Raw genomic sequence first — 57755 nt, forward strand, 5'->3', positions numbered from 1 at the left:
ACTTGGTTCAGACATTCCTGCTTCCAAGAAGTCTTCTCTGATCCCCTAGTTGGTCTAGACTAAGTGTTCCCGTCTTATAGGAGTTCCCCTTAACAGTCTGTACCTCTGTCATTGAGCTCATCACACTTTAATATATATATATATATATTTTTTTTTTTATGGAAGATTTTATTTATTTATTCACCAGAGACACAGAGAGAGAGACAGAGACACAGGCAGAGGGAGAAGCAGGCTCCCTGAGAGGAGCCCAATGTGGGACTTGATCCCAGGACCTGGGGATCATGCCCTGAGCCAAAGGCAGATACTCAACCACTGAGCCACCCAGGAACCCCTACACTTTATTTTTTTATTTTTTATTTTTTTAAAGATTTTATTTATTTATTCATGACAGAGAGAGAGAGAGAGGCAGAGATACAGACAGAGGGAGCCCAACATGGGACTCGATCCCGGGTCTCCAGGATCAGGCCCTGGGCTGAAGGAGGCGCTAAACTGCTGAGCCACCTGGGCTGCCCCCCTACACTTTAATATAAATGCTTATTTCTGTCTGCTCCCTAGATACTAAAAGTTCCTCGAGGGTGGGAACTGTGGCATGTTCACCATCATATCCGCAGCCCCCAGCATAGAACTGGGCTCCAGTAGGTGCTTCAACACAAACCAGTTGAATGAATGAATAAGGTATGGCCCTGGACTTTTGGCACTTGGAAGAGAATGTCTTCAGAGCCTCATCTAGGGCCTACATCGGGGCACCTTGGTGTTGACACTTTGAGGGTCTTAGCCTGACCCTCCAGGATGCTGTGAGTCTACTCTAAACATACAGAAATTCCTTTGGAGGCTCCATTCCACCACCACCCCCCACTCCCCCGCCCAAGATACTCATTAAGAATCATCCTCCAAGCATATTGAGTAAGGAACAGGCAGGACTGGTAGGGAGAGGAGATAGGTAAGGGGCTGTGTGATCAGGCTCGCAGGAATTCCCAAGATGTGTAGTGTAAGGAAACCAGAGATAGGGGAATAAACCAGACCACCCCGCCCTAGGTGTTGGGAGTGGGGGGGGGGTGATCTTTATCTTGTGACAATCACCTATGACCAAAAAAGAATAACCAGACCTGATGAAGTTTTGAAATATAGGTGAGGTCCAGAGCCAATGGCCAAGAAAGAATTCTTGAGACTTCTTTGGTGCAAAATGGTGGTTTTATTAAAGCAAGGGGGACAGGACCCTGGGGGCAGGAAGAGCTGCTGTCCCAGGCCTGTGAGGGGTGGCTGAGGGGTGACCAGGGAGTTGGGAGGGGTTTGAGGATAGTGTATTCTCTAAGGAATTTAGGAAGCAAGGTTTCCAGGACCTTGAGGTAGCTGGCTATTGTTGGGGAAAGGTCACTTATTACCATCTAATAAAACATGAATCATGAGACCCTTCCGATGTGTATCAGTGGGCCATGTGCTTGGGGGATGATTGCCAAAATGCATCTTGGGGGTTTAGAGATAAAGGAAATTTCTAAAGGAATTTTTATATGTTAAAGTAGACTTACAGGCTCCTGGGGGTCGGGCTAGAATCGCCTTCTGCTCTTAACAAAGTATGAACATTGAGGCAGTTGAGTCCATAGAGGAATGTCCCTTTGGGACTTGTCCATGTGCTGCCTCAAGCTCGTGCCTTGTCCTCAGCTAGCCCTGTGTTCCCTGATCAGAACCCTACTGTCTTTTCCTACATCGTATGTGTGTGTGTGTGTGTGTGTGTGTGTGTGTGCGAGCGTGCACACATAGGGGAAGATGGGTCAATGGGGGAAACCAACAAGTTAAAATATAAAACTTTAGGAAGCTAGTTCCTTGGATATTAACTCTTTTTTTTAATATTTTTTATTTATTATTTATGATAGTCATACAGAGAGAGAGAGAGGCAGAGACACAGGCAGAGGGAGAAGCAGGCTCCATGCACCGGGAGCCCGATGTGGGATTCGATCCCGGGTCTCCAGGATCGCGCCCTGGGCCAAGGGCAGGCGCCAAACCGCTGCGCCACCCAGGGATCCCTAGTTCCTTGGATATTAAACCAGCCAGTTGAGGGGCTTGTGCTACCTGTGATGTGAGAAACAAAGCAGAAGGAAATGTAGGTAAACTTAAATGTCCTTATAACCTGCAGCCCATTGACAAATATTTGAGGCAGACAGAGTAGAAGGTTCATCCAGGAAGCTCCCAACTGTCTTAATGTGAATGTCTTGCTTAGAGGGAAAAACCACCTTAGCTTGACTATAGCAAGTCCTCTAGGATCTTCCGGGTCTCCTTTAGCATATGAAAATCTTTTTGGAACTTCCCTTATCATTACTTCCCCCAACCCCAAAGAATCTAATCAATTGCTCCTCACAGTTTGGAGGGGGAGGGGGTACAGCAGCTCTTCCTGCCTGTGGGTCCTGTCCCCATGCTTCAGTAACACCACTTTTTTACAACCAAGATGTCTCAAGAATTCTTTCTTGCATTGGCTCTGGGCCCCAACAACACTACTCCAAAAAAATCACATCACTTGGATCAGAGCCCTGGTTGGGGCTCAGAATTAGTTGTTTTGAACCAAAGGTCAAAAATACTTGCCTGGGGCGTCTGGGTGGCTCAGTCACTTAAGTGTTCCAATTGGATTTCAGCTCAGAGTCGTGAGATCAAGCCCTGTGTTGGGCTCCACCTTTAAGGCGCTCTCTCTCCCTCTCCCTTTGCTCCCCCATCACCAAAAATGTACTTGATTGTTGGTAGAAGAGGGACTACAGTCTTCAAAGAACTTCTAGGGATCCCTGGGTGGCTCAGTGGTTTAGCGCCTCCCTATGCCCAGGGCATGATCCTGGAGTCCCAGGATCGAGTCCCACATCGGGCTCCCTGCATGAGCCTGCTTCTCCCACTGTGTCTCTGCCTCTCTCTCTCTCTCTCTGTGTGTGTGTCTCTCATAAATAAATAAATAAATAAATAAATAAATAAATCCTTTAAAAAAATAAAATGACTTAGATAGAAATAAAAATTTATTTAAAAAAAAAAGAACTACCTTTAGTTTTCTGTGCTTTCCAGAGAAACGCATGATACGAGAGCTTGGTTCTTGTCTCACGGAGTCGAAGAATGAATCTCACAGACACAGGAGAGTGAGTGAAGGATGGAAGTTTAAGTAAAGATACAGAGAAAGCTCTCAGGAGTGAAAGGGGTCCCAACAGGTTGCCACTGAGGGTTTGTATGATTGGTCTTTTATTGGAAGCCAACCAGCGAACCTAAATCCTTTCAACATTATCTACTGATATCACCATGGAGTAAGGACTAGTGGTAACGTCTTTAAGGCCTTACTTCTTCTTTGGGATCTGGTTATTCTTTGTCGGTCACAGATGACTCTCCTCATAAGACACCTTCCCCACACACACCTTAGGGCAGGGTGCTCTGGCTTGTTCCTTTATCTCTGGTTTCTTTACACTTCAGCATTTGGGGATTTTTGTGAGCCTACTTCCATGGGCCCCTACCTAGCCCTGCCTACCCCCATTTGTCCCTAACTCACAAGGACCCAGATTTTCCCTAAGGACACTATTTACCCTTTTGGAGGTGAAGGTGCTGCTCTAAAGTTGCCAGGTTTCAGGATGCAAACTTTAACTCCGAAGTAGTGGGGGAACCTCCAACTATGGAATGAAGAGATGAACAAATCCTTTCCTCCAAAAGCAAGTGTAAAATTGGACAAAACTGTCAGAAACAAATTAACCAAAGGTAAACAACAAATTGAGAATCATTTATTCATGAAAAACCTTTAGCTCTTCAAATGAGATCAGCAGGAATTAGTGACCTCCTTGCCTGGGGCCATTCCCTCCCATTCCCCACTGGAGCTCAACAGGCTTGACTGGCAGAGCTGCCCGGAAAATTAGCATCGTTGCGGCCTGAGGGGGCAGGCTTCATTTCAGGTAGAAGACAGAAAGACACCGCAGCATTATCAGCAAAGCAGCAAACCTGGTAGGACAGGAACAGGGAAAACTCATAGCTCTTCTAACCTCAGCTTATGACCCCACTTGAGGCAAGCAGCAGACCAGCCAGAAATTTAGCAGTGAGGTCCTGGAAGTAAGAGAGCCACAGAAAGGCTGGACTAAGCTCTCCACACACAGGCAGCTGGCTTGGAGCACTACTCACATGGTGGGGAGAAGGTGGGAGCCAAGCTGAAAGCTAAAACCCAGGCTAATTTGACAAGTGATTGACCTCTGAATGCCCTGCCAGGCTGTGACAATGAAAAATGTCTGCAGACATTTCTGGATATCCTTTAGCAGGAATAGGGGAAGAATATTGCCCACAGTTGAGAACCACTGCTCTAATTATTTAGGAAATAGCATTTTTAAAAGTCTTTAAAAATTAATGGAATTAGGGATCCCTGGGTGGCTCAGTGGTTTAGCACCTGCCTTGGGCCCAGGGCATGGTCCTGGGGCCCTGGGATCAAGTCCCACATCAGGCTCCCTGCATGAAGCCTGCTTCTCCCTCTGCCTGTATCTCTGCCTCTCTCTCTGTGTCTCTCATGAATAAATAAATAAAATCTAAAAAAAATTATAAAAATTAATGGAATTAAAATGGTATACTAGGGATGCCTGGGTGGCTCAGCGGTTGGGCGCCTGCCTTTGGCTCAGGTTGTGATCCCCAGATCCGGGATCGAGTCCCGCATCGGGCTCCCTGCGAGGAGCCTGCTTCTCCCTCTGCCTATGTCTCTGTCTCTCCTCTCAATCTGTGTCTCTCATGAATAAATAAATAAATCTTTGAAAAAATGGTATACTAGAAACTCTTTTAACTTATGAAATGACAATAAATGAGGAAAGAGGAAAAATGACATAAGACCTAAGAAAATAAATAGCAAAATGACAGATAGGAATCCAATGACACTGAGGGGCATCTGGGTGTCTCAGTTGGTTAAGCATCTGACTTGGGACTTTGGCTCAGGTCACGGGATTGAACTCTGCGATGAGCTCTGCACTCACTGCAGTCTGCGTAAGATTCAATCCCTCTCCTCTGCCCCTCCGAGCCCCACTCATGCACGCATGGCGCATGCTCTCTCTCAAAAGAAATCCCAATAACAATAACTACATTACTGTAAGTGAACTGAACTTTCCAATCAAAAGTAGAAATTGTGGGACTGTATACAAAAACAAGACCCAACTATACACAGTCTATAAGAGACATTTTATTTATTTATTTATTTATTTATTTATTTATTTATTTATTTATTTATGTGAGTAAGCTCTATACCCAATGCGGGGCTTACGCTCATAACCCTGACATCAAAAGTTGTATGTTCTACCAACTGAGCCACCCGGGTGCCCCTGTAAGAGACATATTTTAGATCCCAAAACATAAACAGATTGAAAGTAAAAAGATCAAAAAAGATATATATACAAATAGTAATTGTAAGAGAGCTTGAATAGCTATATTAAGTGACTTTAAAAATACAAATATTACCAGAGACAAATAGAGACATTTTGTAATGTCATTCCATCTAGAAGTTATAAAATTTATAATGCACATGCACTGAATAACTGAACCCTAAAATAATAGGAAACAAAATGAGCAGAACTGAAAGGAAAAATAGACCACTGAAGAATTAGAGTTGGATATTTAGATGTTCCTCTCTTGAGTGCTGATAAAACAGAAAATTGGTAAGATAAGGAGACTTGAACATTATCAACCAATTTCACCTACTGGTAGCTATAGAATACTCAACAAATAGAATCATTTTCTTTTTAAGCACACATGAAACATTTTCTAGAATAAACAATATACTAGGCCAAATCTTGGTAAAATTTAAAAGATTGAAGTCATACAAAGATTGTTCTACAACAAGAGAAATTAAATTGGAATTCAACAGCAAGAAAAAATTTGAAAGCCCTCCAAATGTTTGGAAATTAAACAAGACAGGTATGAGTAATCCTTAGGTCAAAGGAAAAAATCACGTGGGAAATTAGAAAGGATCTTGAGTTGAATGAAAATATAAACAAAACGAAAAAAACAAAACAAAAAATATTTATAGGATGCAGCTAAAGCTGTGCTTAGAGGAAGATTTATAACTTTTCGTGTGCTCAATATCATTAATTATCAGGGAAATGTAAATTAAAACCATAAAGGGGGGCAGCCCGGGTGGCTCAGAGGTTTAGTGCCGCCTTCAGCCTAGGGAGTGATCCTGGAGACCCAGGATCGAGTCCCACGTCGGGCTCCCTGCATGGAGCCTGCTTCTCCCTCTGCCTGTGTCTCTGCCTCTCTTTCTCTCATGAATAAATAAATAAAACCTTAAAAAAAAACATAAAGGGATCCCACTGCATGCATACTGGTATGACTGTAATCTAAAAGACTGGCAATACTAAGGGTTGGTGAGGATGTAGAGAAAACAGAGCTCTCATACATTGCTGGTGGGAATGTATAATGACATAAAGTCTTTAGAAAACAGTTTGGCAGTTTCTTAAAAAGTTAAACATATCATATGATACAGCAGTTCCACTCCTAAGTGAAATGAAAGCATGTGTTCACATGAAGGCTACTTGAATTTCACAACAGCCTTATTTACATTAGTTCCAAACTGGAGGCAATCCAAGTGTCCACCACTGGTTAATGGATACAATGTGGTATGTCCGCATTATAGAATACAACTCAGCAATAAAAAAGAATGAACTATTGAGCTATGCAGCAGCATGGATAAGCCCCAAAACATTATTCTAAGTAAAAAAAGCCAGACACAAAAGACTACATGTTGTATAATTCCATTTATACAGGATTTCCAGAAAAGGTGGTCTCTATAGAGATGGAAAGTACATCAGTGGAAGTGGGAACTGACTTTAGGCACAAGAGAACATTCTGGATGAAGAACATTTTTTTTATTACTGGATTGTGTGATGGTTGTACAAACAGTATAAATTGAGTAAAAAAATATGGAACTGTACACTTACATAAAATTTAAGAAGTGAATTTTGTCAATTATACCTCAACAAAACTATTTTAAAACAAAAGGTAAGGATCTCTATCCTGCAAAGCAATCAACCTGAAGACCAAAGCTAATTGATTCTAAGAAATGTCTCCAAACTCTTCTCACTTCTCTGCTGTTAAGAGAGAGCTGAGTACCTAAGAAAAGAATTCCTGGAGTCTCCTAGAGACATTCCAATCATTTGACCCATAGATTCAGGAGTGTAATTATTAAACCCATCACACACCAAAGACTACATAAAGGAAGAAGCTGTTGCTGAAGATCCTCCAAGAGAATTGACTTACTCTGTGTGGCAGAGACTGCCAGCTTTCCCACAACATACATTCTCCCCTTTGTCCACGATAATTGGATTTTTAGCTGAATGCCTGGCTACTCAGAATGAGAACCAGAATTTCAGCCTGCCTTGTAGCTTCTGACAATGTGACTAAGTTCTGGCCAAGGTATGTGAGCACGAGCAAGATGTGCAAAACATCTGTGCTCTGCCCTTACGGGATAGAGACCTGTCCTTTCCCCGTTCCACTGCCTAGAGCCATCTTGGACTGTAGGATAGCAGAGCAGGAAGCCTAAAAACATCTGAGCCCCTGACAAATCAACAGAGAGGAGATACCATACATACCATGCCAGGTTTTTCCACAAGGGAAGAAAGAAATATCTGTCTTGTGTAATCCACTGTTAATTTTGGCGTCTGTGGCATGCAGCTGAAACTGAATCCTGCAATAAGAATATGATCTGTTGTATGCAATCCAGAGGCTGTAGAGTGTGACAGTTATTTCCAAATGTATCCATTAACCATTCAGAAGTAAAGAATGAGAAGGAGGGACAAGAAAAGGGGGAGAGTGAGAGAGAGGAGAGAGAGAGAGAAAGAGAGAGAGATTTTTATCCAGCCTTAATATCTGGAGCATTTTCCTGCTAAGCAACAAGGAGACCAGTATATACCTGGGCAGGATGGTTATGATTGGCAAATTTCTTTTTCTTTCTTTTTAAAATTATATTTATTTATTCATGAGAGACACAAAGAGAGAGGCAGAGACACAGGCAGAGGGAGAAGCAGGCTCCATGCAGAGAGCCCCACGTAGGACTCGATCCTGGGACCCCGGATCACGCCCTGAGCCGAAGGCAGACACCCAACCACTGAGCCACCCAGGTGTCCCCAAACTTCTCTTTCTTCATGTAAAGGAGAACAGAAGCCAATGTGAGAAGTTCCAGGACCTACGGAAGCTGCTCTGCCATGGGAGGGGAGGTTCTTTCGGGCTCCTGCTTCCAGGTCTGAGCCCCTATTAAAGAGGCACCCTAGGTCCTCCTCTGTCTTGTCCCCCCTCCTTGTTTTCCAGGCGCTTACTATTGCAGCTACTTGTCAATGGTTTCCTTGTTTTTCTAGTTCACAGTGAGACTCTGCGGGACACTGCCAGTAGACAGAGGTCCAAAGTCCAAGAAATTAGGTGGATTCAGAATGGACAAATGAAATTTGGGAAAGACCAGGAAAAGAACCACCTTCTTCCAGAAACTGCTACGGCTCCCCATTGCCCAGAAGACAGAGTACTCATTCTCTTGCTTGGCCTGTGACTCAAATTGCCAGCTCCTTTATCTGACTCCATCTCTCCTTTTCAAAGGTTTTCATGTACATCACCTCATGGATGCTTTACTAGCCCTTTGGGGAGGTGTTATTATTCCTACTTTACTGAAAAAGACATTGGATCATTGAGGGGTTAGATGACTTACCTGAGGTCGCACAGACTGGAGCCAGGATGTTTTGCAGGTAACCAGACTCCAACTCTCATCCGTTCCATTGCACCAACATGTGCAAGACCTGTGGGCAAAGACCTTGTATGTGGACAAGCAAGACCCATTCAAAAATGTTCAAATGAGGGGCACCAGGTGGCTCAGTGATTGAGCGTCTGCCTTTGGCTCAGGGGTTCTGGGATCGAGTCCCACATCGGGCTCCGCAGGGAGCCTGTTTCTCCCTCTGCCTATGTCTCTGCCTCTCTCTCTCTGTGTCTCTCATGAATAAATAAAATATTAAAAAAAAGAATTTTGTAAAATTATGAAGTGCTATACAAAGATGACTTACTATTAAATAATTTTTACCTAATGAAGCATGTTTATATGGCCATGGCTACATATTTTGGATCCAGATCATTGTTCCTTGTGGTCAAAGTAGATAATTAAGGGTAAATTTTGTAATGTAATAGTATCTCTCTCTTATTTAGTAGGCTGCTGTCATCTTCTCATGGGATCAGTACCTGGAATAAGAGGACATCTAGATTAAGAGAAATTTATCTTATGTCATACCTCTGTCCTCACATACTCCTTCACCCACTGGGTGCTCCAGTGATGCTCTCTGTCTTGGTGACATCCAGGACCACAGACTCGAGCCTCTCTGATGTCTGGCCTCTCAGCTTTTGGACCTTCTCCTTCTGACACGCAGCCAGCACCCTCAAGCCTCACAGGTCCCGCTGCCTGGCCAGCAGGTTCCCGAAGCCCGCATCACACATCACAATTAAGTCATTGTTGTCTTGGAGGTGGCCCACCCATCAGCTGCCTCTCCTGGTACTGGTGGGGAAGGTGGTGGAGCCTCACAGGGGTGGGGAGGGTGCTCCTCCTTCTTCAGTAGAAGGAGAAATTCAGACCTTTCCTTTCCTGGCAAGCTTAGGAGAGTTGGCATTTATTTTCTCCTTATTTCGAAGCCCTCTTGAAATTCCACAAGACAGTGGATTATGCAAGATTTCCAAGGAGAGTCTCATTTCTGCCTTTGAGGTTGTTTGCTTCCAGTTCATTTTCATATCCTGGTTGAAACTTGCCCCGACTACTAAAAAAAACACAAACAATTAAAAACAAAAAACAAAAAACACACAAACAATTTTAAAAATCCTTATACGGCGTGCTCCTCTGTCAGAAATTCCCAAAGAAACATTTTGTTTGTTGTTCCAAGTTTGGCATTAAAATTCTCTGTATCGTTTGTTCTGGTCCAGACGCGGTATTTATACTTTTGTTGTTCAAGAATGTTTTAAATGGTCTGGCCAGGCAGTACTTCAGTGACCAGCCAGCCCCCTGAGACTCTGGATCGCTCTCTCTTTTCCCACCTCCCCTGTGGGGTTCACTGGAGAGCCTGCTGGGCCTCAGGGGAAGGGCAGGGCCGTCCTATGGAAGGGGAGGCCTGCAGATGACAGAAGCTTCTCCGCCTTCGCAGAGAAAGAGCTGGAAGAGAGGCCCAAGCAAGGCTGGTTAGGGGAGGTTTCAGAAGGTTCAAGGGAGCAGAAGCGAGCCACACCGCAGCTGCTGGCCAGAAAACCCTGCAGCAGGTGTGTGCGTACAGGGACGCTCCCTGGGCTGAAATAAACAACGACACATCAAGGAATAGGATTTTAAAACTAGAAGGACCTGCTCTGCCAGTTGCCTATAGGGTATAGGGTATGTACTTATTCACTCTGGCCTCTAGTTTCCTCCTCATTAAAACTGGAATAATACCTATGAAGGTGAATATTAAGGTGCTTAGCACAGTGCCCGGCATGTAGTAAGTACTACGTAAATGGTGCTATTGCATTGTATGTGGGCTGGAATCCCGACTGCCACTTACTAGCTGTGTAATCTTGTGCAAATGACTTAACTTCTCCGAACCCTTGTTTGCTCCTCTATAAAATAGGGGTAACCTCACAGGGCTTGTCATAGAGATTAAATTAAAATTAAAACACTAAACACTTAAAACACTCCATGCTTGGGACTGAGTAATGTCCAATAAATGCTAATTATTTCTATTATTTTATTGGTATACTTCTCTCATCATCTCTAGTCTTGCTCCTCTCATGTCCCTCCAACTAGGTTCATTCCAATTAATTCCCTAATGGCAGCCAAAAGTGATCTTCTCTAAAAATAAGTAGCCTCAAGGGGAACCCTCTTACACTGTCAATGGGACTGCAAACTGGTGCGGCCCCTGCGGAAAACAGTATGGAGGTTCTTCACAAAGCTAAGAATTGAGCTACCCCAGAACCCGGCAATTGTACTACTAGGTATTTATCCCAAGAATTCAAAGGGGCACACCCCCCCAATGTTTACAGCAGAAATGTTCAAATAGCCAAAATATGGAAAGAGCCTAGATGTCCATCGCCAGATGAATGGATAAAGATGTGTTGTATATATACAATGGATTATTACTCAGCCATCAAAAAGAATAAAATCTTGCCATCTGCAGGGCACCTGGCAGCTCAGTTGGTTAAGCTTCTGCCTTTGGCCCAGGTCATGATTCCAGGGTCCTGGGATGGAGCCCTGCATTGGGCTCCTTGCTCATTGGGGAGTCTGCTGCCTCCTCTGCCTCTCTCCCTGCTCATGATCTCTCTCACTCTCAAATAAATAAAATTTTAAATAAAAAAAAGAAATCTTACCATTTGCAACAACGTGGCTAGAAGTAGAGGGTATTATGCTAAGCAGAATAAGTCAGTCAGAGAAAGACAAATACCATAAAATTTCATGCATACATGGAATTTTTAAAAAAGATTTTATTTATTTATTCATGAAAGACACACAGAGAGTCAGAGACACAGGCAGGGGGAGAAGAGGCTTCCTGTGGGGAGGCTGATGTAGGACTCGATCCTGGGACCCTAGGATTATGACCTGAGCCGAAGGCAGGTGCTCAACCACTAAGCCACCCAGGGACCCTTCATAAGTGGAATTTAATAAAATAAATGAACATAGGAGAAGAGTAGAAAAAATAAAATAAGATAAAAGTAGAGAGAGAGGTAAACCATAAATAACTCTTAACTATAGGAAATAAATTTAGGGAAGGGGAGGTGGATGGGAGATGGGGTAATTGAGAGATGGGCATTAAGGAGGGCACTTGATGTAATGAGCACGGGGTATTATATGCAACTGATGAATCACTAAATTCTACCCCCAAAACTAATAGTATATTAACTAAATTGTTTAACTAATACATGTTAACTAAATTGAATTTAAATTAAAAAATATTTTTTAAAGAAATGAAAAAAAGAAAGTAGCTTTAAAGCAAATCTATAGGGACACCAGGCACATCAGCATTCGTCTGGAACCCTGGCAGAAAGTAAGGAAAATAAACTACAAGGAGGCACCAGGGAGATTCGGGGATGAGAGAAATGTTCTATATCTGGACTGATGGTGGATGGTGGTTGCACAGGTATATTTATAAGTCAAAACTCATCAAACTTTATGAGGGCTTTTTTTTAAAGATTTTATTTCTTTATTCATGAGAGACACAGAGAAAGAGGCAGAGACATAGGCAGAGGGAGAAGCAGGCTCCCCATGGGGAGCCTGAGGCGGGACTCGATTCCAGGATCCCAGGATCATGACCTGAGTCAAAGGCAGGCATTCAACCACTGAGCCACCCAGGTGTCTCCAACTTTATAGTTAAAAAACATTCATTTTGTTTAATATCTATTTTATCTCAATAACATTGGCTTAAAAAAAAAGGTAAACAACCTCCCTGGTCATCTATTACATTACTAAATTTTCTCTTCCTTTTTTTTTTTATAATTTAGGAAATGAGAAACTTCTTTTTTTTAATTTTTATTTATTTATGATAGTCACAGAGAGAGAGAAGCAGAGACACAGGCAGAGGGAGAAGCAGGCTCCATGCAGGGAGCCCGATGTGGGATTCGATCCCGGGTCTCCAGGATCGCGCCCTGGGCCAAAGGCAGGTGCCAAACCACTGCGCCACCCAGGGATCCCTAAATTTTCTCTTCTTAATGGCATTATCAGCTTATAAAATTATTTCATTCATTTTTTTATTTGTCTATTTCCCTATAGCTCCACCCCATCAGAATATAAATTGCTTGGAGGCAAAGACTCAGTCTCCTTTACCACCCTAACCCCAACATCTAGAACTACACCTGGCACATGGTAGAAGCATAATAAATTCTTTTTGACAGAGTAACTCATTAAAATCCTTCAATGGTTCTGCCTCCAAATTATATACTGATTTCATCCATTCTTATCATCCTCACTACCACCTCTCTGACCTACACTACCATTATTTCTTGCTTGGATTATGTAATTGTTCCCTTGCTTCCACCATTGCCCCCTCATTTCAGTCTCCACAGAGCCCCTTTTCAAAACTTAGATTACATTACTTCCCTGCTTAAAATCAAAACAAAGCAAAACAAAAATGTGTGGAGCTAATTTAAGAGGCTGAATAAGTAAATAAGAAAAGGAGATTCACTCTGCCTTCAAATTGAAGACAGAATTGCCTAAGAAAAGGCAATTTTTTTTTTTTTTAGAAAAGGCAATTTAAAACTTCAGGAAAATACAAAAGCTATACAAGAAAAGTTACAATTGTAACAGGAAAGAAACTAAAATGTAATATTGGAGCAGATCTGAATCTCAGCCCACAAATTTAAAAAAAGCAAGCAAACTCCTTAACTGTTAATGATAGAGTCGGGGAGACAACCCCTAGAGCAAAAAAATCAAGTCTTCTATCTGCATGGGTATCCTCTTAAATGTCTGCCATTCCAGTCTACATGCTCTTTATATCTGGTGAATCTCTACTGCCTTCCTGCTATGGGAGGAAGTGAGACACAGTCTTATATGAAGTCACCCAGGGTCTCATCTGCCTAAGCACACAATGCAACTGTCACTCTTTTGAGTCTTGCCACCTGCCCAAGGTGCTTCCACAAAGTGAATGGTACTTCGTGCTTTGGACCGAACCTCACTCTCTTCTCTTATCAGCCAGAGTGAATCTCCTTCTTAGGGAAAAGGCCCTGCTTCTCTGAGACACTGTGTACACCCACAAGTCACAGTCCCTTTTGTTTCTTTCCCTAAATCCAATAATTTCTCTAAAAATATTAAGGTTAGAGAAAGAAACTAAAGCTGGAGAAAGTGCAGGAAATGTATTTCAAGTATCTCACCCTTAAGTAAAGAAGTATCAAATTATCTCCCCACTTGAGTAGGGAAAGGGGAAACGGAAGACAGGGAGCAAAGATCATGTGTAAATTAATGTCTCAAAATATCACCTAGTCATGGTCTACCCCTAGTATATTTTGTGTCTTTAAGAAAGAAAATTTGAGGGACGCCTAGATGGCTCAGCGGTTGGGCATCTGTCTTCGGCTCAGGGCATGATCCTGGGGTCTTGGATCAAGTCCCATATCAGGCTCCCTGCATGGAGCCTGCTTCCCCCTCTGCCTGTGTCTCTGCCTCTCTCTCTCTATGTCTGTCATGAATAAATAAAGAAAATCTTTATTTATTTTTATTTTTATTTATTTATGATAGTCACAGAGAGAGAGAGAGAGAGGCAGAGACACAGGCAGAGGGAGAAGCAGGCTCCATGCACTGGGAGCCCGACGTGGGATTCGATCCAGGGTCTCCAGGATCGCGCCCTGGGCCAAAGGCAGGCGCCAAACCGCTGCGCCACCCAGGGATCCCAAAGAGAATCTTTAAAAAAAGAAAGAAAATTTGGTTTTGACCTAGATTCAACCTTTTTAAAAAAAAAGATTTATTTATTTATTTATTTATTTATTTATTTATGATAGACAGAGAGAGAGAGGCAGAGACCCAGGCAGAGGGAGAAGCAGGCTCCATGCTGGAAGCCCCATGTGGGACTCGATCCCGGGACTCCAGGATCATGCCCTGGGCCAGAGGCAGGTGCCAAACTGCTGAGCCACCCAGGGATCCCCTAGATTTAACCTTCTTAATAGCAGAGTCTAAGTTTTGAGTTTTCCTGGGCAGTGACTGACTCCCCAACATGTCCCAATTCATCTAAACTATGTCAATTTACCTTCTTGTCAATGCTTGGTTCAGGGATGGACAAACCTAAGTCAACTTGGGTCAATGAGATTCAAGGAGAGCCTTGTTGAGGGCTCTGGGAAATAGACTTCCTTAATCTTTAATGCCATGGAAAGGCAGGCTCTTTCTTCTCTGTTGTGTGAATGAAAAAGCGCAGAGTTCCCAGTGCCACTGGCAATCATAGCACAACAATAAAGATAAGTGGGTTAAAGCCAAAACCGTGGATGGCAGAGCAAAGTAGAATGAACCTGCATCCTCGATGCCATCATTCAGCCACTGAATCCTGTCATCTTTCTTTGTTGTTAAAGCCAATGTGAGTTGGCTTTTCTGTCACTTGCTATTCAATGCATCCTACCTGATACACAATTTGGTGTCAGGAATAAAAGTGCTGCAAATAACAGACTGAGGGGGTTGTACAGTGGTCCCCTCCAAAGATATGTGCACATCCTAATTCCTGGAATCTGTGAATGTTATATTTTTTTATAATATATTTTTTTATTTTTTTTATTTTATTTTATTTACTCATGAGAGATACAGAGCGAGAGAGAGAGGCAGAGACACAGGCAGAGGGAGAAGCAGGCTCCATGCAGGGAGCCCGATGTGGGACTTGATCCCAGCACCCCAGGATCACACCATGGGCTGCAGGCGGCACTAAACCGCTGAGCCACCGGGGCTGCCCCTGTGAATGTTATCTTATTTGGAAAAGGGGTCTTTGCAGAGGTAATTAAGTGTTCATTTTGCTATTTTCGAGTTCAATTGGATATTGAAGAGACACAAACTGAGGACATTTTAATTTAAAAAATTCACATTTGACCTTTATTACATAACCACTCCTCAAAACCAAAAAAGTCTTTTCTTTTTTAAAAGATTGTATTTATTTATTTATTTGAAAGAAAATGATAGAGAGCATGGGGGGAGACAGGGGGTGCCAGAGGGAGAGAGAAGCAGACTTCCTGCTGAACAGGAGCCCGATGCAGGGCTGGATCCCAGGACCCTGGGATCATGACCTGAGCTGAAGGCAGACATTTAGCTGACTGAACCATCTAGGAGTCCAAAAAAGTCTTTTCAATAGAATTTCACATGACTTAGAAGTTTAAGGTGTTTTAATACAGTTTCATGACTTATTTGACAATGTTGCTAATGTCAAAAATGTATTAACTCTGCTTTGGGAATCTGAACCCCTGAATTTTGTCTTGGCCACCATGCTGAGAAGCCTTGGTCAGATCACTTCCTCCCCTGAGCGCTCAGTACTGCTATGGAGCTGTCAGTGGTTCCCAGGCGGCCATAGACATCGGAATTGTCACCTTGTTACGAACACAGATTCCTGGGGCCCATCTCAAGCTACTGAATCAGATATTTTAACATTGAGGCCAGGAATCTGTATTTTTAATGAACTAGGTGATGATGAGGTACAGTGGGAACTACTGGATCAGATGGCCTCTGGGTTCCTCATAGCTCTAAAAATGTGATTTTCTGATTTCTGTTTCTTCTATCACTGTTTGTCCTATCTCTGCTGCTAGATATCGTGCTAAAAAAACAAAACCACAAAATAAACAATAAAAAAAAACCAAGACCATGATTTAATCATCTTTAGATCCTTCCAGCACTTACACAGTGCCTGGAATGTTGTAGACAATAAATATTTGAAAAATTAATCAATGGCGATTAAATAAATAAATGTTATTTTATGTGAATCCCAATCACCTGTGAACAGAGAAATGTATATAGAAAGAAAATATGAACTTTTACCTGATACAATCTTGCACTCCCTGTCTGCCCTACTACATACTTCAAATAATGGGTTGTGGGAATGAGGCGAATACGTAGTTAGAGACCCAGGCGGAAAGTGGTTGACACGATGCCTCTGCGGGCTAGATTATCCTGCAGTGTTTCCCAGCGGTGGTGGTAACTGAGAGAGGCTCAGGATTCAGCAGGGGCTTGTTTTCCTCCCCTTGACATTTCCAGGTCCAGAAAAAGCCATATCTTGAATGAGTGACAGATGTTCTTGGGGTCTTTGCCCCTGGAAAGGCCACCTCAGGTGTCTGTGGAGGCCCAGCGAGTGGGAAGAGGCACTTGTCTTCTGCTAGAAGTTATCCATAAATTCTCCAGCAGTGGGTGTCACCCGAGCAAAGTGTCCACCAGAATGTCTGATACCACTCTTGTGGCCCTACAGACTCTTCTCCTACCCCTTCCCTCCTCCACACTCCCCAGACCACCCCTGGGCTTCCCCAGCTCAGACACTGTCCGCTGGCCTTGGAAGGTACCGGCTCAGGATGAAATCTGTCACAGGGGTGGGCAACTTCGCCAGTGGGAGGTAGAGCAGTTTGGCATCGAGGCCAGGGTTGTAGCGGACCCGGGGGCTCCGGGAAACGATGGCATGCTCCATGCTGTTGGTGACCTCGCGGATCCGCGGCTCTGCCGACTGCATCATGTTTTTTAACTTGTCAGTATCTGAGGGTACAGGAGGGCAGGAGAGTCAAGGCTCTGTTACTCTTCGGGAAAGACGGTTTCTTCTGAATTCTAGCCAAGCTCCCTTTCCTGACCCCTGAGCCCACATTTTGGGGCTCGGACCTACCACACCCTCCAGGTTGTCCCTCACGTAAACACCCCCAAATAATCCTATTTCTCTTCCTGAATCCAATAATTGTGTGTTGAATTCCTACAAGCAATGAGAACTGTGTCCAGTTCTGCCACTTATTAGTCATCTCTTTGAGCTTAAACCTCCATCACCTGTCAAATGAGGATAATAATACCCACTCTAGAGAATAATAAAGATGAATAATAGCAGAGTAGACAGTGGAGGAGGACAGAGTAGAAAACAAGTGTGTATAAGTGAATGGGAAAAATTGGAAGAAAATAAGTAAAAATACTGTCTGGCTGGTGGGATTCCTAATCATGGGAGGCTCTCTTTTTTTTTCCTCCTATGTAGGTCCTACAGTTCCCAGATTTTCTACAAAAGCATGTAAGAAAAAAAATGTTATTAAAAAATAGTAACAGTGCGCTCGCCTTGGGCTCCGGGGACCTAAGGCACAGGCAGGTATGTTGTAAGGCTCTAACAAATGTGAGGGGCTGTTCTGTTAGCCTTGAGCCCACAGGTAGGAGGAAACGGCGCCTGAGGGTCAGACTTCCCAATAAGGGATTGAGAGCAAAGGAGCAATAGCTGGCCCAACTTTGGGGATGGTCTAGGAAGGCAGGCAATTCACCTCCTCTGTGCAAAATACTTGTGGGCAGTTGATGAGGGCAGGACAGTATATTCAAAATGCCCTTCACCCCCAACTCCAATGAACCCCATTTTTGTTTCCTAGAGAAAACCACTGCAGTGAAGCAGCTGTGCTCTGAACAACCTCTCTGTACTCATGTCAGTGCATTTCCACCTGTTTGCCTGCAGAATAATGTGTGCCAGGTGCCAGGAGCGGGCCCCATCCCTGGGCAGCACCTCCCTAATGCTCTTCTTTCCACAAAAGCTATCTTTCTGCTGTTCTGAGCAGTTGGGCCCTTGGTCTCTATCCTTAAATCCCAGGCCTGCCACCAGTTGAGTGACCTTGGGTCCTTAATTCCTCTGAGCCTCCATCCCCATTATCTATGAAATGAAAATGAGTCAGCGATCCTCAAGATCTAGCTGTTCTCTCAGAGACCCCTCTCCCTCCTGGAGAACTCACAGTTGCGGAAGTACTCCTCTCCGTAGCTATCCTTGGTCTCCTGGGGCAGCCGCTCCCACAGCTTTCGCATGCGGGACACCATGTCCTCCTTGCCCAGGATGGATGTTCGATAGTTCCCTGGCTCAATGATGCTCACTTTCACCCCAAAGTAGTGGAGCTCACGCCTGGGAAAGGAGAGTTGGGCTCAGTCTGGGGCCCCAAGATGACAATGGATCATGAGGGAGGGTCACTTCTGACCCCTGTGTAGGAGCTTATGTCCCCAGGAACCTAGAAGAGCTCCCCTACTTCTGTGCTAAGCTGGCACTGGCCTCATGCAAATAAGGGCCTCAGCCCTTTCCTAAGCAATTTGCATTAGGCAAACACCCAGCAGGAAAGAAGTCAACAGAGAATCTAGACCAAAGCCCTGCCGGGTTCTCCCACTCAGCCCCACACCCAATACTCACATGGCAAAGGGAATGAGGGGATCTGAGCAAGGCCCGAATCCTCCTCTGAGCGTCTCCCCTGGGCATGTCTGCCCCCACGCCTCTCTGCTCGAGAGACTCTCCCTCTTACTCCCATAGGCCCAAACATGTTTTACTCATTTGGGACAGCTCAAGGAAAGGCAGGAAGACAGTCTCCTATCACTACCCCACCTCCTTTTTTTTTTTTTTTTTTAAGATTTTATTTATTTTTGAGAGAGAGCATGCACACAAGCAGGAGCACACACATGAGTGGGGGGGGGGTTGGGCAGAGGGAGAAGCAGACTCCTCACTGAACAAGGAACCCAGTGTGGGCTCGATCCCAGGACCCTGAGATCATGACCTGAACCGAAGGCAGATGCTTAACTGACTGAGTCACCCAGGCACCCACCACCCCACCCCTTCTCCTCATCCCTCTCTTGGTCCTTGGGAAAGGCCCCTTGAGGACTAGCCTTCTTCCTGCTATTGTGTTAGCTCCCTCCCTCCAGTGCTCCCTTGCCTACATGCTGTCGTCCCTAGCCCTCTCTTCCTGGGGTGAAACCCGCAGGACTCCCACCCAGAGTGGTTTGGCACTGGGGCCCAATCACCTGATGCTGTCAGAGAAGGCCTCGACACCAAACTTAGAGACGCAGTAGCCACCACCAATGAGAGCCACACGACCACCAGAGCTGGACATGTTGACGACCCTGCCCCGAGCTTTTTTGACCATGGGCAGCATATGGAGGGTCACTTCGATCAGTCCCACCAGGTTCACATTGATCACCTTCACAAAGTCCTCCTTTGTCAGCCATTCATTGGGTCCACTGGGCAGGCCTATACCAGCATTGTTCACCAGGGCCCAGAGGCCTGGGGGTGTGATGGAGGAAGAGAGAACCACATAGAAATCATTAGCATCTCTGGAAAAGCATTGGGGTCCACCACCCATCAGTTCAGGGCTGCCAGGGATGGTTGAGCAGGTATATAAGGTCACAAGATGGCCAGGCTGGTGGTGAGCAGTGGGGAGCTATGACAGCCCAGAAGAAGGTCTGCCTTTTACTACTAATTAGTTTCCCTAAAGGGCCATTTTTTCTGATTCACGTAGCCTGTCACTGTGCTAGCTGGGGCCCTGTACCAGCCACAGTCCAGGCCTTAGCTAATAGCACCTAAACCGTTAGCTCTGGGAAAAGAGATACCATTTTCATACCAATGAATTAATGGTCGAAGTCCTTCACCCCTCATGCTTCCCCTTCTCTAGTCACCTAAGTGTAAGAAACCAACTTCATTTTGTGCATTACCAAAAGCAGTTCATCCATTCACACATTCATCCGTTCACATATCTATTCTCTGTGGGTTACAGAGAGGAAGGTGCTAGAGACATAAAATGGACAAGATAGGGTCTTATCCCTCAAGGAGTTCACAAACCAGAGGACATTAATAATATCCGTAAGTAAATATATAACATATTTAAGTAAAACAATCATGAAAAATTGTGATAAGGGCTCTCTTGCAGATATTTGATCCGAGTTAGTATAAGTGGAGAGAAATAATGCTAAGTATTGTCATTCAACTCTGCAGGGCCTCAAGTTCTAGTCTTGGTTATACCTCCAGCTTTGGACAAGTCACTTCCTGTCTCTCGGCCTCAGGTCCTTCATAGACTCAGTGGAACAGATGCTTCCAGCCTGCAGTTTGCAATCCTGAGACCCTTCCAGGCTGAACCCCAGAACCTGCTCAGGAAGAGAGATGCAGGGGAGGCTTGACTTGCATTTGTTTTACATGTTGAGTCTCCAAGTGAAATTCTACTTGGAGGAGGATGTTTGATGAAAACATGTTGTAAAAGTCCCTAAATGATACCTAAGGACACTTTCCAGCTCTTTCAATCAAAGATTCCCTACCCTGGCTCTTTCCCGTCCCCTTCCCTCATCCCAGTAGCCCACCTTGACCCCTGCAGCCTGGAGATACTCCTCCCAGCACAATTCCACTCTCTTCCGACGGCAGGTCTAGATTTAGCACTGCTCTTGGTCCACTCCTCTTCCTAGGCCTGGGGTCCACACACTAGCCATGCCCCCATCATAGCTTCCTGCTTTCCTCCAACTAGAGAGACCCCAGGAAACCAGCTGGCTGGTAAGACTCGAACCTTTGCAGCCAGAGGAGGCTCTCTTGTCTTACAGAGGAAGAAATGAGGCTCCTGTGACCCAAAGAGTATAAAACCCAAGAGGTCTCTGTCCATGAAGAAGGGATACACACTTGCCACTACCTATGATCATCCTGGCAGGCAGCTGTGCCTGTTAGCAAACCAGGACTACCTTCATTTTGTTCCTGCAAAGAGCAACGAGAGAACTACCAGAGCAGTGTGAATAGCTTTAAGGCTGTGCCAACCTGTCATGTCCAGAGACTCTCAGGGGCAACAGCAAAGTGTGCCAGGAACCCTGCCCCCTCTCCTTTCCCAGTGCTTCTTAGACCAAGGGTGTTGCCCAAGGAGATAGGGAGAATAATGTCCTCTCAAAGATGTCCCCATATTAATCCCTAGAACCTGTGAGTACGGTGGGTTACATGGGAAACAGGAATTCAAATAGCAGATGGAATTCAAATTGTTAATCAACTGACCTTAAAATGGGAAGATTATCCTAGATTAGCCTGGTGAGCCCAATATAACCATAGGGGTTTTTTAAGTGGAAGAAGCAGGCTGAAGACAGAACCAGAGAGATAGCAGCGTGAAAAGGACTTGGCCCTACCTTGCTGGTCTTGAAGATGGAGGATGAGGGTCATGAGCTAAGGAACGCAGGAAACCTCTAGAAGCTGGGAGAGGCAATGAAATGAATTCTCCCCTTGAGCCTCCAGAAGCAACACAGCTCTGTTGACACCTTGATTTTAGCTCAGTGAGACCCATTTTGGACTTCTGATCTCCATAAGTATAAGATCATAAATGTGTGGTGTTTTAAGCGACTCAGTTTCTGCCTTAACTTACTACAGCAGGAACAGGAACCTAATATACCCAATGAGTCATCAATAACATAAGTGCCTCAAGGCTGGATGTAGGGCACAGGGCAGGGCGGCCTACTGAGAAAGAGACCGACTCTCATTGAATTATTCGTCAAATAGTTCATTCAACAAAATTTATTGAGCACCTCACTGGAAGCCAGACACTGTTTGGGTACCAAGGTTGTATAGTAAGAGAAAGGGACAAAAAGCCCCTCTCCCATCCCACCCCTGCCCCACCCTGGAAGCTTTATTCCAGCAGGGGAAAACAGACAATAAATAAGAAAAATAAGTAAAACATATTATAGGGGCTCCTGGGTGGCTCAGTCAGTTAAACGTCTGCCTTCGGCTCAGGTCATGATCCCAGGACCCTGGGATCGAGCCCCCACATTGGGCTCCCTACTCAGCGGGGAGCCTGCTTCTCCCTCGGCCTCTGCCCCTCTGCTCATGCTCTCTCCTCCCTCTCTCTCTCTCTCAAATAAATAAATAAAATCTTTTTAAAAGACTAAAGTATATTATCTTGGATCATGGTAAATGCTAAGGAGAAAAATAAAGCAGAGAGTTACTGTTTGACCCCTCCTGGGCCCCAGGGCTCTCCGGCCCTCACCTGTGGTGGGACCGCCAGACGAGTCCCCTTAGGGGTCAGAGCTTCCCTGAGGGTGCTGTTGCTCAACATAGCCACCCTGTTCCTCCTCTTCTGTGCCCATGCCCTGCGTGCAGGAAGCTTCCTGTGCAGGTCCGTATGCACGTCTGGTCCAGCCTAACCAGCCCAGTCTTTTTTCCCAAAAGGAGTGGTCACTCTGATGTCAGCACTTAACCTGAGGTCAACCCAGTATCCACCATGATGTGAAGAAGAGGACAGATCTCTCTCTCCTGCCTTCTAGCCTGACCCAGTCAAGGAGAACAAATGTCCCCACTCAAGGAGTCCAACCTCATGTTCCCTTCCCCTCCCCCATCCCGATCCCAGCAAAACGTGGTCCCATGTCTATAGGAGCTGATGGTTAGGAGACCCAAGTCCCAGGGAGGCCCCTCCGTCTTTGGTGGGTTGGGCATACAGCACGCACCTTCCCTCTCCGCATTCTATGCTGGTCTCCCCAACCCCTCCGAGTCTCTGGCAGAGAAAACCTCCCTGGGAAATCACAGGAGTGAACCCACCAAACCACACAACGGTTTCCAGTCCCACCGAGCAGGGCCCCAGCCCCCTTCTCTACGTCACCCCTCCCGCTGCACCTGAACCCGGTGGCCCTGATCACCGTCAGATGCCCGGGGGAGAAAAAGAGGGGGTAGCCCCAGAAAGCCAAAGAGGCCGATTTGCCCCACCTTGCTCGCCTACTTGGTCCCTCACCCACTGGGTCGCTGCCTGTATGCTCTCCGTCCTGGTGACATCCAGTAGGGTGGTCTGCAGCCGATAGGACGTGTCCCGTTGAAGCTTCTGGGCCCCCTCCTCGGTGAAGCAAGCCGCCAGCACCCGCATGCCCCGGTTTACCAGCTGCCGGGCCAGCAGGTTCCCGAAGCCCGAGTCACAGCCCGTGATGAAGACGTACTTGTCCGAGAGGTTGCGCACCAGATTGCAGTTCTTGAGCCAGCGATACATGAAGGACAGGTCCGTGATGGCCGCCATGGGGGGGAGGAGATGGCCAAGGAGGGTGCGGCTCAGCAGCCCGCAGGAGAGGCTGCTCCTCTGAACCCCAGGGGGTCTGCTGGGTCCCACTGAGAGCAGCTCTCCTCCCTCCACCGCTGGCAACAGACGCAGGGCTCCTGGGCGAGCCACTTTATAATTTCTCTAGGTGGATGCATCACCACGCCAATTAGCCTCGATGCAAGAAATTCAAGTCCAACCTGAAGCTTTGTGACCTCAGACAGCCCTGGTGGCTGCCTCCTGCTCCCCCCCAGCCCTGGTGGGTGAAGCTGCACAGGATGGGAAAGACCCTGCTGGTGATGTCGATGCCGAGACGTGGCTCATCTGGGTGGTCTGAGTGGGGTAGGTGAGAAAGGAGGACTCAGCCCAGAGAGCCTCCCCGGAAATCCCCACCTCCGGCTGGGGCTCGAAATCACTTGTCATGAGTGCAGACATGTAAATAAGCTTAATTTTTATTTTCGGGGGAAAAAAACTAAGACAAATTCATTAATGTAAAACAAACAAAATTGGTTTCATGCCCCCCCCCAAACCCCAAAAGAAATGAGTTTCAGAGTACTAGTTGTTCAGAATTCTCTGCCCTTGGGTGAATGTCCATTATAAGAAATGAAGAAAAAACGTAAAATCTTTAAGAAAAAAAAGGGGGGGGGATCCCTGGATGGCTCAGGGCGTGATCCTGGAGTCCCGGGATGGAGTCCCACACTGGGCTTCCTGCGTGGAGCCTGCTTCTCCCTCTGCCTGGGTCTCTGCCTCTCTCTCTCTCTCTCTCTCTCTCTCTCTCTCTCTCTCTCTGTATGTCTTATGAATAAATAAGTAAAATCTTAAAAAAAAAAAAAGAAATGAAGAAAAACAAAGGGGCTCCCCTAGGGTGGATGTGTCTCCAATGTCTGAGGCCAGAGGCAGCAGGGCCCTCCTACAAGGAGGCTGTGTCTTGGGCAGCCCGGGTGGCTCAGCCGTTTAGCGCTGCCTTCAGCCCAGGGCCTGATCCTGGAGTCCTGGGATCGAGTCCCACGTCGGGCTCCCTGCATGGAGCCTGCTTCTCCCTCTGCCTGTGTCTCTGCCTCTGTGTGTGTGTGTGTCTCTCATGAATAAATAAATAAATAAAATCTTAAAAATAAAAAAGAAAAAAGGAGGCTGTTTCTGAAAACTGGAAAGAGGAAGGAGGAAGGGCTCCAGGCCTGGGTCCTTGGGAGGTGATACTCAGGTCACCAACAAGGAACCCCTGCTGCTCTCCAGGCAGAGCCAGCTCTCCTCACCCAGTGACCAGGCAAATGGACAAAGTTAAGGACAGAAGACACATCAGCACCACCAGCAGCTCCCCCACCCCTGCCCCACAGTGGGCATTCCCTTTGACCTCTGGGACAAGGCACATACTAGGTGATCTGGTGAGCTGAGAAGCCTGGAGGGGGTGCGTAACAGGGGAAGGAAGGGACTATGAAGCCAACTGGCACCGTGGCTAATTGGTTGTATTGAGATAGGGGAGACCAGGAGTCCAGGGGTTCTAACATCTGGGGCTGATAACAGGTAGAACCACAAGTAGCAAGAGAAGTTGGGGGTGGAGATACTTTGGGCACAGGGAAGGAAGGCAGGAGGAGAGAGAGTTATGATATAAACATCACTGAGATGAGGTCTGGCCCAATGATGGGGACAGGCCATGAGTTCCCTGGGCAGCTGTAGGAAGGGCCTGGGGCCAAATCTTGGCTCTGAGAAGGGATGACATTAGGAAAAACAGAAGACTAGAATCAGAGATTTGGAAAATTCTCAGTATCAGGACTTGGAGGGGAGGGAGAGTTTCCAGGAAGCGGGGCAAAGAACTCACAATAGTTAGGAGGGAAGCTGGTAAAGAAAAAGAAGTAGGGAGATGAGACAGAGAAGCCACATCTAGGAGCCTAAGATGCAGGGACACAAGGATGTTGAGGTCTATGGTGGCTCTTGGAATAAACCTCTAGAGACACAATTCCTCAAGATGAGCCTGGCCACCAAGGTATCCCAGGGGACTGGGGGGCAGCCACCCACACCTTCCCTGTCCAAACAGTCTGACAGAAATGGGGCCACGAATTTTCCAAGGTGAAGAGGCAAGGATGCATCTTCATGCTTCACTACCTACCAAGGTTGGTAAGCTCCAGAATAAAAAACAACAGGTGTCGCAGGAAAGGCCAGAGAGCTTGGCCATTCTATAACAAGGGTGGTAGGAGTGAGAGGTCAGATGGTGGGCACACCCCTGGGATGCAGATCCAAACCCTGTATGAGACAGAGATGGGAAGTGGTGGAGGCAAACCTTACTTCCGGCACACCCAGCCCAAGGCACAACACCTATGCTCAATCTGGGAGGCATGTCCTAACTCTACCTCCTGGTTAAGTGAACAGGGAAATCTTGGCTAAGGGAAGTAAGACAATGTCCTCAAGGGCTGAGCAGTCCCAGGAATATCCCTGTCCTTGAGAAGACAGGCGACATCCAGGGGTTGTCTCAGGATTTAGAAAAAGATGACTTAGAACTACCCCAACACAGGACCAGGCCTGAGTCACCATTTCATGGGCTTCTCTGTGCCTGATGGTCAAGGCAGTGCTCTCCTGGGTTCAATCTCCCCATATTTACAAACAGTAGGTCATGTAGTGGGTGATGGGAGGGCCGCAGAACCACGCGGAGGGGCTCTTTTCCTAAGGCTAGAAATGCCCCCTTGTCTCAGATGACAAGTCTCCCTGCTAAGTGGGCACCTGAGGCCACCAGATCAGGCTGGTGTTGCATTCCACCGTGCACACCTCTGTGCACTGTATCTTTCAGGAGAGAGGGGCCTTCTGCTCCTCTGGGCCATTTCCAGCAACTCCCACAGGGTGACAATGAATGACACAGTGACATCTGACCTCGCTTCTGTTTTCACCAAGAACACCGATGTCATTCTCCAGGATCAGATCCCCCTAAAGGCTCCACAGCCTGGGTTTGAACCTGAGGGAAGAAAACTAAGACACCTGCCGAGGCAGCTCCCAGCTCCAGTTTGTCCTCAGCTCAGGGACTTATGTCACGCTCTGCAAATGCTTTCTCTGTTTGGTCCATACTTAGGGCGTCGTCAGAATAGTGGAGATGCAGAGAGCCACGGGCTCAGGAAGTGCTGGGGGCTGAAGGGAACTCCTGCTTGAGCAGGTGCTCAACAAAGCTTAGCAGAAAACAAAAGATGGGTCCAGAAGTGACTCTTACTGCCCCCACCCCCCAGAGGATGTGGGAAGTGGGATCTGGGCTGGGGAACTTGAGGATGGCCACAGTTGGGGGCATATCTCTAAAGGATGGGACAAACAGAGGGGCACAAAGAGGGTGCTGCTGAGGGGAGAGGCTTGATGTCCCTGGGGCCTGGGGCCTGCCAGAGCCTCAGCAACTTCTCCTTGTCTGTCCATCCTTGGGTTTCCTGTGACCCCACATTACTTGATAAATCCTGGAAAGGAAACATTAGTCCCCCACTTCTGTGGAAGGAAGGGGGTGATCTAAAACTCCCTCCTTGGGATCCCCCCCAGGGCCATCACTATGAAGGCACCTGACTCCTCCTCTCATGGACCTACACCCGCTGCTCCCCAAAGCCACAGTTCCAATCACTGGACTTAGGTCAACTTTTCAACTTTTATTTTGAGGCAAACACAATCAATGAACATCAAAGTGTCAAGACAACTCAATAACTGGTTTCTGTGTCCTCTGTCCTGATCCCAATTATAGACACGTCCTTTCAGCCAAGGTCTGTGAGTTGGCCTTTCAGGCTAATGGGTCAGGCTGGTGGTCATCATTCACACCTCCATCCCTGTTCCTCAGCCACAAAACAGTTCTTTCCTCCTGATATCCCAGAGTCCTGAGTAATGTCCCCGGGAAGCCTGGGGAGGAGGTGGGAAGGTGGGAATGGAGGTGAGATGGGCATGCTTGGTGACAGGAGATCCCCTCTCTCCCTCTACCTCTCTCCCCCTGAGGTGTTCCCATCCTCACACGGTACCCAACTCCCTCCTACCACGCACCCTAGTCCTTCTTGGGTTACACAGCCTTAGCCGGGCGTGGAGAGTTCCAGTAGATCATGGTGTCCACCAGCAAGGTGGGCAGGTAGCTCATGGGGAGGTAGAGGAGCTTAGCATCCCAGCCAGGTGAGTATCGGGTACGGGGGTGGCAGGCTGTCAGGGCATGTTCCATGCAGTTCGTCACCAAGTATAGATTGGTGTCACACATTGACTTCAGCTTTTCAATTGGCTTCCTGGCTGCCCAAACAGAAGGACATATTCTCACATTCCAATCTTCTTGCTTTGGGATCAACTTCAGAGAAAAGTCTCTAAAAGTACCCCACCTCCCCACCTCTCCCGGGTCATCTCCCAATCCATGGATTCCATCCGAGGGCGTCCCGCCTCCCACCAGGGAACACTCTGGCGCTCGGCCCCTGGGCCCTACCCCTGCGCAGACGTGCTCTGCAGACACTGAGATGGCCACACGCCCTAGAAATCTCAGCCCCCGAGAACCAGCTCTTTTACCGCCAGCTTGCCAGGGGTCCGTGCGTGTCTCCCCCCCTCTGGCTGCACTTTCCTCCCTTAAATAACGAGGGCATTAGGGGAAAGTGCCGTCTCCAGGTCTAGCAAGCCTGGATCTGCCCTGAGGTCACCAGCTGACCACACGGGACCACAGGATGGCCCCACTGTGTAGGTGACTCTGGGCCTGGAGGGGGGTCCCGAGTCTGTAGAAGGCGCTAGTGATGGGCCAGGTTTGCTCCCCTCTCCCCAGTGCGCAGCTCACTCACCAGAGGCCAGGAACTCCTCCCCATAGGCCTCCCTGACCTCCGGGCTCAGCCGGTCCCATGTCTCCTGGAAGCCCCTGGAAATCTTCTCAGGGTTGGTCACGTTAGTGCTGAAGTAACCAGGCTCGATCACAGCTACCTTCACCCCGAAGTAGGTGAGCTCCCTCCTGCAAGCAGACAGGCAGAGGGGCCAGGGCTTCAGGGGCCTCACGGACAAACACAACAACAAACCTGCTATAAAACCTACCTCGGGGTTGGGGTGGGATAAACTCAGAAGCTTGGAAAGGTCCATGAGCAGCGGCCAGCGGGGCGGGGGGCGGGAAGAGCGATGCGGCCAGTCTGTGGACAAGGGGCCCCGTTTCCAGTACCGTCGGCCTCACGCTGAGGAGCTCCCGGGCTGCCCAGGCTGCTGCGGGCACCACTCTCCTACCCTCTCCACCCGTCTCCCCTGCATCCAGTGGGCTCCACACGTGGCCCATGTCACCTCCAGCACACCCCTCGGACTCCTCCCTTCCTCTTCTGCCTTCCGTTCTCTAAGGAATAGAGAACTGCCTACCTCTTGGCTCCCTCGGACCCAGAGCCAACCTCTGCCCTCCAGCCAGTGGGTGCTCCAGAGGCTGACTGGACAGGGTCGCTCCCCACAGGGTCCTGCTGCCAACGGCATGAAGGGGTGCGGCCTGCCCCCCCACCCCCGCCAAGGGCCCACCCATGCCCACCTGCCTGGCCGGGCCTTGTCTGATAGCCTGGAGGACCACCACCACCGTGGCTAGCTGACTTGGTCACAACCGCAAGAGATGGTCACTACATTTGGGTCTCTCAACTCTTTCTCAGCTGTCAGACTCTTTTTTTGTTTTTGTTTTTTTAAGATTTTATCTATTTATTTGAGAGAGACACGGCACACGAAGGGGAAGGGATAGAGGGAGAGGGAGAAGCAGGCTCCTCACTGAGCAGAGAGCTTGGTGCGGGGCTTGATCCCAGGACCCTTGAGATCATGACCTGAGCTGCGCGTAGATGCTTAACCGACTGAGCACCCCAGGGGCCCCTCAGCTGTCAGAACTTTTAGGTCGGGACCTAGTCTTGCTGTCCTCGGACATGTATGTTGTATGTTTATAGAAGTGCTGAGAAGTAACTATTGAACTGAGTCAAATGCTGGACCCCCACACCAGGGCCCCCGACACTGAATATTATAGGAATTATGGGCATGAGCTCTGTAGCCAATTGATCTCAGGTCCAGTTCTGCCTCAGTCGCTTCCTTGCTGTGGGCCCTCCCCCAGGGCAGTGATGGATGAAACCAGTTCTATAGCCCCGCGGCTCGTTCCAACACCCAGGACAGAGGAAGATGCTTCCCAGTGAATGTCTGGCACAAAGCAAGAGAGAAGCATCTGGAAGGAAGAGCCTCTGAGGCTGTAGAAAATGAACCCCCTGGAAAATCTGCCCCAGAAGCACGGAAGCAGGAGGATGGAGGGAAGGCCTCTGTCCCAGTTCATTACCTGAGGGAGTCCGAGAAGGCCTCGACACCATATTTGGAGATGCAGTAGCCCCCACCGCAGAGAGACAGTCGGCCCATGATGCTGGAGACGTTGACCACACGGCCCCTCGCCTTCCTCACCAGGGACAGCAGGCTCAGGGTCACCTCCACCAACCCCAACAGGTTCACGTCAAGTATCTTCATGAAGTCATCCTTGGTCAGCCATTCATTGGGTGCCGTGGGCCAAGAGATGCCAGCATTATTCACCAGGCCCCAGAGCCCTGGGCACAGGGTAGGGAGAGAGCAACATGGTCTGTGCGCCTAAGGGGGACGCAGCTGCGGTCCCAAGTCACCTTCCAATGCACTTTGTTACAGAATCAACAACAACATCTACATGGTATAAAGGAAAAGAGCACAGAAGAGAACTAAGGATGAGGCGGCTACAGAGCGTCCGGCTGTGCAGGCGCACGGAGCTGCTGGACCAGGAATGCTCCTTCTCATCCTGCTCACTGCTCCTCAGTGCCTGGCATGCAGTAGGTAACAAACCCATTTTTGTTAAGGGCACGCCCAGAGTTCCGGAGGATAGTGTGGTGTTCACAGCTCTCTGGGAAAGAGACACCGAGAGGTAGACAGGAGTGGGTAAGTGACAGAAATGAAGGGGGGACTGGAGAAGAAAAAGGAGAAAGACAACTTAAAAATAAAGAAAAAACATGAAAAATGCCTGCCCGTACTCTTGGGAAAGACAGCCGTGGAATCCCAGCAGCAGGTAATGCAGAGAACAGGCCTGCATTGGCCACCACGGACAAGCTTTGAACAACCTGCCACAACTGCAAGGCAGGATCTGCTCTGGAAGCCGAGTCCAGCCTTCGTGCTGGGGAATTCCAAAGCTCACCCTGCAGTGACCACCCAGGCTCGTCCGGGGTGGAGGTGACCAGGCCTCATGCCACACACTAGTGTAGACGGCACCTTAGCTCCAGAAAGTGTCACCCTCCCAAAAGGTGACTCTTACCCTATCCCCCCTAGGTCCCCAGCCCACTCAGCTTTCAGGAAACCCCTCCAGAAGAGATGAGGAGAAAAGTCACCATAAGAGATTTGAAATAGTCAGAGGTACAGACCCACAGACCTCAGGTCAGCAGATGCCAGGTCCTCAGTGACAAGGGGCTGGTGGGGGGAGGGGTAGGGTACACAGGGTTTGGCCCTGGGAATACTGGAAAAAGAAGACGGCCTCTTGTGATACTTGTCCCCCCCTTCAGAAACCTTCCCTGGCCTTAAAGAAATGCAGGATCTAGGGGCACCTGGGAGGCTCAGTGGTTGAGCGTCCGCCTTTGGCTCAGGGCTTGATCCCGGAGTCCTGGGATTGAGTCCCACATTGGGCTCCCCACAGGGAGTCTGCTTCTCCCTCCCTCTGCCTGTCTCTGCCTCTCTCTGTGGGTCTCTCATGAATGAATGAGTGAATGAATGAATGAATGAACGAACAAATAAATGAAATGCATGCTCTCTGATCCAATTATTTTACTTTACTTAACTTGACTGAGAATGGAAACAAAGCTTTATTACAGAAACCTTTACTGAGATGTTATTTCTGCCAGCAAAAGTGGAAAACATGTCAGCAGACAGCAATATGGGAGGGCTTAAATGAGTGGTGGCCTCTCCACATGCTTGGATATAAAGACATTGAATATTACGTTTTGGTTTCTTGTCTTTGTTTTTTTTTTTTAAGATTATTCATTTATTTGAGAGAGAGAGAGAGAGGGAGAGAGAACAGGAGCAGGAGGGAAGGGTAGAGTGAAAGGGAGAAGCAGATCCTCGCTGAGCAGGAAGCCCGATGCAGGGTTCGATCCCAGGACCCCGAGAGCATGACCTGAGCCAAAGTCAGATGCTTAACCGACTGAGCCACCCAGGCGCCCTGAGTATTACATTTTGTAAAAGATTGTCTGATGAAAATGTCAATCATTGGCTACATAATAATGTAGAGAGTGACTGACTCTGGAAACTGGGCTTTGGGAAATGTCATTTTATCTTTATCTTCTTCTATGCTTTCTACAATGAGCGTGTTTTACATTTTTAATACAAAAAAGACACCAATGATTTCCTCTTTCCCGAGAGGGGCAGGCACCATAAAAGAGGAGATAGAATAGGATCCCTCACCTGTATTTGACCAAAAGTCCCTTCAGCTCCCTGAGCCTCAGTGTCCTCATAAGTCAAGTGGGGCCCATCTTAAAGCCCTGCAGAGGGCCAGGTGTGAAGGAACCATCAAGAAAATGTGCACCTATTGAGATCAGGAGGCTGGGTCCAGCCTGGCCCAGCCCCAGCTGCCCCATAACAAGCCTGGAGAGCCCTATACCTCCTACAGACGATTGGTCCTAAACTCGGGCTGGGCTTGTCTAACCATGGTCTCCGACTCAGGCACTCCAGGCCTTCTGCTCAGGAAACTCCAGAGCCTTAGGCTTTGAAAATCAAAACCTCTTGGGAATCTTACCAGTTTCACAGAAGAGAGGTTTTCCCTGGGCAGAGGGAAGAAATACAGAGACACAAAGAGGACAATGGGCCATACCTCTGTCCCCCACATGCTCCTCCACCCACTGGGTGGCCGCCAAGATGCTCTCTGTCTTGGTGACATCCAGGATCACTGTGTCCAGCCTGTCTGACGTCTGGCTTCTCAGCTGCTGGGCCCCCTTCTCCGTCAGACATGCAGCCAGCACCCTCAAGCCTCGCAGGTCCAGCTGCCGGGCCAGCAGGTTCCCGAAGCCCGAGTCACAGCCCGTGATGAAGACGTACTTGTCCTGCAGGTGGCTCACCACCTGTCTCTCCCGGTACCAGCGCAGGAGGTAGTACAGGCCCACGAGGACTGCCAGGGACCACCACATGGCCTTGCAGGGAGCACAGGCTGAAATGCAACAAGAGCACAGCCAGTGTTCCGGCAGGACGATGTGAGCACGCACGTGTGTGAGCAGTAGGCCAGCCTCCAGACTCTGACATAGAGTCCTCGAGGACCTCCTGGTCACTTTCTCTAGTGAGTATTATTATTATTTTTTAATTTTTATTTATTTATGATAGTCACAGAGAGAGAGAGAGAGGCGCAGAGACACAGGCAGAGGGAGAAGCAGGCTCCATGCACCAGGAGCCCGATGTGGGATTCGATCCCGGGTCTCCAGGATCGCGCCCTGGGCCAAAGGCAGGCGCCAAACCGCTGCGCCACCCAGGGATCCCTCTAGTGAGTATTTTTGATACTGGCTCCAACTTACACACTCTTTGGTACACTTATGCCATTTCTACTGGGTGCTATTGGATTTCACAAAGAATCCTTTGACATGAAGATACTTTTCCTAGTCACCTTCTCCTGGTCCACCCACTCCTCCCATTTCCCCCTGCCCATCTACACACACACACACACATACACACAGAGGCACACACCCCTATGTCCTAGGTCTCATGGTTCAGAACTGTCTTCTTACCTTGTTCTTGTTCAAGGCTGGAAGCCGGGTCCGTCTCCCTGACTTACTGGACACTCTTACAAAGATAGGCTGTAAATCAACACTCATGTGATTTCAAAACACAGCTGTGCTACCAACCAGCTGTGTGACCTGGGGCTGCTGGCTCACACTCCATGCCCGGCTTCCTCATCTGGCTCAGGATACCGGGTTCACATCTCAGAAATCTAAGTCACTGGCGGCCTCTCTAGGGGGAGAAGAAGGCAAAGAGCACAAGCTCCCCTCCCGCTATAGAGGGTCTCTGGGGCAGATCGGTGTTCAGAAACTAATGGGGTACCTGCCCCCAGAGGTGGAGAAAGGAGAGAAGGGACGGGGTGGGCACAGCAGCACAGAGGCTGCCCCCAGTTGCCGGGAGGGTCGAGAGGAAGCGCTTGGCCAAGCGGGTCTCAGCAGTGCCACCCCCTGCTCCGTGGAGATGGCCTGTCCCCAGCCCTGGGTGGTGCTTGCATCCCGCCCCCCACGTCCAGAATCCAGAGAGCCAGGGCCGGACTCCAAGGGCAGCACAGGCCAGTTTGCCAGGGACCGCGGCCCGGGTGTCCTAGGCCTCCGAGGTGGGGCGGGGAGGCCCAGGGCCTGCACACATGGCCCTGGCCAAGTCTGGGAGCGGGGAGGGGGGGGAGCTGCCCGACTAAACAGGGAGGCCCCGAGGTGGACACAGGCTGTGCGTGGGGGGGCTTCAGGCTGACGCAGAGGCCAGCACTTCACAAGAGGAGGCGCACAGGGCTGGGGCTGGGGTGCCCAGAAGCCGGTCTGGCGGCTCTGTGTCTCCCCGACTGTCCACTGAGCCCTGGTCAGGGAGAGGAAGGGGCCCTGGGGAGCCCGAGGCTTCCCCGCAGTCAGAGGCCCAGCGCCCACTCCTCCCGGCACCTGAGGAACAGAGAGGGGCGCCCACTGAGCCTGTCTCTCAGGGTGGAGGCGGCTGCAGCAGCATGGCCAGGCCTGGTCCTGCAGAAAGCAGCCTGTCCCTGCTTCCCAGGTGTGTGTGTGCACGTGTGCCAGGACCCCCTACACGGGCTTCCCAAAGCCCAGGGAGGAAGAAGCCAAGGAGGTAGAGGGGAGCCCTGGAACCCCCCGGGGGGTCCAAGGCACCGTGCACATCCTCACTGGACACCAAACCCCACTGGGCACAGGGCCATGGTCTTTACCTGCAAGGAACTGGACGCCTGTCCCCTCAGTGACGACAAGGTCCTTCACCACCAATTTGCAAGCGGCCTTGCCGCGGAGACCCCTTCCAGCCCTCCCCTCCTGCGAGACCTCAAAGCCGGTGACGTCCAGGCAGGACAGTCACAGCAAGGTCGGAGGGGCCGTGGGACAACAGGAGGCTGGGGTGCCTCTCACGCACCTGGAGCCGTGGGACCAGAACGGGACGCCCCGCAGAGGCGCCGAGGCGCAGACTCGCTGCTGCGGGGGTGTCCCGGCGGCCGCACCGACGAGTCCCCGCGCGGCTGCACCGAGGTGTCCCCCCCCCCCCAGCGCGGCCGCACCCACGGCGTCTCCTGCGGAGGGGGTGGGTGGAGGCGGCTCCTGGGCGGCAGCCGGGCCGGGGCCGGGCGCCCCCTGGTGGTGCCCTGCTGGGGGCTCCGCGGGGCCGCGGTCCAGCCGGCCGCCCCCACCGGGTCCCCCTTCCCCACCCTGGGGGCCCGTCCGGAGAGGGGAGCCGTCGGAGCCGCCAAGGGAGCTGCGAGGGGCAGGAGCCTCATTGTGCAAGCTGCCTTCCGCTCCCTCCTGGACTGGGGACCCCAGAGAGTAGAGACACGACCCTGCCTTCAGCGGGGACCTGGCACGGGACTCCATCCCAGGGCGTCGGCGTCCCGCCTCCCACCAGGGAACACTCTGGCGCTCGGCCCCTGGGCCCTACCCCTGCGCAGACGTGCTCTGCAGACACTGAGATGGCCACACGCCCTAGAAATCTCAGCCCCCGAGAACCAGCTCTTTTACCGCCAGCTTGCCAGGGGTCCGTGTGTGTCTCCCCCCCTCGCTGCACTTTCCTCCCTTAAATAACGAGGGCATTAGGGGAAAGCGCCGTCTCCAGGTCTAGCAAGCCTGGATCTGCCCTGAGGTCACCAGCTGACCACACGGGACCACAGGATGGCCCCACTGTGTAGGTGACTCTGGGCCTGGAGAGGGGTCCCGAGTCTGTAGAAGGCGCTAGTGATGGGCCAGGTTTGCTCCCCTCTCCCCAGTGCGCAGCTCACTCACCAGAGGCCAGGAACTCCTCCCCATAGGCCTCCCTGACCTCCGGGCTCAGCCGGTCCCATGTCTCCTGGAAGCCCCTGGAAATCTTCTCAGGGTTGGTCACGTTAGTGCTGAAGTAACCAGGCTCGATCACAGCTACCTTCACCCCGAAGTAGGTGAGCTCCCTCCTGCAAGCAGACAGGCAGAGGGGCCAGGGCTTCAGGGGCCTCACTGACAAACACAATAAAGCAGTTTACCAAGACCTGATGTGTACTGAATGCGGGGGATACAAGGTAGGAAACGAATTTGTAGCGAACCACGAGGTATTGTTGAAGTGCTGAGAGCAAGACAGGCCCCAGCCAAGTCCCCCGCCACCAATGCAAGCCTCCAGGCAGGGTCCCCCATCTCAGCTCCTCCTCCAGAAAGTGAGCCTGCCTAATCCCTCAGCATCAAGAAACCCAGAACTTGTGCTGAGAGAGAGGGGACACCGAAAAGAGGAATTCTGGGAGGGCAAATGCTCCTCAGGGCACATTCTCCCCAAAACTCCAGAACTCCAAGGTCTCGAGGTGAGGAGCAGTGGAGAGAGAAGAGGCTCTGATGATGAGCCCCGTGAGGCGAAGAAAGCTCGTATGACTTCAGGTTCTGAAAAACACCCTGGGAATCTTCCCACTTAGCAGAAGAGAGGTCACCCTTGCACAGAGAGAATCAATAAAGAGACACAAATGAATCTGGGCCATACCTGTGTGTCCCCCACACGCTCCTCCACCCACTGGGCGGCCGCCAAGATGATCTGTCTTGGTGACATCCAGGATCACCGTGCCCAGCCTGTCTGACGTCTGGCTTCTCAGCTGCTGGGCCCCCTTCTCCGTCAGACATGCAGCCAGCACCCTCAAGCCTCGCAGGTCCAGCTGCCGGGCCAGCAGGTTCCCGAAGCCCGAGTCACAGCCCGTGATGAAGACGTACTTGTCCTAGAGGTGGCTCACCACCTGTCTCTCCCGGTACCAGCGCAGGAGGCAGTACAGGCCCACGAGGGCCGCCAGGGACCACCACATGGCCTCGCAGGGGACAGATGACAGGCTGCGATCAGAAAAGTCTGTGGCCTCCTCAATCTAAATGACTGTGAAGGCAGTCTGGCCTCCGGGCTCCCTGGCATGAAATCTAATTTCCCTCCTGGTCACTATCCATCTGGAACATTTTTTCCTCTCCCTGACCTGTCTGCTCTTTGCACTACTTTTATAAGTGCTGACACAGGCCCTTGACAATCCCAAATCCTGCCCAGAAAGAAAACATGCCTACCAGCAGTGCTCCCCGGCCCTATCACTGCCTTCTGCTGTGTCCCTGTGGCTGCAGGCTGAGCGACACAGGCCACGCTGCTCTGGGTTCCAGGTTTAGGACTGCCTCACTTGTCTGCTAACACGCAAGCTTCATATTCCCAAGCTCAGGAAGGCTCTTAGGAGGGAGATGCGCTTTGATTCAAGACATGTTTGCATTCAGCATGTTCCCTGAGCCTGGGCTTCCTCATCCGGCTCAGGATACGGGGTTCATGTCTCAGAAATCTAAGTCACTAGTGGCCTCTCTAGGGGAGAAGAAGGCAAAGAGCACAAGGTCCCCTCCCGCTGTAGAGGGCCTCTGGGGCAGACCGGTGTTCAGAAACTAATGGGGTACCTGCCCCCAGAGGTGGAGAAAGGAGAGAAGGGACGGGGTGGGGGGTGGGGGGTGGAGGGGGTGGGCACAGCAGCACAGAGGCTGCCCCCAGTTGCCAGGAGGGTCGAGAGGAAGCGCTTGGCCAAGCGGGTCTCAGCAGTCACCACCCCCCGCTCCGTGGAGATGGCCTGTCCCCAGCCCTGGGTGGTGCTTGCATCCCGCCCCCCACGTCTAGAATCCCACACGTGGCCGCGGCCGTGTCTGGGGGGTGGGCAGGGCGCCGAAGCTGCCCCCGGCAGACTAAACAGGGAGGCCCCGAGGTGGACACAGGCTGTGCGTGGGGGGGCTTCAGGCTGACGCAGAAGCCAGCACTTCACAAGAGGAGGCGCACAGGGCTGGGGCTGGGGAGCCTTCCTCAGGGCACCCCAGTGTCCTCTGACAGGGTTGGGCGCTCGTCCCTGCCCCCACACGCTGGGCCTCTCCCAGAAAAGAGGCCCGGGAGGGAGGGGAGTCATGGGAGGCTCAGAGGGATACTGAGGTTGGCTTCCTTGGGCCTCTTGGTCCACGTGGCTCTCCTGCCCTCTTGCTGGCCCTGAGGCAAGGCCCCTCAGGAGGCGTCAGTGTTGGTGTCCCTCAGAAAGCACGCGCAGAAATCAGCCACCTCGCTGTTGCACAGCTCCCGACACTCTGAAAAGACATCTAGCTGTGGTCCCAACCCTCTTGAACACCTGTCCCCAAGGGCCCGCAGCACGGCTGGATCATCACTGTTTGGGGGAAGAGAAACGGTGGAGATCCGGAAGCTCCAGGAGAAGGCTGAAGCGATGACTTCATGCGAATGAAGCGGGTGGGCCTCACTCCGCGCACGCCTGGAGCCCTGAGGCCGCACAGCGCCCCGCGGCCGCCAGATGAACGCGTGCGGACCTAGGTGACTCTGCCGCACCCCACTTTGCTCTCCATTTTCACCTGCGGTTCTCACGTTGGCCGACCATCTGAGAGTCCCCACAGCCTCCATTCCCTCTTCTTCACCACGGCGGAGACTCAGGAGGATCTCGTGAGTCCTCTCAACTCCGGCTCTTGGGGAGTCTAAGCACCCCTGTGTTGTCATCAGGCTGCAGCCCTAGGAAGTGGAGGCCTCCAGAAACACTGGAGAACTCAGGACTCCTTTCTGCCCAGCATGTTAGGTGCTCGACAAAGGTTAGTAGAAACTGAATAAATCTAGAGTCAGCAAGGGACCATCAGCACATGGACAGAGGCCCCCGGGAGGAGGTGACAGAAACCAGGAAGTGGGGGGCTCCTGAGGGAGGAACAGAGGCCAGGAGATGGATAGGAAATTGCAGAGCCAGGAAGAGCCGAGCCAGTTTCCCAGGGGGCCTTCAGCCTGCAGTCTCTCCAAGCCTCTCTTCCTTGCACTGACCTTGCACACCTCCACATACACTCTCTTGGGAAATCACAGGGAGGAAACAGTTGTCCTTCATCTTGTGGAGGCAAAGACAATTCACCTGCACTTTCTCAACCCCCACCCAGGTCATCCCAAAGGGATGTCCCCCAAAGGGGACTTTGCCCTCACTCAAGAAATTTCCCAGAATTCCAAAGGCTCAGTCCCTTCCATGGAAGTGTAGGCCATACCCCACTTTTTTTTATCCCAGCCCCATCCATGAGAGATGCTTTTTTTTTTTTTTAAGATTTATTTATTTATTTATTTATTCATGAGAGACATACACAGAGAGAGAGAGAGGCAGAGACACAGGCAGAGGGAGAAGCAGGTTCCATGCAGGGGGCCTGACGCGGGACTCGATCCCAGGTCTCCAGGATCAGGCCCTGGGCTGAAGGCGGCGCTAAACCGCTGAGCCACGTGGGCTGCCCATGAGGGCAGTCATTTTTAACACTTTGGACATCATGGACCCTTTTGAGAATCTAAGAAAACTCTGCCCCATAAAAGTGACTTAACACAACATATGGGATTTTGAATATACTTTTTGGGGAGTTCACAGACCACCTAAAGCCATTAGGTGCCAAGAATCCAGGTCAAGAATCCCTGTAATAAGGGCTTACTGAAATACTAGCAGTGGGACTCAGGCAATTTGTTTAACCTCTCTGTGCCTCCTGATGTGATAGAGACCTTGTCTATGATGGTGGCCACCTCGTTAAGCTGTTATGGGGATTAGATGAGGTGGTACACGACAGCCAAACTATGGAAAGAGCCCAGAGGTCCATCAACAGATGAATGGATAAAGAAGATGGGGTGTGAGTGTGTGTGTGTGCACACACACACTTACACCCCGGAATATTACTCAGCCATCAAAAATGAAACCTTGCCATTTGCAAAGATGTGGATGGAACTAGAGGATATTACGCTGAATGAAATAAGTCAGTCAGAAAAAGACAGTTACCATACGATCTTACTTATATATGAAATTTAAGAAACAAAACAGAGGATCATAAGGGAAGAGAGGAAAAAGTAAAACAAGATGAAATCAGAGAAGGAGACAAAGCATAAGAGACTCTTTTCCAGAGGAAATAAACTGAGGGTCGCTGGAGGGGAGGGTGTGGGGGGACGGGGTAACTGGGTGATGGGCATTAAGGAGGGCACGTGGTGTAATGAGCACTGGGGATCATATAAGACTGATGAAAAAAATAAAAATAAAAAAAAAATAAAAAAAAGACTGATGAATCACTGACCCCTACCGATGAAACCAGTAATACATTACACATTAATTAATTGAATTTAAATAAAATTTTAAAAGAAAGAAATGAGGTGGTACATATCAAGCACCTCGAAAGCATGCTTGGTGAATGATAAGTATGCGATGAATGTTTACTGTTAGTATTACTACATCTCTTTTGTGGTAGTTCGTAGTGGCACCAGGATGTTCTTGACCTTCTATGTAAGAAACACAACACCAAAAAAAAAAATTAAAAATTAAAAAAAAGAAAAAAGAAACACAACACCAGACAACTAAATAGAAGAGGAAGCCAGTGTCCATCCATTTCAGAGGAAAATGGCTCATCATGGTGAGACTAAGGACAGGTATATCTCAGGGTAATTCCACAAGAAGGGATCTCTTCTTCCTCATTCCCAAACAGTGGGAAAGGGACATGCTTATGCCGGGCACTGCACACATCTCATCTCACGCATCCCATACAATAACCCTTATCCTCACTTTGCAAATAAAGAAACTGAGACTCAGAAAGCAAGGTGGTTGCACAAGGTCACACGGCTACCAAGTGGGGGAACAAGGTGCCAAAGCCAGGTCTGGCCCCCAGACTAGTGTTACCGCCACCGTGGCTCAGAGAAGAGTGCTCAAGTAGGAAAGAGCTGAGCAGAACCAAGGACAGGCCCGCGGGACCACATCCTTCTTTGGGAAGCCGGGGAGCCCTTTATCTGGTGCTGTTGGGCAGACGAGGTGTGGGGAAGCTGGCGCAGGAGGGCAGAATGACTTCTGTGGCTGGACGTGGCTTCTGCCCTCGTGACCTCCTGGAAGCTAGGCTGGGGATGGAAGTACCGTGGTTGCCAAGCTCCTCTCAGCCTAAACCAGCCCACAATCCACCTGCCCTCCACACACGAAGGAGGGTCCACGGCCGTGCAGGCCGGCCAAGTGGGGGGATTCCTGGGACAGCCCGCCCAACCCCTCCCTCCAGGGTCCAGGCACAAGCCCTTGGCCCCCACCTGACCCTGGGAAGCTGCTGCTTTTATCTGTGTCTCCAATAACTCCTCCCTGGTACCTTCCTTCCTTTCTGATTGTTGATTACAATGTCTTGTCTACAGTTTTTGAAAAAAAAGTTAGAGGGGGGTAGGAAGGAGAAAGAGCAAATTTCCAGGAATTGTTTTGCTGCTGCTGTTCCTGTTACTTGGAGCAAAGCTATTTGCCACCCCCCACTCCTGCTCAGGTTGGCAAGAAGCCTGGGTCCTGCCCCCTCTGTCTTTCCCTTCCTTCCAATCTCTCTTTCCAGCTGCACACCTCCTCCCTCCAAAGAAAAACACCACATGAAAACTGCAGAGCTGTCACTTATTGCTTCCTGAGGGAGCAGCTTTCCCTCTGTGCCTCTGCCAGGAGGTACCACCGTCATTTCCTCCTGCTGCAAATTCGCATGCATTCAGTGAGATGGGGGAGGGGGGCCCGGGAGCAGGTGGAGATGAGGCCACGGGGAGTGATGTCTCAATGACGGGGGAGAAGGTACGGGGGTGAAAGATTGAGACCCAGGAGACATGAGCTGCTAAAATGCAGTCTTGAGAGGAATGAAAATGGCCTTGAGCCAGAATGTGTAGAGAGAAGAGAGACACAGAACGAGGGTCTTCCTGGAGGGTGCTTGGTCTAGTAGAGCCTCCATCTGCATGGGTCAAAGGCATGGAGAAGGAAGTGAGAATTCTCAGAAGGCTCCCTATTGACAAACAATACCCATAGGATAGAAATCGAGATCCTAAAGAGAGAGAGAGAGTAGAACTGTCTGGAAAAAAATCAAAGTAAACCACATTTTACATCATCATCATAGCTCATCATGACAGATTTCTTGATCAAGGCCGGGTCTGACGTTTGGGTAGAAGTGTGACATAATAAGAAACACATCTGCTCCCTGAGTTCCTAAATCCCTTAGAAAATTTCCTAGATGGCTTCAGGATGGGGACTGGTTCCCAGAAAGACCGAGCCTTGATTAGAAGCTTAGAACTTCCAACCTCACCTCCTGTCCTCCGGGGAGAGGTCAGAGACTAGAGATTAAACTAATAATAGATCATGCCTATGTACCGAAGTAGCCATAAAAATTCCTAAACTATAAGCTTCAGAGATCTGGGCTGGTGAACATATCTCCATGCCGGGAGGCCTATGTACGCCAGCTCCATGGGGACAAAGCTTGGGTGGGACCCTTCCCAACCTCACAACTATACCTCTTTATCTGGCTGTTTATTTGCATCCTCTACAATAAACCAGCAAACAAAGTAAATGTTTCCCTGAGTTTTGTGAACCACTCCAGCAAATTACTGAAGCTGAGGTGGGAGGATTGTGGGAACTTTGTAACCCCGTTGGACAGAAGTGTGGGTGCCTTGGGGACCTGTCGTTTGAGACTGGCATCTAAAGTGAGAACCATCCTGTGGGACCCAGCCCTTAGACCTGTGGAATCTGACAGTAACTTCAGGTTGGTGTCAGAAATGATAGATTTTAGGACACCCACTTTGTGCCCAGGGGTCAGGAAATTGGTTAGTATGGAGGGGAAAACCCTACATGTTTGGTGTCAGAAGTGTTGTGAGTAGAGAAACAGTTTTCCTAGAGGAGGCCTTAAGAAAACTGCAAAGGTAAAAACATCCCCTCTCATGGAGATGGCTGGTGGTGATGGTTGCGCAACAATGTGAACATAGTTATTTTATTATTTATTTAAGTAATCTCTGTGCCCAGCGTAGGGCTTGAATTCATGACCCTAAGATCAGGAGTTGCATATGCTCTACCAATTGAGCCAGCCAGGCAGCCCTTACTTAATGCTACTGAACTGTAAAATTAAAAATAGGGCAGCCCAGGTAGCTCAGCGGTTTGGCACCTGCCTTCAGCCTGGGGTGTGATCCTGGAAACCCGGGATCGAGTCCCACGTTGGGCTCCCTGCATGGGGCTTGATTCTCCCTCTGCCTCTCCCTCTGCCTGTCTCTCTCTCTCTCTCTCTCTCTCTGTCTCTCATGAATAAATAAATAAAATCTTTAAAAAAATTAAAATAGCTAAAATGGGGGCAGCTGAGTGGCTCAGTGGGTTAAGTGTCTGCCTTCAGCTCAGGTCATGATCTCAGGGTCCTGGGATCCAGCCATACGTCAGGCTCCCTGCTCAGTGGGTAACCTGCTTCCCCCTCTCCCTCTGCCCCTGCTCATGCTTTCTGTCCCTCTCAAACAAACAAAATCTTTTTTTTAAAAAATAGCTAAAATGGTAAATTTGATGTTATGTTTATTTCACTACAATAAAAAACTAATTAGCAAACCTTAAAAAAAAAAAATCCCATCCCTGAATGGATACACAAAAGGTGGCACAGCCACACGATGGAATATTGCTTAGCTGTGAAGAGTAATGAAGTACAGACACATGCTACAGCATTGATGAAGGTCACACATTGTATGATTCCATCTATATTAAATATCCCTAAGAGGTAAATCCCCAGAGATGAAAGCAGAATAGGCATTGCCAGGGGCTGGGGGAAGAGGGCAATAGGGAGTACTTGATGGGTGTGGGGTTTTCCTTTGGGGCGATGAAAGTGTGAGCACCTACACAGAGGCGGTGGTTACACAACTATGTGAAGGTACCAAAAGCCACTGAACTGTACGCTTTGAGCCGGTTGATACTGTTACGGGCACTTCTACCACACCTGGTCCTCTGCAGCCTCGCCCTGCAGCCCACAGAACATGGGCCCGGTGCCGGGTGGCTCTGCCGTCTGCACCGTGTGGCCTGAGAGGCGACCTCTCTGGGATTCACAGAGGATAAAAAAGCCCCTCCTTGTCCCCACCGGGTATCTCAGGGATCCAATGATTAACTGAGGCAGAGGTGCTCTGAGAAGCAGGAAGCTCTGCTGACACCAGGTGTTCCCCACCACACAAATCCACCGGCCCTGAGCCTTACCCTGTGGCTTGGAAGGAGAGAGAAGCTTGGTGTCTGTCTCTCTCCAGTCGATTCTTTTTTTTTTTTTTTTTCTTATTTTTTGAGATTTTATTTCTTTGTTCATGAGAGACACAGAGAGGCAGAGACACAGGCAGAGGGAGCAGCAGGCTCCAGGCAGGGAGCCCGATGTGGGACTCGATCCCAGGACCCCAGGACCACGCCCTGGGCCCAAGGCAGATGCTCGACCACCGAGCCACCCAGGCGCCCCTCTCTGGACCATTCTTTTTTTTTTTTTAGGTTCTCTGGACCATTCTTGGCCACACCTCATGCTGCTCCCCTCTCCGCATCTAGGAGACTCCCCGAAGCTCAGCCCAGCCCTCCTCCCCAGCCCACCCTGTTCAGTCTTCCCTCTCTGTCTCTCAATTCCCCCTCAGAGCACAAGTGCAGGCCGGGAGACCGGCAAGGGGTGGGTGCGAGCCAGTTGGGAAGGGCAGGGTGGCTGAAAGCGTGGATGACTTTCAGATTTATTTTAGCCTGCCCGCCCCATCCAGTTCTGCTTTCGTCGGAATCGACAGACAGGGGAGTGGGATTCTAAGCCCGCTGGGAGTGGAAAACACACATACGGAAAGCACCTAGCACAGGCCTGGCCCTGTGCTGAGCACTTCACTTTGTGGCCCACTGGATTCTCCCAACACCCCCATTAGTGGACGTTACTGTCCCATTTTGCAGAGGAGAGAGCTGAGGCTGAAGGATGGACATTACGTAGCTAGTGAGTCAGGAGTCTGGGTTTTCAATGCTTGCAGCCCTGACTCCTCCCTGCCACGGGCACACTGGGTCATCTCCTGTGACTTCCCCTCTATCTGGATTGGGGGAAGGCAGGAAAAACCCTGACCCTCTCCCACAGAGCCTCAGCCAGTGATACTGCTTCCCGGATGAGAAGGACGGCCCCGAAGCCCACAGGCAAGCCAGGCCCACGGCCACGGTCCCTCCAGTCTCCTCGCAGCTCCCCAGCAGCCCAGACGACCCTGCGGGGACCAGAAGCACTCCGGGCAGAAAGGCAGGTGGGTGTCTCCCTCTCAGGAGAGAAGGGAATCTGAGCCTGAGGACAACTGGCTTTCATGCATGAGCCACTTATGTCCCCAGGGATAAAATGGGGGGGGGGGGTGCGTGCATGTGTGTGTGTGTGTGCGTGCGTGTGTGTCCCACATCCATAACCCAAATGAGAGAGAGTAAGACTTCCTAGGAAGGCCCACGTCAAAGGGCCAAGGGGTGAAGCACCAGGAGAGAAGTGGAGAGCGGAACCAGCCTGTGGCTGGAGCTACCGGGGCACCTGGCTGGGGGCAAAGCCGGCCAGGGCGCCACGTACTATTTCCTACCGTCTGAATGTTTGTTTGTTTGTTTGTTTAAAGATTTTATTTATTTATTTATTTTTGAGAGACAGAGAGACACAGGCAGAGGGAGAAGCAGACTCCATGCAGAGAGCCCGACGTGGGACTCCATCCGGGGACTCCACGATCACACCCTGGGCCAAAGGCAGGCGCTAAACTGCTGAGCCACCCAGGGGTCCCCCATCTAAATGTTTAAACTCCTCCTCCTGGGACGCCTGGGGGGCTCAGTGGTGGGGGGACTGCCTTTGGCTTAGGGCGTGATCCGGGGTCCTGGGATCGAGTCCCGAGCCCTGCCCTTCCCTCTGCCTATGTCTCTGCCTCTCTCTGTGTGTTGCTCCTGAAAGGATAAATTAAATCTTTTTTTTTTTAATTAAATCTTTTAAAAAAAAACTTAAAAAAGGGACACCTGGGTGGCTCAGTGGTTGAGCGTCCGCCTTTGGTCCAGGGCATGACCCCGGGGGTCCTGGGATCGAGCCCCACCTGGCCTGCTTCTCCCTCTGTGCCTCTCTGCTATGTGTGTTCTCTCTCCCTCTCAAATAAATACATATTTTTGAAAAAATAAAAAGTCATGAATCCCTCTGTCGCCTCTTCAGACCCAGAATCGCTTCCCAAAGCCTCCCGGCCCCTGTGGCCCAGGGACTTGAGACGCCAGCCAGGCGGCTTTCCGGGTGTGTCTGCCCGATGCCCGCCCGGGAGGACGCGGGGCCTGCGCCCCCGGGGGCCGTCACCTCGGCGCCCGCCGGCGACCCTGGGGAGATCCGCAACTGGGACGAGCTGCTCTACTTCTTCAACCACACCCTGCCCGAGTGCCACGTGGAGCTCAGGGAGGACGCGAAGCAAGTGACGCTGTTCGTGCTGTACCTGGCCATCTTCGTGGTGGGGCTGCTGGAGAACGTGGTGGTGATCGGCGTCAGCTGGCGGCGCGCGGGCCGGGGCCTGCTCAGCCTGTACGCGCTGCACATGGCCGTGGCGGACCTGGGCATCGTGCTGTCCCTGCCCGTGTGGATGCTGGAGGTCGCGCTGGACTACACCTGGCTCTGGGGCGGCTTCTCCTGCCGCTTCACGCACTACTTCTACTTCGCCAACATGTACAGCAGCATCTTCTTCCTGCTGTGCCTGAGCGTCGACCGCTACGTCAGCCTGGCGGCCCCCGGCCCGCAGCCCCAGCAGCAGCGGCTGCGCCGGGCCGTGTGCGCGGGGGTCTGGCTGCTGGCGGCCGTGCTCCCGCTGCCCGAGGTGGCGCACATGCAGCTGCTGGACGGCGCGGAGCCCGTGTGCCTGTTCATGGCGCCCTTCGAGGCCTACAGCGCGTGGGCCCTGGCCGTGGCGCTGTCCACCAGCGTGCTGGGCTTCCTGCTGCCCTTCCCGCTCATGGTGCTCTTCAACGTGCTGACGGCCTGCCGCCTGCGCCGCGCCGGGCGGCCCGAGGGCCGGCGCCACTGCCTGCTGGTGTGCGCCTACCTGGGCGCCTTCGCCGCGTGCTGGCTGCCCTACCACGCCACGCTGCTGCTGCTCACGCTGCACGGCACGCACGTGTCCCTCCACTGCTACCTGGTGCACCTGCTCTACTTCTTCTATGACATCATCGACTGCTTCGCCATGCTCCACTGCGTGCTCAACCCCCTGCTCTACAACTTCCTGAGCCCCAGGTTCCGGGAGCAGCTGCTGAGCGCCGTGGTCCATTACCTGCCCAAGGCCCGGGCCCGGGCCCGGGCGGACAGGCGCGCCTCCTCCTCCTCCTCCTCCTCCTCCACCCAGCACTCCATCGTCATCACCAAGGAGGGCACCCAGCCCACCGCAGCCGGCGCCCAGGCCCACCCGGGAGGCCCAAACTAGCCCCCCCCCCCCCCCCCCGCCCTCCCTAGGGTCTCCCAGGAGGCCCGGAGAGCCCGGCTCCCAGGGGGGTAGAGAGCTGGAGGCCGAGGTGAGGGCGGGGGCGGGGGAAGGGTCCCAACACTCCTGGTCGACCTTGAGTGTGTCCCTCCCAAGAAATGGAGATGGGGAGGCGAGGCGGCGGGGAAGAGCGGGGAACAGGCCTTTGGTGGCGTCTGCCGGGTGTCCCGGTCCTCAGGAACATGGTGAAATAAATTACCCAGACAGCCACGACTCTGGCTCCTTCCAAAATCTGTACTTCCAGCCGGGACAGGCCAAAGAGACGCTGGCAGAAACCAGACGCACTCATTTCAACAGCCACCCTGGCCCGAAAGAGTGTGCTCCGTAGGGACCTCACACAGCTTTCCTTTTGTGTTTGTGCACTTGCCGACGCCCCCGCACACTGCGCAGGCTGGGGGGACAAGGGATCAGAGGCCGAGGAACGAGGAGGCGACGCAGGACATTCCCTAGCATCCTCAGTGACATGGTAAACAGAGGGAGTGAAGCACAGGGCTGGGTCCCGCCCTCTGCCCCCACCCAGATCCTCTCCCCTTCATCCATCCTGCTTCCCTCCCCACGAAGCAGAGGAGCCAGCCCACAGTCCACGCTCCTCACAGCCCACCTGCCCCTGCCTTCAGATCTAGGACGTTTCCAGACTCCCAGGAAGAGATGCTCTTGGAAATGCACCATCCCTCCCTTTCTTTCCAGATCGTGGGCAAACATCAAGGGACATCCATCTGAGAGCAGACCTTGGGACGGCCAGCAGCAGGCCCTGACACACGCTCTGTCCCTCAGCCCTTGTCCCTGCACGGGATGGGGAAGTAGAAATTTCTGAGCCAGTCACAGGGCAGAGCTCCAGTATTCCAAGTCATTCCTGACCCTTCAACTTCATCCTCCCTGGCCAGGGTCTTTCCATTAATTTTCCCGTCCAGCCACTTACTTCTAGTCACACTTGTCCTATAGATAAGAAAAGAGGTCTTCAGGTTAACAAGTAGGTCTTCTGGAAAATACTCATTTATCAGTTTGGGAACCTAAGAGCATGTCCAGGAAGGAAAAACCTATGAACAGGCCCCAGCCCACTAGTTCCAAGTCCTTGGCCTCCTAATCCCACCTGTGGAGAATGAAGGGTTTGTGAACGTAAGCACTGGGAGCCTCTGTCCTGATCGTGCACGCGGTATTTCTGGAATGTTTCACTTGGAGTAACCACTCACTGATCTGGGGCGCCGTCCCCTCTGTTCTTAGAAATCTGAAACCGTATTCATCAGATGCATTAAACATGTGCTCCGATAGTGCATGTGCCCGTTTGTCAGGAGCACAGTGGGAGAGACCCCGACAATCTTGCTCATTGTACCCCAATCTGAAAGGGTCTCAAGCGATACACAGCTGCTCTGTGGCACAGAGCCGAAGGCTTTTTCAACCAGGACAGTCCGGGGTGTGACTTGGGGTTGCAGTAAGGGCTAAACCCAGCAACACAGAAGATGCACTACAGACATTCCTCCTTTGTGCTCATATAAAAACCAAGCCATAATCGAATGTCCTTACTACTCCCTCCACTGACTTTAGGCTCCAGAAGTTTCCTAAAGGGAATCCAGTGTCACACGTGTCACATCCAGGTTGCCTCAGAGGCCAGCCCCCCGGGGGCTCACTCTTCTGATTTCTCTGGCAGTGGGTTACAACCCTAGGCCGCATGAATGCCTCCTTAGGGCCTTGGGAGGACAGAGGCCCAGCTCTGCTCACTACAGCAAGGCTGTTCCTCCGCTCAGCACTCACCGAGCACTGACAGGCACCAGCCTGGCCAGGGGCTGAGACCACATGGCCCACGTCACACCCCAACTTCTGAGGTCTACCTCCTTCTCTGTGGAGTTACATTTGTTGTCGACCTCGTGGCACTGGCAGGACCATCTGAGGCCGGACCTCGAGTCCACCTAGATAGGAGCAGAGTCCACTACTCTCTGTGCCAACCCAAGATCCCCTCGGGGAGGCTTCCCCTGGAAAGGGTGGGTTATTGACTTGATTTGCCACTAAAAACAGGTCAACAGGTTAAACCTGGGGAATTCCAGCTACAGGAAAGGAAACTGTGCTACCTGAAAGAATCTTGGCATCGGGGACGCCTGGTGGCTCAGTCGGTTAAGCGGTTGCCTTTGGCTCAGGTCATGATCCCAGGATCCTGGGATCAAGCCCTGAGTCCGGATCCCCGTTCAGCAAGGAGTCTGCTTCTCCCTCTCCCTCTGTCCCTCCTCTCCACTCGTGCTTGCTCTCTCTCAAATAAATAAAATCCTTAGGAAAAAAAAAAAGAAGAAAAAATAAATAAAATAAAATAAGAAAAGAAAAGAAAAAGAATCCTGGCACCTGCTGAGCAGAATGCTGCTACTACCAGGTGTTGGGCCCTGACCTTCTGAACTCAAGGGATAGCATAACCCCAGTCATAGGAAAAGAATTCCCGTTTCAAATTTCCTTTTTTTATTCTAAATAAAAACCACACTTTGTGCCAAACAATGGAATATAAAAGAATCAGATGTACAACGATTTTAGACATCTACTATTTGGGAAGAGAAGTTTACAAAATATACAAAACTTTACAGCAATAGATAGTAAACACTTAAATATTAGGAGGTCAGTACTTATTAATTTAATGGAAGGAAGTTAGACGTCAACAACTCTTGGTTTTATAAGAGACTTTCGCTAGTGGAGGTGGGAAGGGGGTTGGACTGGACAGGGGCAGGGTGTTAAAGAAACATCGAAATCAAAACAGTTTCATTTTCATTCTGATGTTAAGTTTTACGAAGAGTGATCACCAACGGTGTGTGTGCCCTGCACGTCCCGGGTCTCCGTGCGGGGCTGAGGCAAAAGGACACGTGGGGGCCTCCAGATGGCACAGACTTCTCCGCACAGCCCACTCCCACGCCAACAAAATCAGTGTCCACCTAGAAAAGGATTTCAATTCACTTCCAACGTTGAGTAGTCTCAGGGATAGGGCATGGCAAGAGGCCAGAGACGAAGAAAATTCATCAGTAGCAAAACCTGACTGGGGAGAAGGTAGTTAAGCCCAGAGGTCTGTCCTGGAGACAAAGGGGTGCTGATGGGGCAGAAGGGAAGAAAGTCCAAAAGAACTTTTACCCATTTCCTGGTTCTTAAGGGTCACCGGGGCCCAACCCGCACCTCCTCTCTCTCCACCTGGCCGTGAACTATAGAGACCCCCTCAGTCTTAAAACATAGAACCAAATACTAAAATACAGCAGAGCTTCCCGGGGGGCACAGTGGCATCAGCGAGCCACCAGGGGGTCACAGGAAAAGCGGGAGACGGGTCCCCTCCCGTGGCCACAGGCAGCCTCTGCTGTTGATCCAATGCGCCACACGAGTATCACCTTCTGCCCTTAAGAAACGGGTTGGGAATAGCCTCGTGCTTGCTTTAATGCTCTACAGTCGCCACCTTGAAATTCTTCATTTTTAAACAGAGGGCTCTGCAAATTATGTAGCTGGTCCTGAGTGCAGAACAGGAAAGAGGAAACAGGGAGAAGACGAGACATTCAGGGGACAGACAGAACCTCAGAATGACACAGCAGGCTGCTAAACCGGGCTCCCGAGGCACAGGGGGCCCCACAACAGGGGGTTGACAAAAATGTTAAAAACCCAAGATATAACGAACACCTTCGACCAGGTATCCCCAGAGTGCCCTTTGCCACAATACCAAGTTTCAAGTAAAACAGTTGAGAAAAGGGTGAGCTGGAGGCAGAGGCAGCAAACATGGACCCCAAGCAGAGGGAGGGGTCGGGGGCGAACAGGGGGACAAGCAGAGGAACAGGGTTCGGTCAGTGAGCCTCACGAGCTACTGACCTGCTACATGTCTGATTGCAACCAGCCAGGCCACCCTGATCAACCAACCACGTGGCCTCAGGAGGCTCAGGGGGTGCAGTTTTTTTTTTGTTTTTTTTTTGTTTAGTGTTTCGGGGGCAAAGGTTCAAGGATTTGCTTTTTTGGTTTACTGGCAAAAGGGAAAACTTCACAGTTTCGGATTAAGTACACAGACTACCCAGCATCCAAGATGCCACCTGCTAAGGAAAAGGGTTTCTCTGGCATGCTGACGCACTCGCAGCCACCTGGCTGGGTTCCAGTAAGTACCGCCTCTCTCAAACCTGACCACTGAAAAATCGGTCCTCATCGACGGTCTGGGAGGAATCACTTAGACTCGAGAAGCTTAGCAGATACTGGACTGTGGTCCCTTGCACGTTCTCCTTCTTAAATTCCCAACGGTCAGTGTGGGCAAGAAAGGGAGAAGCCCGTCAGGAATGAAAGGGCTCAGCACTGCTTTCCTGCCAGGAATAGGGTGTAGACGGTGAGAGGTGGCCACTCGTACAAATCCCTTCGTGTACCAGTCACCAGAGAGCCACGCACCCCAAATGGGAGGCTTCCCGACTTAGGGCCAGGGAGGAAGGCAGCCAGTCCGACGGGGACGGAGCTCTGGCTTGCCTGTGTATCTCAACAGAGCTTCCCAAGTTTAGGAAGGATGAGGCAAATGTGCAAAAAAGGTCCTTCAGTTAACTTGTTCCCCTCAACCCAAACCCCAATCTACTCCATCGCAGGGAGGAAGGGCCTAGGAATTCAATCGGCCCCAAGGGTCTAGGACTCACAGCCATTACCTACGGGCTTCGTTGGGCTTATTCTTCAAGAGACTATCTGGAGAGAAAGTAGAGGATTTGCTTATTTAAAGGCATGACACCGCTCCCCTCCCCCCCCCCCCCCCCCCCCAGTTCTAGCCCCCATCTCCCAAATCTCTGGCCAAGACTGTCCCCAGGAATATGGCTACTTGCTGGGGACAAACTCCTTTTCCTGAAGTCACTTATCTGAAAGAGATGCTGGGTAACATGTATATAAAAGCAAAAATAAATAAATATCAATGTCCAAAAAGGCTTTGTGAGTTAATTAAAACCACTTGCTTGTGAAACAGCCCAGGGTGCTGCTGAGTCCCACCAGGGGCAGTGTCAGGGCCTAGGCCAGGGACTCTCAGAGCTCCCCGGGGCAGCGTGAGGTAGAATGAGTTACTGAGGTGCTACCTTGTGAATATGCGAGATCCGAGGGCCTCTCCCTCAGGCTTTCTTGGGGCAGGAATGGAGCCCACCAGCCCCAAGGATTGGGCCCACTCCACCCCAGCCACCTCGGGTGGACCCGAACCAGCTGCCGTCCTGTGGCGCCCCCTGGTGGCGATGCAATGACAGATCAGGATAAATTCCAGCAGGTCAAAGGTGAGCTGCCAAAGCTGCGGCCAGTTAGCACAAAGTAAACAACAGGTTACCCTGGGACAGACAGAACCGGAACGCACATCCCGCTACACACCCCCAGTTACTCGGGTCCCTCCCACCCGGAAGGCCTCACAGTCCATCACTCCTCCACCTCACGGGGCTTCTCGTCTACACCACAGGTCAAACACACTTCTAGGTGGGAGACTGGATGTCGGTTAAGGCAAGGCTGCTGCTGTCGAGAGACATCCCCTCCTCTCCACCAGGAAACTCAAGGTCGACGGAGGTAGCCAGATGGCAGATGACCTATCAAAGGGGCTCCCTGTCCTCTTGGCCACACAGGGAAGGCTTGACAGCCTGGCTATAGCTCCATAAAATCAAATTTCTTTGGAATTGAGGAGAAAAGAGACACCTCCCTTCCTGTCCCAGCAGGCTGCCACTTCCGGCGGCGCCATAGGACACCTCTTCTGACTGGCAAGGACTCATCCTGAAGCTTTCTGACCTAAACAGAAAGCTCTGTCCCCAGTTTGGATCTAGCTGCCGAAAGATTTTACCATCCCGTCAGCAGATGGGAGCAGGCACCTCCGGCCCACCTGCCCTTCCCCTGCTGAGGGCGAGGCCTAGACCCGGAGGCGAGCTGCCCTGCTGACGAGTCTCTTCTCAATGACCACATTCCCAAAATCTCTCATAGCTGGGTGTCCCAGTTGGAAATCTGGCGAGAATACCCACAGTGAAAACCTCTCTCCACCTTCCTCTATTCAGTGAGGCTGTTGGTTGGATTCTTAGCAGCATAAAACCTATCAGTAAACTAAAACTTAAGAGGCTGGGAGAGGGGATCCAGTTGACACCAACTGCCTGACCAGATCCCAAAACCATCCTCCAAAGAATAAAAAACACGGCCCTTCGTGGGCAAGAACAGGTAAGGAGGTAAACATGATAGGGCCGTTGCTTCTCAAAAAACAGTAACAGCTCGTGTGCTCTTTCTTCTTTTTTCTTCTTTCAACACAAGACAGAACAGAACTCCTAGCAAGGCAAAATCGAAACTTCGGCTGGAGGGGGACCAACAGCCATTAGAAAACCTACGTCCTGGCTGCCGCCTGGGAGCTCCCCCCAGCCCTGCTGGGACCCAGTCAGCTGTCCGGGTTCTTTTCCGCCTCTTTGGAATGGATAATGTACATGAAGGTCTGCTCGATGGTGAAGTCGGGCGGGAGGCTGCCCTTGTGCACGCCCACATGCTTGCTCATGAGGTTCAGGGTGGAGCTGTAGTGGCCACAGACAGTGCAGCGGTACATGAGGGCCCCTGAGTGTGTCTTCAGGTGGCACTTGATGGTCGAGCGGCCTCGGAAGAACTTGTGGCACACCTTACACTGGTACGGCTTCTCGCCCGTGTGGATCCGCCGGTGGTAGTTGAACTCGCTTGTGTGGGCAAACCTTTTGCCACAGACCTTGCAGCTATACTTGCTGTTCCCAGGCTGGCCCTGCAGAGCCAGCTCCTCACTCAAGAACTCCTCTGCTGGCAGCTTCCGCTTCTGGAAAGCTGGGTGCTGTAGCCCCAAACCGGGCCGCGCGTCAAGGCCACTGTTGCATTTGTGCTGGCTGAGATGGTAGCGATAGGCAGCCTCCGACTTGAAGCTCTGGCTGCACAAGTGGCAGCGGAAGAGGGCGTCTTCGAGGCTTTGATGCACGGCCATGTGCTTCTCTAGGAGATGCCAGTCCACAAAGCTGTTTGCACACACAGAGCAGGAGAAGACTGAGATGCCCAGATGGGACAGCGTGTGCCACATGAGGCTGCAGAGGTTGAGGTGGCGCTGGTCGCAGACGCTGCAGGCCTGGCCCTTCAGGTTCAGATGGTCAAGGACGTGCCCCCGCACCACGTGGAAATCTTTGGCCAGCGCCTTCCCACAAGCAGCACATTTCAACTCTGCCGAGGCCGCCCCCGAAAACAAACCCAGCTTCCCAGACAGGGGATCGTTGGGGTGGACGATGATGTTGTTCTCAAATATCCCATCCCGTCGGTGGAGGGTCAGCTGCCACTGGGTAAAGAACTTAGTTTCACACATGTCGCAGGAGAAGAGGAAAATGCCAATGTGGGACAGAACATGGGTCACCCGGGAGTTCCGGTCCTGGAAGTGGGTCTCGCAGACCTTGCAGTTGCCGGTCAGCAGGTCCACGTGGTCCCGAGCATGCTGTCGGATCAGCTGAATGTTGGGCTCTAGAACTTTCTTGCACACCTGGCAGGGCATGGCCTTATTCTCTCGGTTGTCATTCTCTCCAAAAGTCAGCTCATCCTCACTGTCATCACTCAACTCAATCACCTCCTCGGCTGTGCCTATCTCCTCAGTGGGGTCTTCAAACTGCAAGTCATCATCCCCCAGGTCGTCCAGCTGGAGCTCATCCATCTGACCGAAGCTGGGGTCTTTGGAGTGGTCGCTATTGCTCAGACAGGAGTTGGTCCCGGTGGTAATGTCGATCGCGTTGTCCGGGGTGAAGAAACTGCTTTTACTGAAGTCTCCGTTGCTCTGAACTTTGTATGGCTGGCAGGAGCTCGTGCTGGTTTGGATGCTCATGTTGACAGTGCCCAGGACCGGCTGGGTAGTCACCACACCAGGAGCGGGGGTGAAGGGGGCAGGCGCATCGTGCTCTTCCGTCTTTGGCGGCAGTGGCTGCTGTGGCAGAGGCAGGCTCTGGTTAATGTCACCGGTGATGTTTCTCTCTTCCTCTTTACAGCTTCCCCCACCATCACTGGGCAACACATAGTTCCTATCAGGCCCAAAGTGCTCCCCCGCACCCCGGAGGTCTCCGAGGGGATAGGCGGGTTCTGCTGAGCTACAGCTCTGGGTACCGGGGTGGCTCTCACCGGTGCCGCTCAGGGGCTTGGCCACGGCAGTGCTCTCCAAGTCAGGAAAGGTGGAGTGACAGGCCCGGAGCAGGTCCTCCATACCCAGGCGCTCGGCAACCTCGTAGATGACCCCAACGTTGATCAGGTCTGTGAAGAGCTCTGACGTGTAGACAAAGCTCAGGATCTTCTCAAAGTTGGCGGGCGTGATGAAGTCTACCACGTAGGTCCTGGCGGCATCGAGCCCCGTATTGAGGAAGAGGTTCTGGAAGTAGCCGGCCGCACAGGCCAGCACGGCTTTGTGCGCCGGGAAGGAGCGGCTCCCCACCACAATGGTGACATCGCACATGGTCTCGGAGAGCCGACACTTGTTGAGTTCCTTCAGCAGGTTGTTGGGGTGGTTGGTGCTTTGCAGTTTGATCCGCATGCCCATCTTAGCAGCTCCGATGAAGTTGCCTCTGTATCAGCACAGTTCATCTGCGGACAGTAAAAGGAAGAGATGGATGGCCAAACACATCCCTGCAAGTGAGGAGCTTGGCGGAAGAAAATACCACCGGGTCGGAGGGTCTCCAAGCCCTGGGTGGGGTAGGAGTGAACGGGCTCGGGGTTCGGGGCTTGGGGTTCGGGGCATGGCTGAGCCGCTCAGCGTGCACAGCAACCCCTCTCCCCGCATACTCCCCAGGGCAGAGCTGTTACATCGAGATCCCAAAGTACTAAAACAAATCGGACAGCGTCTTTAAGAGTCGGGAAGAGAGGTGGTGGGCCTGGGGGGACAGAAGCTAGAGCCCCGGACCCTGGACCCCGGCCACAGGCAACCGCCCAGACACAATCTTTCACTTCATTACCCGTCAGGGGGCTCGAATTAATGTCCTAACTTCTTCCCCAGTGTGAGCCCTCCTATCTCACTGGGCACATTCACTTCTCTTACGATGCCAAATGCCATACAGGTACTTGAACACGATTATTAAAGTTCCAGAGCTGCTGAGGGCAAGATAAGGTCGCTTTCGATCTTTCCGTTTCTTATCGATGCTCTGTCCTTGCAGTCCCTAGGTCAACCTCTCACTCATTCAGGAGTGTCGACCTCTCCCTAACCTAAGCTACCTGCCTCGTTTCTTGTCCTACCATAACCCAGGGCCGTCCGGATACTGCCGTGACCGCCTCCCGACGCTGTGGATGAAGCCAAAGTACCCGGGGCCCAAAGCAAGCAAGCTGCATTCACCACTGATGGACTCCGGTTTTTTCCTGCCCACCCCTTTTGGGATCTACGCGTATGTGGACCAGAACTGGAGACTTACTAGATGCCCTAGGAAGGGCATCTAATCCTACAGGCAAGACTCCTAAGGACCTGCGGGGTCCCACTGCCCCCCTTGGAGTCCCGCCTGCGGACGAGCTCGTCCCGCAGCCTCGCCGCTCGCCCGCGCGCACAGCCCCGCACCTCACCACCCTCTACTAACTCCCAACTTTTTCTGGGGTCCAGGAAGCTTCTGCGCATTGCTGGGGTGGCAGCCAAGCAGCTCCCCGACCCCCAGGCCGCAATCAGGCGGGGCCCCGGGAAGCGGGGGGCACTTCCGAGCGGGCCCCCCAGCAGCCCGCGGTGCCGCAGGCTCCCCCCGGGGGCTCGAACCCAGGAAGGCCGCTGGGTCGGGCTGGGGCTCCATCGAGGGCCACGGAGCACCTCGGTGCGGCCGCACTCGGCGGGGCCCCGGGCGCCCCCGGAGCCAGGGGATGCGCGGCGGGGCCGGCGGGGGGGGGCGGCCTGGGGCGCGCAGGGGGAGCGCAGCGGCGGGGAGCAAGGCCGGGCCGGGCGGCGTCGGCGGGGGCAGCCCTCGGCCCGGCCGCGCTTACCGGCTCCGCGGGGCCCGAGCACCATCGCCGCCGCCGCCGCACACAAAGGCCCCGGCCCGCCGTGCCCGGCCCGACGAGGAGGCGGCGCCGCCGGCCGCGGCCAGACTCTCCATCCGCCGCGCCGCTCGCCGCGCCGGCCCGGGCAGCCCCCGCCGCCCGGCCCGCAGCGCCCCCCGCCGTCCCGGAGGAGGCAGCGCCCCCCGCCGCTCGGCCGCAGCGCCCCCCGCCGCCCGGGAGGAGGCAGCGCCCCCCCACGGCGGGGCCGGGAGCCCAGGGGGCGGCGCCGCGGCCCCACACTCCGCCGCCCCCAGCTGCGCGGCCCGGCCCCCGCGCGCCCCGGGACCCCCGCCCGGCCCCGCCTCCCCCACCCCGCGCGCCCCGGGACCCCCGCCCGGCTCCGCCTCCCCCACCCCGCGCACCCGGGGACCCCCGCCCGGCCCCGCCTCCCCCCCCACCCCCCGCGCACCCGGGGACCCCCGCCCGGCCCCGCCTCCCCCCCCACCCCCCGCGCACCCGGGGACCCCCGCCCGGCCCCGCCTCCCCCCCACCCCCCGCGCACCCGGGGACCCCCGCCCGGCCCCGCCTCCCCCCCACCCCCCGCGCACCCGGGGACCCCCGCCCGGCCCCGCCTCCCCCCCCACCCCCCGCGCACCCGGGGACCCCCGCCCGGCCCCGCCTCCCCCCCACCCCCCGCGCACCCGGGGACCCCCGCCCGGCCCCGCCTCCCCCCCCACCCCCCGCGCACCCGGGGACCCCCGCCCGGCCCCGCCTCCCCCTCCACCCCCCGCGCACCCGGGGACCCCCGCCCGGCCCCGCCTCCCCCCCCACCCCCCGCGCACCGGGGACCCCCGCCCGGCCCCGCCTCCCCCTCCACCCCCCGCGCACCCGGGGACCCCCGCCCGGCCCCGCCTCCCCCCCACCCCCCGCGCACCCGGGGACCCCCGCCCGGCCCCGCCTCCCCCCCACCCCCCGCGCACCCGGGGACCCCCGCCCGGCCCCGCCTCCCCCCCCACCCCCCGCGCACCCGGGGACCCCCGCCCGGCCCCGCCTCCCATCCGGCACCCGGGGACCCCGGCCTCGCCCCCTTCCCC

General features: G+C 51.9%; 4 protein-coding genes and 1 long non-coding RNA gene across 14 annotated transcripts; 1 reads left to right on the plus strand and 4 right to left on the minus strand.

The window, feature by feature from the left end:
* Positions 1-1871: 1871 nt before the first annotated feature.
* LOC112677998 (uncharacterized) lies at positions 1872-10145 on the minus strand. 3 transcript variants are annotated; one of them, XR_004803267.2, is made up of 4 exons: positions 9236-10145; positions 8666-8753; positions 7563-7657; positions 1872-2067 (listed from the first exon to the last, which is right to left on the minus strand). It is a non-coding gene; the product is annotated as an uncharacterized LOC112677998 (long non-coding RNA). The 3 variants fall into 3 exon arrangements; XR_003147336.3 differs by lacking the exon at positions 1872-2067 and adding an exon at positions 3713-3948 and having other exon boundaries at positions 9236-10121; XR_007413674.1 differs by lacking the exons at positions 1872-2067; positions 7563-7657 and adding an exon at positions 3713-3948 and having other exon boundaries at positions 9236-10021.
* Positions 10146-15476: 5331 nt separating this feature from the next.
* SDR9C7 (short chain dehydrogenase/reductase family 9C member 7) lies at positions 15477-23697 on the minus strand. The gene is made up of 4 exons (XM_025476922.3): positions 23082-23697; positions 19394-19652; positions 18349-18512; positions 15477-17140 (listed from the first exon to the last, which is right to left on the minus strand). The coding sequence occupies exons 1-4, from the start codon at positions 23380-23382 to the stop codon at positions 16923-16925; spliced, it is 942 nt and encodes a 313-aa protein (XP_025332707.1). The 5' UTR covers positions 23383-23697; the 3' UTR covers positions 15477-16922.
* A 3293-nt stretch (positions 23698-26990) lies between these two features.
* Positions 26991-36483, minus strand: RDH16 (retinol dehydrogenase 16). Of its 7 annotated transcripts, none has more exons than XM_025476913.3 (7): positions 36022-36483; positions 35307-35470; positions 32171-32503; positions 29639-29897; positions 28152-28315; positions 27388-27621; positions 26991-27249 (listed from the first exon to the last, which is right to left on the minus strand). In XM_025476913.3, the coding sequence occupies exons 1-6, from the start codon at positions 36156-36158 to the stop codon at positions 27404-27406; spliced, it is 1275 nt and encodes a 424-aa protein (XP_025332698.1). In that variant the 5' UTR covers positions 36159-36483; the 3' UTR covers positions 26991-27249; positions 27388-27403. The 7 variants fall into 7 exon arrangements, with proteins under 7 accessions (XP_025332698.1, XP_025332703.1, XP_025332702.1 ...); XM_025476918.3 differs by lacking the exon at positions 36022-36483 and adding an exon at positions 33072-33140 and having other exon boundaries at positions 35307-35437; XM_025476917.3 differs by lacking the exons at positions 35307-35470; positions 36022-36483 and adding exons at positions 33072-33140; positions 34450-34580.
* A 7828-nt stretch (positions 36484-44311) lies between these two features.
* Positions 44312-49141, plus strand: GPR182 (G protein-coupled receptor 182). Of its 2 annotated transcripts, XR_007413675.1 has the most exons (3): positions 44312-44550; positions 45471-46801; positions 47161-49141. XR_007413675.1 is itself a non-coding variant. In XM_025476527.3 (2 exons), the coding sequence occupies exon 2, from the start codon at positions 45559-45561 to the stop codon at positions 46711-46713; it is 1155 nt and encodes a 384-aa protein (XP_025332312.2). In that variant the 5' UTR covers positions 44312-44550; positions 45471-45558; the 3' UTR covers positions 46714-46983. The 2 variants fall into 2 exon arrangements, 1 of the variants encoding a protein (XP_025332312.2); XM_025476527.3 differs by lacking the exon at positions 47161-49141 and having other exon boundaries at positions 45471-46983.
* A 51-nt stretch (positions 49142-49192) lies between these two features.
* On the minus strand, positions 49193-56801 carry ZBTB39 (zinc finger and BTB domain containing 39). The gene is made up of 2 exons (XM_025476912.3): positions 56665-56801; positions 49193-55296 (listed from the first exon to the last, which is right to left on the minus strand). Exon 2 carries the CDS (start codon positions 55250-55252, stop codon positions 53114-53116), a length of 2139 nt encoding a protein of 712 aa, XP_025332697.1. The 5' UTR covers positions 55253-55296; positions 56665-56801; the 3' UTR covers positions 49193-53113.
* Between the last annotated feature and the right edge of the window lie 954 nt (positions 56802-57755).

Source organism: Canis lupus, chromosome 10 (assembly GCF_003254725.2).
Source record: "Canis lupus dingo isolate Sandy chromosome 10, ASM325472v2, whole genome shotgun sequence".
In the NCBI taxonomy this organism is placed as follows: Eukaryota; Metazoa; Chordata; class Mammalia; order Carnivora; family Canidae; genus Canis; species Canis lupus.

Coding starts and splice junctions, on each gene's coding strand:
- SDR9C7 (XM_025476922.3), bottom strand. CDS start 23,382: ATGGCGGCCATCACGGACCTGTCCTTCATGTATCGCTGGCTCAAGAAC. Junction 19,653..23,081: donor GGACCAAGTAGGCGAGCAAG/GTGGGGCAAATC, acceptor TCACACCCCCAG/GCCTCTGGGCCCTGGTGAAC. Junction 18,513..19,393: donor GCCTTCTCTGACAGCATCAG/GTGATTGGGCCC, acceptor CTCCTTTCCCAG/GCGTGAGCTCCACTACTTTG.
- RDH16 (XM_025476913.3), bottom strand. CDS start 36,158: ATGTCTGACGGAGAAGGGGGCCCAGCAGCTGAGAAGCCAGACGTCAGA. Junction 35,471..36,021: donor AGCGTGTGGGGGACACACAG/GTATGGCCCAGA, acceptor GTCTGCTTGCAG/GAGGGAGCTCACCTACTTCG. Junction 27,622..28,151: donor GGAGGAGTTCCTGGCCTCTG/GTGAGTGAGCTG, acceptor CTGTTTGGGCAG/CCAGGAAGCCAATTGAAAAG.
- GPR182 (XM_025476527.3), top strand. CDS start 45,559: ATGCCCGCCCGGGAGGACGCGGGGCCTGCGCCCCCGGGGGCCGTCACC.
- ZBTB39 (XM_025476912.3), bottom strand. CDS start 55,252: ATGGGCATGCGGATCAAACTGCAAAGCACCAACCACCCCAACAACCTG.